The sequence below is a fragment of the Lissotriton helveticus genome, chromosome 10, assembly GCF_964261635.1.
Source record: "Lissotriton helveticus chromosome 10, aLisHel1.1, whole genome shotgun sequence".
Lineage (NCBI taxonomy): Eukaryota > Metazoa > Chordata > Amphibia > Caudata > Salamandridae > Lissotriton > Lissotriton helveticus.
In genome coordinates, this window is record NC_136071.1 from 268,939,007 (window position 1) to 269,011,095 (window position 72,089).

Consider the following 72,089-nt stretch of genomic DNA (forward strand, 5'->3'; position numbering starts at 1 on the left):
TCCTTATTGTTGGCGTATATATTCACTTGATATTACTTCATTACTCAAATTATTTAGAATTATCGTGCTAATACAGCATCAAAATATTACGCGTAATACGCCATTCTTATATCGCCAGACATCTCATCAATTAGAATAACCAGTACTAGTATGTATCTCAGAACACTCGTTTGTGGGAAGAAAACTGCCCAGGCAAAGTGCAAAATGATGGGTTCGAGTCCCAATCAAGGCACTAAATATAGTCATGTAAATGCCTAATTAAATTATCATATAGGCATGACAAATTATAGCGATGCGTCAATATGTATTTTATAACTTTAGTCATAAAGAGCTTCGTATATATTCGGCGTGCAATACACTTAAAAGTTAAAAAGAGAACAATATAAAAAGGCACAAAGTACACCATAGAAATCCACACACTCAAAACAAAAGATTGAAAAATGGAGCAGTATTGTGGGACTTGTCTAGCATATGTACACCACAATAGTTCATATCGTTGTCAGGGCAGACTAAAGTGCTGCATTAAGGTAACAGTACATATTCAGTGAGTTATTAGTAAGTAATTCCACCAGTAAGTAAGTATAGTCTTCCAATAATCCTTGTGTGTACTCTGTATATATTCACCGTACATTACAAACAAAGTTTGAGGAGAGACAGGATAAGATATACAAGCACAGAGTGCGGCATACAAATCCACACATTCAAATCAAAAGAGTGAGATAAGGGATGATATTGTGACATTCAACTAGCATATGTACACCACAGTAGTTCATATCATTATCAGGGCAGACGAAAGAGCTATTTTAGAGTCACAGTGCATATTCAATGAGTTGTTAGTAAGTAGTTACACCAGTATGTAAATATAAACTTCCAATGATCCTTGTGTATGCTATAAAAGAAAATATGATGGTACATGCATAAATTCACAGTAAATAGAAATAGTTTACCAATAACAGGCAATTACATTTTATTCGCATAGATGTGTGCCTACCTGATGTGAAGGACATAAAATAAATGCACACCATATCTATGCAGTTCAAACAATTCTCCAGGCATATATGCATTCGCAAACCTAAAGGCATATCTAGGAACAAAGAGTTAGGGCAGTGACATAATATGAACACAACGGGAGGTGATTCAGGCAGATAAGCGACAAAAGTCCCTGGCAGAGATGAAAAAATTATAACATTGATGGCTGTTCATACATGTAAAAAGTAATGTTATTCATGATCTACTTTAATTCCACACTCCACTGCTTGAAGCTTTAGGATCCAGCGAGCTTCACACTGTCGTAATTTGAGCTCTCTGTCCCCACCTCTGGGGTCACTGTGAGCAACTTCTATGCCATAAAATTGAAACCCAAGTGATGTTCTTTGCTCTGGCCATATACTAGTGTGACTTCCTATTGGATATCTCATATCCAAGTTCTTTAGGGCACAGAAATGTTACGCCATTCACTCTTTGAGTGGGTGAATAGTACTGCCCACATACATTTTTTTACACTTACACTGAATCACATAGACCACATATTTAGTCAGACAGTCTATGTGTTCATGGATCTGAAATTTACGTGGGCCGTTGTACTCAAAATCCTTCACCCCTTTCCTAGCCAGTTTGCACATAGTGCAGCAGCCAAACACATAAGATCCAATATTAAGTTGTTTGAGCCAGGTTGCTCTCATTGAAGACTGTGCTGGGTAACTGGGGCTAATGATACTTTGGATCGTTTAGCCCTTCTTGTACACAATACTAGGGAATTTGGAAATATATTGTTCCAAAGACCTATCCGCTGTAAGCAGAGACCAGTTCTGTTTAAGTATTGCATATAATTTGTGCGACCAGTGGTGATAGTTAGTGACCAATCGCACATTTGCATCTTTACTCTTGGGTGTTTTGGAGGTATTCTTTAGAGTATCTGGCCGTTGCAATCTTATGGCTCTCTCTTTGGCTTTTCAGATTGTTTCCCCTGAGTATCCCCTTACAAGAAACCTTGTTTCAATATCTTTCAGGTTCTTAAGAAAGTCTTCATCTCTGCTGCAGTTTCTGCGAGCCCTCAACATTTCTCCATAGGGGATAGCATTAACCTGACTCTTCGGGTGCACACTATTCCTACTCTGTATCTTCCCTTCATGGTGGAAAAGTTCTAAATCAAGAAAGATGATCTTCTCTGGGTCTGATGTCATAGTGAATGTCATATTATGAATATTATTATTCATATGTTCATAAAATCCTGCAAGATCCTCTTTACTTCCCGCCCAAATAAATAAGCAGTCATCAATATATCGACCGTAATACAGGATATATTCCTGCCACTTAGCTCCTGATGGGCCCCAGATATGCTCCGTCTCAAACCATCCCATGAAGAGACAGGCAAAGGACGGAGCAAATCAGGGACCCATCGCGGTTCCGCAGATCTGCAGGTACCACTCATTGTTAACAAGGAAGGCGTTGTTCTTGAGGATTAAGCCTGACATTTCGATTAGCATCTCTGAATGCTCTAACAATTCCACTGGCCATCGCAATAAGTAGTGTTTCAATGCCTGAATCCCATGTTCATGGAGTATGTTTGTATACAATGAAGCCACATCCATTGTAACAAATCTTATACCATGATCCCAAGTTAAGTCATTCAAAATGTTAAGTACGTGTTTGCTATCCCTGATGTAAGACAGTAGATTGATTACATATGTCTGTAGGAATGTATCCACGAGTTCTGCAATCCTCTCTGTCGGCTCTCCAATCCAAGATATTATTGACCTACCCGGGAGGGCGGTCAGGATCTTGTGAATTTTTGGGAGCGTATATATGCAGGGATATCTCGGCTTGTCTGTTTTCAAATAGGAGAACTCCTCAGAGGAGCGGAGACCTTGTTCACGCCATCTGAGGAGCTCAGAATTAATTAACCTCACTATGGCAAACATAGGGTTATTGTTGATCTTTCTATAACAGGTCTGATTGTTTAATTGTGACATGATCTCCATATCGTATTTAGATTTGTCCATCACAACCATATTGCCTCCTTTATCGGCTTCCCTCACTATGAGGGCGGTGTCTTTAGATAAAATACTGAGGGCCTATCATTCTTTAAAAGTCAAATTACAGGATTTAGGTGTATAGTTACTTTTAATCATGTGTTTGTCCCACTTTTCTATTTCTATATTCACCATCTTGTGGAAAAGATAACTATTGTTTCCATTAGTGAGCTGTGGAGCCCAATGTGACTTGTTTTTAAGGTCACTATCTACACTCAGATTAGTACAGTGTTCCAAATCAGAAGCCACCTCAAAGACATTAAAAGGTGCACTAGCGTCCTCATTCAGTGATAACAGTGTTGTCACATTATATACATCCTGAATAGACATATCCCCAGTAATAACGTCACATGATTTGGATGCAGTAGGTTTAGGATTGTTCTCTTCAAAACATTTTTATTTCAGATGTATTATGAATTTATATACATCAATCTTAACATCAGTTACATCATTCATCCAAGTAGGACAATAATTCATCCCCTTTTGCAGTGCGGTACTTAGATCCTTCGGTAGTGTCTTACTTGACAGATTAACCACCTGTACTTCTCCCACCTGTTCAGTATTTATTGTTTGTTCTTGTTCCACGACTGTGTACGTACCCTCTCTCTTTCTTTTATTTCTTCTTCCTCCCCTTTTGCCTCTGTTTGTTTTCTTTTGGTATCCTGTTTTGGTCTCATCTCGTTACCTTTGTTGCCCATTCTGATCCATTGCACCTCCCTTAAAAAAGAGTTGTCAGGTAGTGCTGCCAACTGACCTCCACTGCGACCCTCATCCCCACTGCTAGATAAGTTACCAGAGGAGCTGGCACTAGTAGAACTAGCTTTTGATGTCTTATTGTCTGTTCTAGGTTGATCTTTCCGGATGATATCACCAAATCTTTTTGTGAAAGTGAATATTCTGCCATTCGCATAATCAATTTCGCATAATCAATTTCATCCCGCCTAAGTTTGCGGGCCTTGTGTTGTTTAATGACATCTTCATATCTTAATAGTATCATAATCTCGACTGTCTATTTCTCTTTTGCTCGGGAACGATATCTTGTTCACTGTTGTATTCTCTGAGGATAACTGTTTGCAGTACAGGGCAGCAAGTGTTCTGTCTCTATGGTGTGCTCCTATAAGGGTATCTTTAGGCTGCATAGTGACATTTCAGCGTTCCAGCACTTGCCTGATGATTTGGAAAACTTGGACATAGAAGGGGGGTAGTGCTGTATGCATTTTCTCAAGATGTCAGCTTTGTGAGTACACAGTCAGGCCTTTGTTATGTACGGTGCAAGCATGGTTTTGCATTTGCCTAGAATAAATAAGGACGTAGCATATCTCACGTTTCCAAATTCTATGTCTGAATAGAGAAAAGGCCAGATTTGGTTTATTTTCAGTCTAAGTATAATTATTAATAAAAGATAGCAAATAACAGAATGCAGCAAAAACGTTGAACTGGATGTACCATTAAGTGATCACCTAGGAAGAACTGCAGCACTCTAAGTGCTGCCATCTTCTGAATTGTCTGCCCTCCCCTGCCCTCCTTTGGCATTAATATTATATAACTGACTGTTTAGCGCAGCTTCAATTCTCTTTCCTCCATACATTATATCTTTATGTGAGCATATGTATCTCCCCTTTAGTACAAATGCAGTTCTCCATTTTCTGTGAGGAGGTCTGTCTGTAGATTAGAGCAACTGCAGCTTTCCACCTCCATTGTAGTATTTTGGAAGGACATCTTTTGGCTCCATTCTGTAACTTCAGCTTTCAAGCAAACATAGTCTTCTTTGAGGACATTAGTCAGGAAAACTGCAGTTTTCCAGGCCCTAGCTTGGTCACCAATAGCAACCTCACTGAGCTTAGAGTAAAAGCAGTACTGGCCTTTTATATCTTTTTGCTGTGTGGAGACCCATGTCACCTAGTCTGCCGATGACAAAAGCAACTAAAATATTTCTGTTGCAGTGCAAAAGAAAATATTGTTTTGTAGATACAATTCATGAATGTGATAAAAAAAACTTACATTTGTGACTACAGAGTCTGTTTTTCATATTACAAAATAGTTTGTAATAGATTCCACAAATAGCAAAATGACACATATAAGCTGGTAGAAAGTTGTAAGGATAAAACTTGTGTGTGGGATGAGCCAAGATGTTTTTAACAATGTCTCATGACAACAGTAGGAAAAGGATGATCTGAAACCCCCTTCTATATATATGGAGCATGTATCTAATAGAATATATTTTCCAAAATGGTGCAGTTACCCTTACATACCAAACCTAATACTGGTGCAAGTCCCTTGCTCACTCTGCCATAGGATTCAATCTATACCTCACTGACAAGGGTTACCAAGGCCATAGCAGTCTGGTTTCTTGGAGGTGGCCTCATCTGGCAGTTCAGAATAAACTATTCACATGAAGAGCATGGTTAGTCCTAATTTCCATAATGTAGGCCTTTGTTTAGCAGTGGACTGTGGTGTCGGGTACCCCGCAAGTTTTACCTGTGTCGATGAAATTGCTGGTGGCTCCTGAATCGAGATGGGCAGTTACCTGCCATACCTGGCCAGTCCATGCTCATAGGGCCACCTCAACACCCAGTTGATGGCTGCCACATAAAAAAGCAGGGGTTGCTGACTTGCTGGACGAAGAACCCAGTAGTCGGACCCCGCTACCTACTGGGTTTCTCCATTTCCCCCCTTGTCACCTTTGGATACGGGAAAAGCGAACGGTCTTCTTCCTTTGGCTCGGGTAGGTTTTACTGGGCATACCCTGACGAAGTGTCTGTTCTTGCCGCAGTACAAGCACTGATTCTGTTTCCTCCTTTACTCTGTTTCCTCATTGGTGAGAGGTCCCAATACACCGCCTATTTGCATTGGTTCAGACACGTCACTGGATGGGGCCGGTTCATCCTTCGCTGTCCTTGATGGTCAGAAAGCGGTTGTCACCTCCTTTGGCTCTCTCATTCTTTCGCTCCTGTATCCTGTAGTTTACCTTGACCACCAGTTGGATGAACTGAACTATTTCTTCCGGAGGAACAGGCATCTGTGAAATCAGGTCCTTCAGTATATCGCGTAAACCCCTGTAAAATACGGACACTTTCTTGTTCTCGGGCCAACAGGCTTCATTGACGAGTCTACTGAACGTCGTGATATAATGGAGCAGGTCGGTGTTGCCTTGCTACAGACTGAGCAGTCGTTGTAAGCGGCTTGAACAAAGGTGTGACGGGCAAACATCCACAGCATTGTTTCTTTGAAAACCGGCAGTTTTGCAACATGGGGTCGTCATTGTCCACCAATGAGATGGACCACTGGGCGACGTCTCCACCCATGTAGGAGAGGATGGAGGCAACCTTGGAAGCATCATCCGGAAAAGCGGGTGCTCTGGCCATGAAGTGCAGATGGCCCTGGTGAAGAAAGACACTGTTCTTGGTGCTATCGCCATAAAAGTGTTTCGGAGGAGCTAGTTGTACGCGGTGGGGAGCTATTACATGTATGGTGTTGTCTTGCTGTGAAGTAGAGGGGGTGCTCCCAAAGGTGAACAAGGGAGGCCGTAGTAACCCCTCCTGCTTAACCCTGGTAGAGGGAGAAGGACCCCAAGCACCTGTAACCCCAGTCGCCACCTGGCTTTGTTAGGCCGTCATGTCCTGGCGCAAGCTGAGGTTTTCTGCCTGCATGCTGGAAAGCATAGCTGCTATGTCCTGTAATGTGATCTTGGGATGGCTCACGTCGTCCGGGCTTGATGAAACTCTTGGGCTTCGTATTCTGTCGGGTACCCCACAAGTTTTACCTGTTGCTTGCAGAGAGATCTCGCAGAGACGACATGAGCTATCACCCCCCCACCCACTTTACCCCAATCGAGATGTGTACACGAACTAGGATGAAGCTGGGATTGGGGAAGGAAGCTAAAGATGGCAGGGATGATGTCCAGATGACCGGTAGAGGACCTCCCTCTGTTCCGAGTAACCGGGAACACGGGCTAGGAAGGGAGACAAGAGGAAACCCTATTACAACCAGCACAGACAGACCCCCCTCTTGTCACTCCATACACACATGTGGAAAACAGTAGTTACCTCATAACTGGAAACACCATATAATCAAAAGCCATTGACTTAATAAACTGATAAGCGCTTCTGCGCAGTGTGAGCAAAGTAACAAGTGCTCCTGCGCAGTGCAAACCAAAGTAACAAGCGCTCCTGCGCGGTGCAAACCAAAGTAACAAGCACTCCTGTGCAGTGTAAGGAAACCCCAAAACAAGCGCTCCAGCGCGGTGTAAATAGAAACCCAAAACAAGCGTTCTAGCACAATATGGCAAAGTGGTAAGTGCGCCTGTGCAACCAGGTGCCCAACGACCAAACCCCCCAAAGTACTTGCCAATAACACAAACCCTGTTAAACCACTTCCAGTGCATCCACACTGGTAGAGGAACAAAGTCCTGAAAACCTGATAGCGCTAGCAGGCAGAACAAAGCAAAGTCACGGAGAAAGACAAGGCAGCGCTCCGGCACGGCCTCAGGATACCTGGAAAAGCATCCTGAAGCAGAAGAGAGCATCTGTCAAGGCAAGGGCATCAATATGAAGCGCTGAGCCGTCCGGAACCGCTGAGGTTATGCGGATTCCCCCGGAAGCGCTGTGTGACGTGGCAGTGGTTCAGGCAACGGGGAGCTGGACTGCTAACCGCCTGCATCACGGAAGTGGGGAAACTCATTTCCGCACAAGTGAAGGACCATGCGCACACACACACACACACATACAAGGTAATCCGAGGGGGCAGGTCTCCCACCGGACCATGACATGTGGATGAATACACTATATTGGAAAGCTACCCTCAGCAATTGCCAGTGTTTAGACTATTTGCATGCTTACCTCTCATTATCTTTTGTGTGATTGATGTAATGCCCTTTGTGACAAGGGTATCCGCAGATGTGAGTCTCTTGCTCACTGTGTCATTTGATCCAAGTTATACCTCACTGACAAGCCAAACAAAGCTGAAGCTGGTCTGGGGTTACTTGTGAGCTTGTCTAGAGGAAGTTTCGCTCGGCAGTTTGGGATGGACTATACCCATGAAGAGCAGAGTTGATGCTGATTTGCAAATGGTGGGCCTTTGTCTAGAGTAGTACAGTGAGTGAAAAACAATGGATTGGAATGCTACCACAAGCAAATGCTAACAGCTAGCCTATTTCCAAGAAATCCTCCCATCACTTTCTGTGTGATTGATTTAATAATACTGTGATTTGTTTATTCAATGAACCAGCTCATGTAGGGTCTTTATCTATTTGAATATTACTCTACAAACCCGGGGCTGGCCCACAAGTGTCAGTTCTGTCACATTTTCAGGGTAATCACTGAATAAGTAAATAGCCTGAAAAGTTTATTTCAGTTTAAAACACATAACAGCTCATAAAATCTCAGAATCAGAATACATTTTTTTAACAATCAGGAATATATTTAAAACATATAAACTCTAAGCTCTCTGAACCTTTGCCACGCACATAGCGCTGCGCGTTAGAAGCGGGCTGCTACTGGCTATTTTTAACTTTTAATTGCCCGTTTTGTCGCTTATTTTATTCTGAGTTGTCCGTTCTTCCCCTGCTTTTAAACATATATTTAGAATTGTTAAAAAGCTCATAGTACCCCTAACTGTGCTCTTTTGCCACGGACCGCATTCTTACACTGTGGCACTACGCCACTCTCACTGCCACTTGGGCAGCCTGGTCCCAGCGCTCTGTTGACCTGGGGGCCATCTTGGGTGGGGCGAGCTAGTCGCTCTTCAGCTACTGGCTGAAGCATAGCACATGGACTCACTAGAGCCCTCTATAATTGTAAGGATATGACGCGCAGCGTGTACGCGCATCGTGGGCTCCGCAGTGACGCCGGAGTCACGCCAGAGTCCAGCCCGTCTGCGCCCGTCCGCGCTGAGGACGCGCTGGACGGCTGGACTCTGAATCGTGACCTTAACAGATCCCCCCTCCATAGTTACTCCTTTCAGGAAATGCTGCGCCTGAAACCTCGCATTACAGGATGTATGCATACTTTTGAACCTGCTGATTTTCTCTCCCCCTTACAATGTGGCTGTTATCTCAACCCTAGGTCTATCAACCCTCCCCAATACTCTCCCTCTGGTCACTCGGATCCTATTAGACCTAGGAGCAAGGGAGTAAAAGGCTTTCTGGTTAATGCCCGCTTCCTTGTTAAAAATAAGATAATGTTCAGGGAGATGGTTTCGGATAGAACGCCTGACCTTGTATTTGTCACCGAAACATGGGCTAAAGAGTCGTCTGGTCCTGACCTAATTGAAGCTGTCCCGGAAGGATACTGCCTGGCTAGACTTGATAGGCAGGGTCGAGTGGGAGGGGGCATAGCGATCCTCTATAAAGATCATCTACAATGCCATATTGTACCCATCCTTGATTTCCCAGAGTGTTTTCAAGCACTTTATTTTTCTATAAAGGAAGTGCAACGCCCTTTCCTTAATGGCATCCTATTATATCGAGCACCAGGCCCGCGAACTGGCTTTACCTCCAGTCTCTTGCAGGTTCTGGAACCACACTTTGGTCGGGAGAACTTCACCATCCTTGGCGATTTTAACTACCACCTAGAACGACATGATGCCTCCGATACTTTAAATCTTACTGAAGGGCTGGCGTCCTGTGGACTTGTGCAGTTAGTCCGCGGGGCCACTCATCGGGCAGGCCATATGTTAGATGGAATTTTCTCAAATGACGTCCGCCTTACCACAAAGGATCCGCTGCACTTGTCCTGGTCTGACCACCTTGCAGTTCCATTTCACCTGCAGTATGACAGGGAGGAAGGAGGCAAAAAGGGAAATCACGTTGTGGAAACGGCTAGAAACTTCAGGAATATTAACAGTCACTCGTTTGAGCCCTGGGCTGCTAGCCTTTCTACCACCGGCATGGACAATGTACAGACCGCAGTTGGTCATTTTGAGTATGTTATCACTGAGGCTATGAATGAACTGGCCCCTACACTGACCCGCCGCCGAGCCAGGAAGAAACCATCTGCCCCGTGGTTCTCCGACTCCCTTAGGCTCCTCAGACAAGAGGTAAGGAGGAAGGAAAGTCTCTGGCACTCCAGTTGGAACCTCAAGAATAAAGAGGCTCACAAACTCCTTATTAGGAAATATAAGGCTGAGATCGTGCAGGCTAAACAGGATTACTTTGTGACCCTGACATCCTCGCTCTCTTCGCCGAAGGAGCTTTTTAAAATTGTTGATTCCTTCGTCAATCTACAGGCCCCTGACCCTGTCGTACCTTCGCAGGACTTATGCGATAGGATTGCCTCTTTTTTCCACACTAAGATAGAGGACATCCACCTAGCTCTTGAAAAACAAAGAGCCTGCATTAATGTGCCCACTGTCATGGCTGAGATAAACATGCTAACCATCGACTCTTCTTCATTGGGCTCCTTGGACTCCTTTCCACCTCTTACTCTTGAGGATCTTGAAATCTTGACTAATAAGATCAAATCTGGTTCCCCCATGGATACTGGCCCACTGAAAATCATCAAGCAGTGTAGGGAGACCCTCTTACCACCGCTGCTGGAGATAATGAATCTAGCTATAAGAAATGGTGTCTTCCCGTTGGAGTGGAAGAAGGCAGTGGTAAAACCACTGCTAAAAAAGGCCTCCCTTGACCCGGAGGTCTTAAAAAACTTCCGCCCAATCTCGTTGCTTCCCGCTCCGTCTAAGATGCTTGAAGTACATCTGAACAAGCATCTTGCGGCTTTCGTGGAATGCTCGGGCTGCTTGGACTCTTCCCAGCATGGATTTAGGAGGGAACATAGTACCGAGTCGGCCCTCACCATTGTGCTCGATAACATCCGTAGGGCAGTGGATGGGGGCCAGACCACCCTCCTGGTCCTTTTGGATCTGACCGCTGCCTTCGACACCCTCTCCCCCTCAGTACTTACATCTCGTCTGAGGGACGTGGGTGTGGGGGGGCAGCTTTGGATCTACTGACCTCTTTCCTTGCTGGGAGGGAGCAAAGAGTCAAACTGGGTGAGTTTCTATCTCCATCCCGATCTGTGCTATGTGGGGTAGCTCAAGGGTCGGCTCTTAGTCCGACCCTGTTTAACATCTATGTGACCCCACTGGCCAGACTTATAAGATCTTTCGGGATGGAGGTAGTTTCCTATGCTGATGACACCCAAATCCTCGTCTCTCTCTCCCATTCAGACGTGCAGACCGCCTCCAAGTTTAGATCTTGTATGGAGGCGGTTGGTCACTGGATGATTCAGAACTCTCTTAAACTGAATGGGGAGAAGACTGAGGTGATGGTGATTGGAGGGAACAATAACATCTGGTCAGATAGCTGGTGGCCCAATTCGCTTGGAGCTTGCCCTTCCCCCACTACTTCTGCCAAGAACCTGGGGGTGATGATAGACCCAGTCCTGGATATGAACGGACAGGTGAGCAGAACCATCTCCACCTGTTGGGGCCTAATCCACACCCTGCGAAGGATCAGGAAATATCTCTCGTTACAATCCAGAAAGCAGGTAGCTGTGGCATTAATAGGCTCGCGGCTAGACTACTGTAACGCGCTGTACGCGGGGCTGAACAAGAGCCTCCTGCAGCGCTTACAGGTGGTCCAAAACGCCACGGCAAGATTTGTCTTGGACGCTCCCAGACGTACTTCGGCTACGTTAGCCAGGAAAACATTGCACTGGCTTCCGGTAGAATACCGAGTACGGTTCAAGGTCCTGTGCATGACATATAGAGTCATTTCAAAAAATAGTGACTCGGGAGTAAGCTCCATCATTTCTAATTACATCCCTGGAAGGAACTTGCGTTCCTCCGGGAAACTGCTTCTGTCAGCCCCTCGTATAAGAAAAGCCAAATGGAGTGGCAGGGCCTTTTCCACCCTTGCCCCTAAATGGTGGAACGAACTCCCTTTTGATCTCAGGTCCCTACCCACATTACAGGCATTTCGTGGTGCACTTAAAACTCGCCTCTTCCGGCAAGCTTATGTGTAGTGGATGAATGGTTCTACTTTCTGATTTTATTGTTAGGCGCCTTGATACCTTCGGGTTATTGTTTTTTGCGCGTTATAAATTATAAAAGAAAGAAGAAGAAAGTAATTAGGTTGATGAGTCCCAGTTACACTAATTGTATGTATATTTATCACTAGTTGTAACCTGAAAACCAGGCTTGGACCTGGCCATTGTGGAGTCACATTATTTGCCCCTGGTATAGGTAATGGCTGCTCTTGCATCCACTGCCTCTATCCCATCTCCTCACCCTACAACACTCAGACTCTAAACCTCTCCTTATTGACATTGTTCTGAGGCTAGTGAAGTTTCTGCAGTCTCTACATTTAGGAGAAATGTAAGTGTGCCCTAGAAAAGTATACAAAAACTATCACTTCCTTCTTGGGTAAACACCACTGACCCTCTTCTTTATATATTTCCTGTTTCAGCTACCAGCGCCATGCTTCCTTTTTATATAACACTTTTTGAGTGTGCTGCAGAGCTCTGTGTACTTCTTCTTGCCTTGTTTCTTTGCAGAAGAAAGTTGTTTAGTCAAGAGACGCCACACCCTCTTATAGTGTCACAGAAACATGTGACTGCAACAATGGCAAACAAAAGGAGACGTTGGATGGAGTGCTGGAGTTTTTCAGACACTCACCCCCAGTCACAGATCTGGGTTGAATCCATCATCATTCTTTAGCTCACTTCGCCACCTCAGTTCAGACCCAGCTAGATGCAAATTAGTCTTGACCCTTGCCTCATGGGAACAGTCCAGCCCGAACTGCCAAGCCAGGTCTTCCCTGAAAAGGAAACAAGCATCCTGGGACCGGTTTCTGGGTAACACCCTTCATCAGTCAGGCTAGCTTGAATCCAGTAGCAAAGTGAGCAAGGGGCCCATGTCTAGGCATACCCTGCCAACTTAGGGCTAACAAAGCAAACACAAGGAGATGATGGAAGGAGTGCTGAAACTTTTCAGACACTCACCCCCAGTCACAGATCTGGGTTGAATCCATCATTATTCTTTAGCTCACTTCGCCACCTCAGTTCAGACCCAGCTATATCCAAATCAGTGGCAACACTTTTTGGGATTTTGGTGCTCAGCGCACCAAAATCAGCATGATCCGTAAATACTGCATGCTTTTCCTCGTAAAATATCTATAGGTTTAACCTGCTGAAACGTAACGAAGGTTAACCACATCACTGCTATATGAATTCTCCCTCTGTGCTGAAGGTCAATAGAAACGGGTGTGGTCATGACGGGCTCAGCTCGTCATGAGCACACGAGCAGTGTACTGCATGACGAGCTGAGCTCGTCATGAGCATAGAAGAGGTTAAGGTATTTAACGCATCCAAAAGTAATTGGATGCATTAAATACCTCCCAACTCGTAATTCCAACCCATGCATAAACAGGGACTTAGGCATGGGATGCAATATAACAACCCAGTCGTAACCAGGCCCTTGATGTTTTATCACCCGTTTCAGATCTCGTGTTAAATTAGGCCTCTACTTTTCTTACTTGAACCGGAACGCTGCAGCCTATCCCAGAGTACTTGCTATTTGCAACTGCAAGCCTGTAACACTCTTAGGGATTTATTTATGAGGCCTTGCAACACTTTTTCGCCGCCGTTGCAGCACTTTTTGTGACGCACTGGTGGTGTAAAAAATGCGCCATGTTGTGCTTTATTTGCAAAGTGACGTATCTAGGAGGATATGTCACTTTGTAAATCCCTGCGCTACAGTGTACCGGCGTCAGGTATAATGTATGCAGGGTGGGCGTTCCCCCGCAAAAAGCCTCATAGAAGTGGCGCAGTGAAATCTGTCAGATTTCACGGCGCCACTTCTAGGATGCCACTGTGTCAAAATCTTACGTCTGCCTCGTAGAAGGCGTAAGACTGGCGTAGGCACATTTAACATGGGGCAGGCGTAAGACTGGTGCAGGCACATTAAACATGGGGCAGGCAATGTGTAATGACCCGTGGCTGGAGTTCCTTCACTTTTGTGACACACCCCAGCAATGCATCATTACTGCGCCTACAGATACATCAGAAATACTGACGTATCTGTAACTCCTTGCGACATGGAGTGCCGTACACTAAATGTGCATCCATCATGTCAAAAGGAGGGCGCAGTAAGAACTGTCACATCGCTGTTTTCAATCAGCAGTGTGACAGTTTTCATAAATGAGACCCTCAGAGTTACTACTTCCTACAATTTCATTTCACTTTCCGTACAGCCAAAATCTTTGAATGTGATAAGCTGCTGTGTTAGATTCTTCCCGACCCTGTCGAAAACGTTGGACTAATAAAAAAATTGGGAATTTTTGTAACTTCCTTTCTGTTGCTTTCACTATTTTGATGTCATGGCCATGCAATTATTTGTTTTCTGCTGCAAAGTATCCCAATCGTTTCTTAAGTCAGCATTTCGTGGGCTTCTCAGTTCAAGGACCTTTTAGCATCTTAAACCACACATTTCACAAGAGGAATGCATTTGAATTCCAGAAAGATAAAATGTAAGTCAATATTTTACTTCTCTTTATGGAGAAGCGAATGTATTGATAATGCTGTTCACTGATATAAGAATTGTATGGTTGTCTGTATTACTTGCAAACCAAGCGACATATACAATCACTTTCAAGTCTGTTATTTGTAAATCTCTTTTTATGTGTTTGAAGCCAAATGCAACCCCGGTGTTCATCCTTATGTGGCATCCACTGGCAGTGGTGTGAATTTCTTTCCGTCCCTCCCGGTCTTAAAGGGCAAGGAACATTCACATTTTTCAGTGAAATAATTGTCTTGAAAAGGGACTGCAAAGTCGTTCGCCGCAAACTCTGCTCGGTGCACAAGAAACAGCCAAGGCGCTCAGCAGGCACTTGCCATATCGAACAGCTCCAACAATGGCACGCGCTGCACTTGAAGCATTTCAAAACCACTCCCAGGCAATCTCCTCCTTTTCCACAAGAGTGAAAAAGACTGGATTGCACAGGAGCTAGGACTGAAGCTGTTAAGTAAGTGCAAGAGAGGAAAAAAAATTGGCAGCTTGCGGTGCCTCCCATCAATCCAGCAGTCCGCATCTATGGAAATGTTCTTTCCTCCTTTTGTACAACACACCCCCTTCCTCCTACAGACCACCCAATGCCCTATAAATAATGCCACCATTCTCCGGTTCTCCTCAGACTTTTCCTCACACTCGGCAGGGAAAGAGAGAGAGGGGAAAGATGGCCAGCGAGTTGAAGAAGAAAGCCTTTTGGAGGGCGGTGGTGGCTGAGTTCCTAGCCATGAGCGTGTTCGTTTTCATCAGCATCGGCGCTGCCCTGGGCTTCCAGTTCCCTGTCGTGCACAACAAGACGACGACCGCCTCTCAAGACAATGTCAAGGTCTCGCTGGCCTTCGGGCTGGCCATTGCCACCATGGCGCAGAGCGTGGGCCACGTGAGTGGCGCCCACCTCAACCCAGCGGTGACCGTGGGCTGCCTGCTGAGCTGTCAGATCAGCATCCTCAAGGCGGTCTTCTACATCATCGCCCAGTGCCTGGGGGCAGTGGTCGCCGCGGCCATCCTTTCTGGCGTCACCGTCGCGCTCGAGAACAACTCCATTGGGCTCAACCAGGTAAGATCGACCCACATGCTTTATTCTCCAGGCAATAAATCTCTCCAATGAAATGTATATTTTTTAGAGATCAAAGCACCCAAATCATTTAAAAAACAATTTAACAAACTCTTTCTTAAGAGTTTATTGTCTTGACATTGACTACAAAACTAACATTATTATGTCACTTTTGCAAACAACATGCAAGAGCCACATTGGTGGTAAAAATTGTGCTTTAATAAATGCATTACAAAACTTAGACACACTAGATTCAAACATGATATGATAATGTATTCTAATCCATACTAACCTAACTTTACTCAACCAATCTTATCTACTTTAACCTAACCCAAGTTACTATAACTTGCCCTATCTTACCATTACACACCATATACCAAGTCACACCATATCACAACATAACGCAAAGTAATGTAAGGAAATGTAAAAGAATACAATGTAAAATGCAACAGAGTTAGAAACTGCCAACTAAGTGTACTAAAAACATACATATTGATTTCCAATATTTATTTACGGTTATAATGAATGCAGATGCTCCAAAAATAACCTTTAATGTTAAATATCTGAACACTGCTAGAAAAAAACACGTCTGTGGGCTGTATGTTAAAACAGGTGAAATAGCTCAGTGGGTTCATACACTTGCTGCATAGAATCAAGAGTCGTGCAGGACAGCACATTATCCTCCAGTGATTCATTTCAACATCTGATGATATTGTGTGTGGTAATATGAGCACAGCAGGGTTAGGCAGTACTAGCAACCAATGTGTAGCGTTTAACACCACAGAACGTTATTTGAGGAAATGTGACTAAACATTATCATGAAAAACTATTTCTTGGTTGTCTACAAAAAAAGAACAATATTTTTGATATACAAAATTCATTTCATTGTTTGTATAAGCTAGCAGCTATATAGCACTGCGCTCGAAGACAGAAAGAGACCTACTCTATATACATACATACACCCACATACACACACACACCCTCTCAGATTCGGTTCTGTATTACCAAACACTTGTCTGTGAAGCATCAAAATAGCGTGTCTTCTCCTGTCCTGAGTTTCAAGGGCTGAAGCCTGCTTCCTGATTGGATGCCACAGCAGGCAGTCAGAACGCAGCTCCTTCTCCCAATGTTTTCACTCTGAGCGCTTCACAGTGCTGGGCCCTGTCGGGGCACCCTTCCCTCTCTGCCGTTGCCCCGACAGGGTTGTTCCGCCACCGAAATCTCATTTCTGCCACATGTTCGTACATGCATGAAAACTGTGTTGTTCCGTGATGTTGCCATTTAGCGACCCCTTCTTGCTTCTCCAACCCTTGTCCACAATTCCACCAGAAGGAACCATGTGTAGACAAGCAGGTGACTGCAAGGATCAACGATGTTCAACAGGGGTGTCCACAGCAGGTCCAGAATGCTTGATGCATGGCACATTTTCAGGATAAACATGCCCTATCTAGGTTAGTTCCACTGAGATTCACTGTGGGGGAGATAGCCAAGCAGGGGCGTAGCTTCCACTGGTGCAGCGGGTGCAGTGTCACTGGACGCCTGAGGGAAGGCCCACTGAACCTGATTATTGGTGCATTTTATCATTTAAAGCAGCCAGTGGAGCTCTTTCCTTCCTTGCACTATGCACTTGCCATGACAGAGGGGCTACGCTACCCAAGCCACTTTTGGCTTAGTGGACTAATGCATCCCCTCCAGGGATTGCATTATATCTCATGGCCACAGGTTCCAACCCCAGTGGGTCCACTCAGCCTTTCATCTTTCTGAGGTTGATACAATGAGTACCCGTTAAACATAATCATCACGCATGTGTTAACAGCCCAAAAAAGACTTTCGCTGAGGTGAAAGTGCACTCTACAGATACACCCGTTGTGTTATTATCCCTGGTTATCCTGAATATCTGGCATGGATTCTGACCTATGATGAGCATTCATGTAATAGAGGCACATCCAGAAACTGATTCGAGCAAGATTTTGAGGTAAGTTGGTCACTGAAATTAAAGGTGACTTATAAGACAGTCTATTTGTAAGACTTTTATTGCCCTTACAGAGGCATGCGTTCCAATGTATAGTTTCAATAAGCAACAACCACTCCCTGCAGTGACTGCATTAATAAAATGATCATTCTATCCAGGCAGTGACCCCGCAGTAGAACTTGTAAGTTTATATTATATGATCTTATTTTAGTGCTTTCTGCCTCGTAAGGTAACACTTTTCACGCAATCAAATTGCAAGCACAGCACTGGGCATCCAGTTCACTGGTAGATGCAGTGTCTTAGTTGGTGCAGTGCTTCCAGCTACACAAATTCTGCATTTTTGTAAGAAGCAGATGCCATTCTGTGCGAAGTGGATTTGTTTAATAATTTAGCAGGTGTATATAGCGCAAACCAAACCCAATGCGTGTCAGAGCACTTTGCCTGTGGTATTTATCAGGGATACATTTGAACCAAAAAGCGATTTTGCTGCTAAATGTGATACCACGATGCAGTGATCAGCATGGCCTCTTGGCTACCATGCTGGAAACGTAATATAACTTACAATGTGTGCTCTAGTTACTGCACCACAGCCAGAATAAGAAACCAGTTTCTCCTTTTTTTATTTCAAACTATTTTATTGAGACTTTGGGCATAACAAAAATGTACACCGTACATTTCAGACAAGTAGTACATCAATAGGTTGGGAATTGGGGAAACAGTATTAGCCTTGCACCATGAAGTCCTGAAACAAGTTAGAGAGGCTGAAGACTAGTGATATGTGAATACCATACTATTGTAGAACAAAACATCAGCATCCACATCCTGAAGTGGCTATGGATATCTCCCCCAAGGTAGTAATAGTAGTAGTAAAATACTTTATTGCATTAATCATATGATTACAATAAAAACGCAAGCAAGTTTACCTAAGATCACACCATGGTTTCCATTCATTGTATATCAATCTACCACTGTATCACAGTATTCTTTACTTCAAGTAATTTCATTTACCAAGTTAAAGTGGTAATGTGCTATTTTGATAAAATGTATCCATCTGATAAGTTTTAGAAGGTTCTGTACATGCGTTTCCCTGAAATAAATGAGATTTATAATCCTTTACCTATGAGAGTTACACATTATATTTATCCATTTACCTATAGTATAACATGTTTGACTCAATCTATGATCCTCCCCCAAGGTAGGTGATGGTCTGGTATCCCCACAGAAGTGAATAATAGCAGCAGGTGGTGTGTGAGCTCTCCAGGTCTGCTATCCCAACAGCCAGTGTATATCAGAGTGTATCTGAAAAGTGGTGTTGACAAGAGATCCGACATATTTGTCTTATGACAGTTGAGTACTCACTGGATAGTTTTGCTGCAACAGGGACACATGAACCATACTTTTTAAAACTAGTTTAAACAATCAGGAGCCAGATTACTCTGGGATTAGTTTCCTGGTTTGTGCCTGAGAGTACCCACAGTGAGTGGGCATGGCACCAAATGACTAGATCATTTACTTACTGGAGAAACTACACAACACACTTCACTCCTTGTTTCTGTGCAGTTGCCTTGACACTTGAGAAGGTGGAGATGCCCAGAAGACATCCCAGGAGCGTGAATAAATTCACAAACTGCATCCAACATAATAGACAGATATAGAGACACTGTTCGACTTCCATCTTGAAACTCCTTATCTGTGTGTCTCCTTGTGCCCAAGTAAAGCCCCTCTCAGTTTCAATGACAGAGGTGTCAGGCTTGCCATCTGTACTCGGGGATAAACAGTGTTTACCACGCATGCGAGACACCGTATGCCATTACAACGCGGTTTGGTACAACGACTGAGTTGTTACATCGCATACCTTTACAACGCAAGTTGGAAAAACGACTTGCGTTAGGCAGCAGAAGGTGCTGGATTTAAAATCCAACACCTTTCCTACTGTCGCACACAGGCAGTTGGAATAGTAAATTATACTATTCCAACATCCAGCGCCCCCTACAGCAAGTCGTTGTACCGAATTGCGTTATAAAGGTATGCGATGTGACAATGAAGTCGTTGTAACAACCGCTTTGTAATGGAATGCGTTGTAAACACACGCGGACTAACATCACATTTCGCACTCGGGGCCCCATGGAACGATGTGTCCCACTGCCTCGCTAGTGGTGCTGGTTGTTATGCCCCTGAACACCACAAACCAAGAGAACTGACGAGAGAGCATCAATGCACAGCAAGCAGCAGTTATTGAACAAAAATCCCTTATCAGCAAGTGTCTGGCGCAGCAGCAGCTAAAGCCCACTCCAGAGCCCTTGGTATTTCACATTGAACTTCACAGCTCATTCCCATCTGTCAAGTGCACACCAGAAGAGCCCTTCACTGGAAGCAGAGAGTATAACGCCTTGCTTTTTTTTCTACAGTCACTAGGCACGAACAAAGAAGAAAGTGTTTGCAGGGAGGTGTGCACTCCAGTGCCTTAGCTTCAGCACTGACAAAGAGAACGAGGATATAGCCAGGATTTACACAAAAGCTTTGGGAAAATGTCCAAAAGACCTTCCCAAACAAACCAACATAATAGCTTTCAGAAAAAGACTCAGGGGCACTTTTAGTATTATTTCACACAATGCAGTGTAGCAAGGGAAAGGGAAACAGCTGAAATGCACCATGTTTACAAAAATATGGTACAGTCCAGCTCTCCTCCCTAGCGCTGGCACAGTTGTGGCTGCCTAGCGCCAGTGCAGGTGCCCTTGCCCTGTGGTACATGGATGCCTGCATTAAGGGCAGGATTGTTTCTGTGCAGAAATGAATGCCTACCATCACAAAAAGCAAACCTTAGAGGTTTATTCATCTTTCTATGAGTGGTAAAGAATGCAGCACACATGGGAAAAGGAAGTAATAAGGAGGAATATGCATACTTCTCCTTGTTACGCCTCCCTTTTGAGGTGTGCTATTTTGGCACAAACCCAGGTTTACTGCCTTTAGTAAATCTGGGATTGTATCGGCGGATTGAAGGAGTGGATGCATGGAACACCTATGACACACCCATGAAATGCCTACCACAACGAAATGCAATGCAAGCTGCTGCTTTGCGTTACATTTCATTACATAGTCATGCAAGGTGGCACAAATCACCCCTTGCCCAGCTTTGTGAATCTCATGTAAGGACGTGTGTTACTTTGCAACGACTTGCCTTACGCAATGCAACACAAGTCCTTAGTAAATATGGGACTCAGAGCTTAGCTGTCCTCCAACATTTAAACAAAGGCACAGCATCCTCAATGAAAACAAGCATTGGCAAAGACAGTAAGTCTGTTGCTGACTACCAGCCTTTTGGCATTGCAATTGGTTTTGCAAGGTTCTGGTAAAACTTTTGCCGGAGGAACTGCCAAGCCGTCGCAAATATTTAAAATCAATTTGTAAAAAGCAAAAATATTTTTTGGTCTCAAAAGCCTACATTTCCATAGTAGTCCCTGCAGAAGGAAACAACTTTGTGTGTGAATGTACTCCTTATCAAAGACCAAAATGCTGTCACTCACTGTAAATTAGCCAATAACTCAGATGAGCCCACACAATGTCCCATGCAGTTTGGTGTAGTGAATCGAAGACAAATGTGAAAGACACAACAGTAGACTTGTAGTTAAATAGGGCTGGCTCAAAGCCTCTAGAAGTATTTTATACACATAATTTAACAAAATGAAAAAGTTTAGGTTTTTACCGGGCCCTTTTTGCAGGGTATTCCCCTGATTTTTGCCTTCTCGTACTGAACCCGTTTATGATGGTATTAGGACTCTGTAAACTTTACTACTGCTAACCAGTGCTAAAGTGCTTGTGTTCTCTCCCTAAAACATGGTACAATTGACTCACACCTAAGTGGCACATTTCATTTACTGATACGTCCCCAGTAAATGGTTCATACGTTTACCCAGAGCCTGTAAATTTAATTCCCCTATTGGGACTTTCACACCCACTAAAGTAGCCTTTTAAAACGTATCTCAGGACTGCCCCTGCAGCCTATAGTGCAGTTATAATCTCCCATATCGACCTGGTAAAATAAACCCTTTTTATGGCCCAAACCTTCCTTTTTTATTACATATGAGTCAGCCCTAAGGTAGGCCTAAGGCGCATAGGGCATGGAGCCTTGTACTTAAAAAGTAGGACATGTGAATTTAATTTTTACATATACTGCTAGTGAAACGCTCCTATAGCTGTGTTTCACTTCTGTGAGGCCTATCTCTGTCATTGACTAATATAGGGTTATCTTATTACATAAAATAAGTGATAACTTTGGATTGGGAGCAGTTAGAAACATGGTATTTACACATAAATTAATTATAATTTAAAATCCTCTTAACTACGACGTCATATTTTAAATCACAATACTGAAAATGCCGTTTTTAGAAAGTTTGCATGTTCTTGTCCTAACCAGTTGTGCTTACAGCCAGTGTCCTTGGTCACCTAACTGTGAATGACTCTGCTGCTGGGGTTTGTGTATTCTTCCAGACAGTGACACAAAAGCGGCTTAGGTGGTGACAGGTTGGGCCATCCTGGCCGGATTTTCTACCTAGCCCCACATATATTTGAAAGGGCTTTGCCTCCTCCACAGACAAAGAAACCTGGCACTAATCTTTTATCATCCCAGGCATCTTGCAGCCTTGACAGGGGAAGGGAAAAACTTTCCAAAACCAGATGCTGGGGTCATTTAGGGAATCCCCACATGTTAAAAACTGGCACCAGGTATACATATTGGACGCCAAAGCCACTCTTGAGTACAGCCCTGGTCCTGCAGACATTACAAGAAGAAGGACAGCCTTGTTCCACAGAAGACTGCCCTGCTGCTTAAGGCCTGCCTTGTTCCCCAAACACCTGATGCTTGAGGTCTGCCCAGATCTCTGAGAAGGAAGACTGGACCTGCTCCCTTTATCCCAGGCTACATGAGTTACTCTAAGGATCAGCTGTATGACTTCCTTTTTGACTGATACAGGGAAACAACAAGCTCCAGAGACCTCCCTGCAACTGCATGTCTGATCTGCTGCACTGAACCTGGAACTGGACCTGCCTGGACCTGCTTGCCACTACTAGAGTGAGCTATATAGCAAAGTGGTACCCCAAAAACCCACTGGACCCGGGTCGCATACAGTACAAAAGAGGGTGGTCACAGGAAAAATCAATTTTACACCCAAGAAATTTGAATTTGACACACAATAAAGTTGAATCATTCAAACATTGCCATAATAAACTCATATGAATGTGATTTTATTTATATTACAAGATTATCTTATATATCACATGATTATATAAAAAACAAGACATTTATGTCTGTACCTTCCATAAAAATGGTGCTCAGAGAGGGGATAGAGTGCGCAGGAGAGAATGTGTGATGGTGAGGGTAATAGAGAAGGAAAGGCAACGTGCAATAATTATATCCGATATAGTTGAACCTGTCCAGCCTAGTGATGGCAAATAAATGTATGACAGAACATAAAAGAATATAAGGGCAGATACCAACTCTCTGCCGCCTATGTTTGACAAGTAGTAACAAAAACCGTTGACGTTTTGTCCCCTATATACATAAAGGTTAATTCAGCCTTATCCCGGGGTCTTCATCAGGACCAAAGAGAAGTGAGCGGGGAGCACTTAGAAGCAATCAAACGTTGAGCATTAGTCTGGTGTTGACGATTTCCGTGACTTCCCCCCCACCCAGAATGACCAGATGGCTGTGAGTGGTGCATTGGGCTTTAAGTCACTATACTTGCCTAAAAGGTAGAAACGGAATATTACCTGTTCTACTTATTGCATTTTTGTTGTTCTAGTATGATGCTATTTAATAAAATGTACTCTATTTTTCTAAACTGGTTTGGGATTTTCTTTGTGTTCTGTGTTCACTTTATCACTGTCTGTGCTGCATAAATACTTTGGGGCAGATTTATGAAGGCCTTGCGCCGCGGGTGCGTCATTTTTAACATGGGAAAAAGTGACGTACCGGCGGCGCAAGGCCTTCATAAATCTGCCCCTTTGCCTTTAAGTTAAGCTTGACTGCTTTGTGCCAAGCTACCAAAGATTTAAGCGTAGGTAAATTGAGTGACTTTTGTGGCTCATCTTGACAAAAATTGTGGTTGTTGCTTGAATTGGGCTTCCACCCCTCCCAACCAACCCAAATTCTTATGCTAAGCTAACACTAAACCTAAAATGGTTGGTTTACTCACAAAGGATTTAACTGCTCATACATGCACAGCACATGCCTGAAGATAACATTGTATCGATTTGTGACTCAGTTACCTTTAGAAGAATCAGTGGCATTAGAAATCTGTAATGCATTGGGCATTTTATAGAAGAGGTATTTGGAAACGGATATGAGCAAGCACGGTTCAGAAACTGTTAATTGACAGCACAACATATTGCCACGAAGGAAACAGGTATCACAAAGTTCTGGGAGTGTTTTTCTATTTTTATAAAAGTCTGCTAAATTAGGGTCCCAAAAATTCGAATGACACTTTTTCAAACATTGTCCAAATCCGTGGCTGAATGAAAGAAATGATAACATTGCATTTACTGTCATGTGTCTCATGCTACCAACTAGATTGCCTCTTAGTGCTTTTAAGAAGAGCCAGTAACTCAAACACAAACTTATTCTCATCATGGGAAAAAGATCTCCTTTGGACAGGTGGCAGCGAGTCCAGCATTCCCGTGAGAAGTAATATCTTTTGAAGAACCCATCAAACATTGCTGCCATCTGATTTTTCTAACAGGTACTATCACTGCTCCTGCTCTGCTCAGGAGCCGTCAGCTATTAAACATCCCAATTGAAATCAAGGACAGACAGGCCATCAACCCAGCCCACCCTGGCATCATGGATGCCTCAGTCTTCATTGAGAACCTTGGGAGGGTCTGTACCCTGCTTGTAGGCAAGATCACTTGCCAACGATGTTAGCAAAACATTCTTGATTGATTTTTTCCCTCTCGTGGACCTTGTGCATTGGCACTACTCATCTTGAAAGGTCAGTGGATGTGAAGAATTCAATTTGAATGGGTGTTATCCTTTAATAATCAGTGATATGCTTGTACATTTAAGCAGTACTTGATGTGAAGACCCCCAACTTAATTTTATTCGCCTGTTGCCGCACTCAGTTGAGGGTTGCGGTATTCTGGAAAGGCATGCACTAGTTCCCATTGCCCAAATTCCTAAATATATTTGGGCAATGAGATATTCTTGTTTCTATTGACCAGTGCATAATTGAGCTTGTATGACAATGTACTTATAAATTACTGCTGGGGTCATTCAATGCTTGGTGGGACAGTTTAACCATACATCAGTTGTTCATTTACCAAGTCACATCCACAAATACTCTGCTGCATTGAAGAGGGTACTGTTGCTTGATCTCTGGTGGAGTTGCCACTGGCTCCATTGGTGATCAATCATAGGTGGTGACCCCTCCACCACTAGGCTGTTGCCGTTCATGGTTTAGGAGCTCCCCCTTATTTAGGACGGTCCTCCTTTTGTATATTTTCCCAGCCACTAGAACTTGAGCATAGAAAACTCACATAGGCCCGACACACAAGAAGCAAACTCCCTATGAATCAGAGCCACTGATTTTGAGGTTTGTTTTTAAAAAAGAATAACACATGCTGAGTGGGTCAATAAAACATGGCAGCTGTCTAGACGTTAGTAGTGAAAAATGTGCATCCGCCCTTTTGGTGGATGCACTTTTGTCCACCCGTGGTCCGTGCAGGTAACAGAGGTGGGGCGGTGAGGCCGGGTACGTTTTTTTTTTTGAGGGACAATGCCTAGGTAAAATTATTTATTTATTTAATTTACCCTCTGCATCGTCCTTTGAAATGCCCCCATACCTTGCCCCATCGCTCCACCGCTGTTACCTGCACAGACCGCAGCTGCTTTTGTCCCAGAGATCCCCACCAGGTAGCTAGGATTTGCTAATTGTGGATGGCAATCTTCCACCAGGTGAGAAGAAACCAGACCCTCCGCTGACCTGGCGAACTAGCGGGCACCCGGCCAAGGCCTTATTGAGGCCCTGCGTGTTCTCTTTTTTCTATAAATGAACCAACGTCTCACCCTTTGAACAGTATATTTGAAGGCTCTTCTGTTCCATTTGCCCACCACAAATATGATACGGTTCAAGTGATTTGCTTGTAAACCATTCATGGGATGGAGGCAAGGGATAAAATATTAAGCATTCAGAAGGGCAGCACTTACACTAAGTTGTTTGGACACTCTTCTATTTAAGCATCTGGCTAGGTAAGTGCTTGCAAGCTGTAAGAATTATTTATGTAGAGAACAATGGCAGCCATTCTGTATTTCAGGTAGTGAACTAGTGATGCTTATGCACTGAAATTAGCCCTCTGCAAACTTTGCTAAGTTATTTCACAAGCTTCCGATGTTAAAGAAAAATAAAAATACCCACAAAAGCCGTAATACTCAACAAAAACACATTTTTCTGGGCGGTAATCTTGTTTTGTACGAAAAGTTAACCAAAAAACAGTATGCAAATGTTTTCACCTGCATATGAAGTTTTGTGAATCGTCTAAATATTTGAGAAATTAAACTTGTTTTTCACAAAAAAAAAAATTCACTTCACCTACGGAGCACTTCAGGCCTTCCTGCATATAATGTCAAGCCTTATTTAAAATTATTATTTTGTAAAGTTATTTGTAAATGAATGCATCTGAAAAATGAGTCTATGATTTGGTACCCAAAACATTGTCCACGTGTGTACCAAGGTCATCAACAAGACAACGGGCTCGTCTTCCCAACACCACAATCAAGTTTGTAAGTTCCTCTTGAATCCAGTGCACTGTTTTCAATTTTGAAACTTATTTACCGGAGAAAATATTCCACTTTGCATTTCTTGCAAAACTCCATAGTAAACAATGTAATTAATCAGAAGCAGTACTGCAAGGGGAATGGAAACCCGCGTTGAGCCAAGACTGCCAGACTTGGCAGGGCAATAAAGGCCCATCCATGGAGAAAACATTTGAGGCAAGGATCTCTCCTCCTAGTTTACATAACAATGTACTCCGTGCCAGCTCCAAGGTTCCGCTCCCTACTCCCTCCATTGTGGCCCTGTTTCCTAGGCTGACCGAGAGGCCTTGAAAGAGCTTCAGAACAGTTTCTGTCTAATTCCTGTTTACAGCTTTCCAACTCATTGTTTCTCTAAATCAGCCTGTAAAGAACATTTCACAATACCTCCAAATATGTGCTTATCCTAAAAGTTTTATGTTATAAGTTTTGATCCAAACAATCTAGCCCCTCATCATTAGATTTATCACCACAAAAGGATGAAAATACACTTTGGCTCTGCTGGGTAGCTGTACTGTGACCCAAAAATATTCACACATTATATGGGATCTGTGTATGCATTCTTTCTAACCACACTCACAATAAGATATAGGCACTGGTTGACTGATGGCAGACTGTGTACTTGACACATGCCAAGCTATAACAACTATAACTGACGAAAATCGCCATACAGTTTTCTTTACCATATTCTATATCTTTGGATAGATCTATCCAATATTTCCGCAGTTAAATGAGCGAAAATCAGTAAAATGTCCATTCTGTGTGAACACATTATTGGTCGTATCAATCAAAAAAGCCCAGGCGTAGGTCCCGTGCTCTCCATGTCACTGGAGTCAAGCCAGCCTGGCTGATGAGGGGTGAATACCCTGAAACCGGTCCCAGGATGCTAGTTTCGGTTCCAGGGAGAACCTGGCATGGCAGTTTGAGCTGGACTTTTCCTATGAGGAACAGGGTCAAGACTGATTTGCATAAGGCTGGGTTTAAACTGGAACTGCAAGAGGAGAAAAAAAACCAACAGATTTAGACCCAGATCTCTGTACTGGGGTGAATGTTTGACATTGTTCAGCAGTCTGTCCATCAATTGTTCTTTTTATGTCCATACCTGTGATGACAGTTGATTCCAGGTGATTCAATTTGCAACCTGCCTAATTAATGTTATTTAGTTAAGTTGTTTTGATACCACCTGTCATTCGATATTTTGTTAAATGACCTATTAGTAGATACGACCAGTCTCAAAATACTAATCTAATCACTAAAAAGTTGAAGTGCAAATCGCGACCACTTTTTAGAATGAAATCATAGTACATCTGACGCTTTTTTTTTTAATTAAACAAGGATCTCCTGCTAGCCTCAAGTCAAAGAGAGGCACCCCATATTATTTGTTACTCGAGCCCCTGAAAAATGTTGTACAACCTGATGTAGATGGACAAACAGTCTTCAATCGAGGTTTGACAGGATCGGAATTTCTCTTTGACAGTATTGAAGCCCAAATCAAACTGAGCCATTGAAGCTTGGGGATTCTAAAACATACCCCAGACCCCAGAACGCATTTCGCAATGCAAAGCCCAAAACCGTCGTCCATCTTCTCCATTCCTGATATTCTAGGCAACAGCTTACAAATTGGACCAATCAACAGCAGTCATGTCCTCAGGTCCACATGAAACCTGCAGAAGGCCAGGGCCAGAAAAGAACGCACTTTCTTGGTCTACAAAAGTGTGAATTTAGAATCAAAGGAGTACAACAGTGTGATATTGACTGTGACACCAACTTACGTACGCTCCTCTTTAACTGTATGCCTTTTTACACAAACGTATGGCACAGATTTTCACCTGGCCGAATGTACTGGGATGCAGTAATTGCGCAAAATACCGCCTTTTCCCTAAACGGCAATCCCGTCATATTCAGAATGTCAGCTGACGGGCTTACCTTCCCTAAATAAGCACAGATCAGTTTCGCTGTTTTATTTACTAAGTCGCTCACGTCCAGAAGCCCAGCTTCTGGGCACCACGCTCTACAAACAGTACTGAGCTTTTTTTTGTTTTGGCCGAAATTACTTTTGAAAGGTTACTGGTGGAATGCAGCGTGAGATTTAGGCTCTTTTTTGTGATAAATAGAGGCCCTGGCGGTTGTGCTTTTCCATCCTCCCCCGCGGTGCCAAGACATTTCAGCAGAAACTCGGGGAAACGCACCCATTCTGGGAAAATAGCCCGGGGCCTGTCTTCATTCAGCGCTCGTACGGCTTTTAAGTAGCGGTGTGTAGAGCTGGCTGCGATACAGGGGCAGTTTGAGGACAGTTCTGCTGCGATTTATGCTACCAGAACCCTCTCGAATGTTCCAGAACACTTCTGTGTATTAAAAAGGCGGCATATATCACCTGCTATGAATGTAAACAAACACCAAAGTTTCCTCATTAAAGTTTATAGCTGACACACAGGAGATGATTGACTAATTTAATTAGTGTCAGGCCCTATGGACATAGTAAACTCCTCAAGGCATCGTCCATAGGAAATTTCTAAAGTACGCAGCAAGTGACCTTTCCCACACTAAAAAAAGTGAAGTCACACTGCTTTACGCGTTAGATGAGTTGCCCATCAACGAACATGTTCTGTCCGGCTGGGAGGCTCAATAGAACTGCCCGTGGTGCTGCTGGACACCTGCTATAACCTATAGATTAATGTATGTGCCTTCCTTTAGCAATAAGTGAAGCCATCAATCTCATGTGTACAATGTGCGGAAATTAACTTGCTCATGAGTCGAGAAACAGGAGGAGGCTCTGATGGAGGCGTCCCATCAGCTGCAATACACTAGCAAGCAATAATAATAATAATAATAATCCACATTTGTAAAGCGCACAATCACCTGTAAGGGTCTCTAGGCGCTGGGGGCCGTCGGGAAGATTAAGCAAGCTATTGCCCAGAGTCACATGGTGCTGGGCTAATCTGCCGCCGGTGCCCGAACCGTGATCCCCAGATTCCGGAGTCAGTCGCCCTAGCCGCGGCGCCACACCTCTTCCGTTGCAATGTTGTTTATTTTGGGGCCGATTCCCAACAGCATTTATTGGTAGGAGAAATAGTAACACAGGGATATTCTTTTACATGCTCTACAATTTTTGGTTATGGGTAGAAACAGCTTTAACTGTCTGCCAAAGCACTTGCAATCAATACACTATCCACACAAAAGTGGCAATGGGTCAGCCTCAATCAGGTGTTTGTTAAGCGCGACCACTCACCCGTAAGGGCCTCAAGGCGCTGGGGGAGGGGGGTCGCAGGTTCCAGGCCATCAAGGAGGGGGTCTGTCGAAGTGCCAGGTTTTTAGGTTTCTTGCGAAGATGGGGAGCAATGTTATCTATCTGAGGTGGAGCAGAAGGTCGTTCCTCCTCAGCCAATGCTTGGGAAATGTATGTTTCACGCTTTGAATCAGCCCACCTTACGAACACTGGGTGTGGAAACTATCAGTATTTATAAATAGAGTTGTTTCTCTTTACTCAGTGGCTTTCAAGCCAATTGAATCCATCTTGGAATTCATTTCCATGGCCCTTGAACATTGGTACTCCACAGAGGAGGTGTCTGATGCTCACACCATGATGCTAGGATCAGTGTTGTGCTCCCAAGAAGATCATCCCATGCATTTGCTACATTCTCTTGTGGTAGATTAGATTAATAGGAGTGATGTGTGATCAATTGTGGAGGCTGTGTGAGTTAATGCAGATGGTTGTGATCAATAGATAGGCTAGAAGAAGGTAGGTGTTGTTAGTTTGCATCCATACGGGCTAAAGAAGCAGTATCTGTGCTCTTGAAATGAGGTGTAGGAGCTCTGCAGAAATAGAGTAAAGGAGATTAAGTGAGATAGGCATGTGACTTAGAACTTTCTATTCCCAGAGACAAGAAGCAAACTGTAGATGGAGGTAGGAAAGGGATCATTCCAAAGAAAGAAGAAGGATTGTCATTGAGGAATTTAGAGTATAGTGGGTGGAGCCTTTTGCGATAGCATTCAATCTGAGAATGTAAAACTGTAGAAAGAAACTGCGGACAAGAAACAACATTGAGTAGACTGCTGGCACTGCCGCAGTACAGTTTCCATACTTTCATTTGTGGGCTGTAAAGTGACTATTTGGCAAATGACATTGGCTGCAGCTGAAGGGTTTGACTCGCTGCCTGGGAATGCCTGACACAACAGCTCATGATCTGGTACTCAAAGCAGCATCCTTACAAGCTCTTGCTTATAGCCCATGGACCCCAGGGAAATTAGGCAATGGCACAAGAGTGCAGGAAGTTTATTTTTCTTATGGCAACTAATGTGTATTGTTCTGGTGAGTGGGTGAACTACTGACCCTTTGTTTGTCTTGCTGCTTGGTTCTGTCTTCTTGGGCCCCCTTCCCTTTCTGCTTGGTGCACATGGAGTACATTTGCCTGCCCAGAGCCCTCAGTTTCTTCTCTGTGACCCTTCTCCCTGCCTACTTGGTCCTCATTCTTCTGCCCCTTCTCACTGTCCTTTCTCCCTTCTCCTGCCTACCACATTTTCTGTAGCAAAGTTGCTGTGCTGCATTGCACTATGGAGTGAGAGCATCGCAAAGCCATATCCACTAAAATATAGCACTATTACTTTCCTTCCCAGCACTGGTGCACAAATAGGCTGCCTAGTGCCACACAGACTCCATTGCAACACAGTGCAAATGGAGGTGCATGATGTCTAGCATAGGTATTGTCTGGAAGGTCCACCTTCTGGTGCAGTATGCTTAGGCTAACTTTAAAACTATTCACCCATTGGATGTCTTGTACAGCGAAACACGCATAAAGTTGTAAAACGTAAGCATACATGAAAACATTTCTCCTTGTTACGCCTGCCTCAAAGAGGTGTTAATATTTGGTGAAAAGCATTGTTTGCTAATTTTAGTATACAGGTTTTGAATCAAAAACCATGGTTGGTACATGGGAACAGCCATGTACCAACCTTGGGAAGATGCCTGGCACAGAAGAATGCAAGGTAATCCAGAGAACTACTTGCATTTGGGGCTCCTTTTCATTGCACAATGTTTTGCATTCAAAAGAAAATACTTTGTGCATGTCACTTTGCTTGACTTTGAACCAGTCTTGATAAATCTGATTTGTAGTCTACATGTGCATTAGGTATTCCTTTATCTTGATCTTCTGTACTTCAGGCAGGGAGACTCCCCGATTGCCTCAAAATGTTCTTCCTGCACAAGTTGTAGTCTCTTTGAAAAAAACAAAAAGTATTTTCTGCAATACTCTGGAGGTGCTGCAATAAACTCTTGCTAGTTATTTTTCTGAGGAAATTACCGACCCTGAAAACATTTTTAGTCTTAACCTAACATGTCTATTGCTAATGCCAACGACAAGCACAGAGAATATACAGCAGGGTGCAAGACAGATGTAACTAGAAAAGATCAAGCATTCAGTCAAAGAAATGCACCACAAATACTGCAAGGGATCTATTTAATTAATGTAAGCTAAAATAGTTCATGAAACACAGCCCACAAACAAACCTTTAGTGAGTTAATTGTTGAGTTCCATATCATTTTGGGGGATTGGTGTCACTACAACGCATGCTTTTACCACGCATGCCTTTACAACGCGGTTTTTACCACGCAGTCCATTACAACGCATAATGCTTTTAGGCGCTGGATAGTGAATTATTTAATTTACTATTCCAACTCCAGTCCCCGTGGATAGCAGGGAAGGTGTTGGATAGTATATTAAATACATTCCCTATCCTAGAGCGCCCCCCAGCGCATTGCGTTGTAATGGTTTGCGTGGTAAAAGTTGCGATGTAATGGTAGTGCGTTGTAAAAAATTCGTTGTAACCGTGCTACACCCATTTTGGGGATCCTGTTTTAAAGCTTACAAAAGTGTTGAGACAGAATCAGTCAGGTGATGTTTCCAAGATCATGTAATTTGGTAACATATGTAATTTGATAGCGTGTGGAAGACAACCACCATTCACTTTCAGCTTTCACCTTCCTACCTTCGCCAATCCACTCACATTCTTCTACCAATCCACATTCAGCCAGTCACATTCACCAACGGAATCACCTACATTCAGGAATACTCTCAGTCAATCTCTGGATTTCCAAACAACCTCAGGGAGACACACACTAAGTAACAAATGTAGTAGTTGCTGGAGGTCTACCTGGCCTTGCAAGGGAGAGGAATGATTCACCATCTCTTGGCTTGGTGGCATGGAGCAGTTGGATAGTTGCCCACACCATTATTAAAATTCCAGGCCACAATTAATTAACTTTTAAATAGGCATTAGTACAGGTAAATCCAACCAAGTAGTACTTGAAGGAAATTACATTTACTAGAATATTTAGGCTTTCCTTAAATTTAGGCACTTTGTTATTACAAAAGATTTTGAGTGCCTGCCAGCGAAATATAAACAAGGTGTTAATACAGTAATTTCTTTGGATGCAAATGTCTTGCTGTACTCCAGTAACTTATTTGTGAGAGGTCTATAAATGCTGACGTACATCCATGTTTTGGATGCATTATAAGAGAAGGTGCACAGTCCTTAATTTTAAGAGAAAAATGAAGTGCTGTGGCCCAAAAGTTTTCTTTGGTTGTTGCCCTAACACTGCAGAATGCCTGGATTGCCCAACAGCAAGGCTGTCTTATCTCGATCCTCCCCATGCCGCTTTCTTCCACCACCCTACACTTCCTGTTTCTTTACCTCACTCGTGTAGGTTCTATTTCAGCCCTAACTTCTTTCTTTCTCACAGTTTTGTTATCTTTCTCCTTTCCCCATTTTTTTTGTCATTTTCTCTGGTTCAAAGTGTGATGTTATGTGTGGTTTCCCAAACATGAGTGCTGGTACCCGCCACCTTCAACCAGCAGAAACAATTAAGCACTGAAACTAAAGTCACATATTATGCTTTCTCAAGACAAGCAGTTCTAAGATTCTACCTGAGTGAAGTGAGTAAAAGTAATGGATGTTTTTCTTAACAGTCATTATGGCTTAGGTCACTCCCCTCCACAACGACCCTTCCCTGATACCTAATACCAAATATATTCCTGAGCGTAGCAACGTTGTACCCATGAAACTTCCTCTGTAATGTGTCTTGGACTGGTACTAAGGCTGATGCGCAACCCTACAAGTTAGTCGGTAAATTCAAGTATGTATGTGTGTATATGTGCGTTGTGTGGTGACATGAGGTTTCACCAGACAGCTCAAGTTGTCTGCCGGTGCGATCGACATACTGATGGGTAGAATGGTCAAATTATGCAGAAGTCACCCAACAAGGCAACATTCTAGACTATTAATTTGTGTTGATTGTTGGTAATGGGGGCCTGGATAATCCATTTAAAAGATTCATCAGTTTTGGATATAATCATAATTGTAATTAAAGCACGTTCCCATCAATAGGAGAACATCGTTTCCCATACAAATAAAATAACGTTTTAAAACGTTGCCAAATACTGCTTTAGGTAATCTCAGGTTTACCCACAGACTTAGTTTCACTCAGGCATCACCTTTGTTGACATGATTGGGAAACAAAATGAAAAACAGTTTCTGAAATGTATGTTAGTGAAGAGAAAAACCAGGCAATGATCGAAATCCTTTTCAGCCATATTTCAAACCGGCCTGTCCCTTGGTTACATGCTGGATATCAGTGAAAAGAGGATGCAGTAGGGAATAAGCAATATGTTTTAAATTGTTGGAGATATACCATTCCTACTAGGCATACTTTGATAGGACATTTCTAAAATTGTTAAGAATATTTTGGAGCTCTAAACAATCCAAAGAAGGAAATTAAATCAAAAACATTTTCATTGATTCCAGCATTTACAATTTTTGACATTATGTCGCAATTCCCCTTTTTTCTTTAAATGAAGTGATAAATGAGATATTTATGTTTTAGTGTTGATTATATTCGAATTAGGTCAAGTGAATTTAATTTAAATCTTCAATTTCACATCTATCCATCTTCACAGCTGTCAGCGGGAGTCCATTCGGGGCAAGGGCTGGCCATTGAAATCATCATCACATTCCAGCTGGTACTCTGTGTGATTGCCATCACAGACCGGAGGAGAGGGGACATCACCGGATCTGCACCCCTGGCAATTGGACTTTCAGTAACTCTGGGACACCTCATTGCAGTAAGTTGAATGCGATACCCACACGTCTCTAGTTTTGAGCTGTATTTTGATCCTATTTTGCATCCATGCACACACATAGACCTGGATCCTGCATGTATTTTACAAAACTTGCTGTCTACAGTGCAGGCACTATTTCAGTAACATTACGAGTTAATGAATGAGGATCAGGCAGCACACCCTGGTATCATGCTACAGCAACTACTGGTCCCTTTTTCTGACCTTTTCTCCTTGCATCCCTTTTAACAACTCATAGACATACTGACTCAGTGTATATCCTGTGGGCCAAATGTATCAATGTTTTATGTTGCAAAATTGTACTCTTTCCCATCAGAGGTGCAACAATGAGAAATATCTTTACTTCTCCTCGCTGTGTCCTCTTTCTAAGTGTGCTGTATTCTGCAGCACACTTAGAAAGAAAATGCCTCTGAGGATTGTTTTTTTGCAGGAAGGTGCCCCCTGCCTACACAAAACAATACTGCCTACAACGCAGGCACTCCTGTACCACGGTGCTAGGGTGCCTATGTTGACATTCTACAGCACGCATTGAAAGAGGAAAATGACTGTAGTGATTGTTTTTGTGCCGGAAGGTGCCCCTCTCTGCACAAAACCGATCTCCCCATGACGCATCCTTGCACCATGGTGCAAGGGTGCCTGTACCAGTGCATGGCTGCAGTTTGTATGTCAGCAGAGAGATGTGACATATTCTTTTAAATATATCCCATCCCTGTGCTTCAGAAATGCTGCAGCATGGTGCAGCTAAAGGGCTTGCGGTTCCACGCTGCGGCACTAAGTTGTGAATCTGGCCCTTGCTTTTTTAGGCACTATTCTTCAGCCCTATTGCCCTCTCTTGCTGAACTTCTAATGATTTTTTATCTGGGTTTGCTTTGACAAGCCAGATTCCATGATGTCGCTGAGATTCTGAACTTCTGTAGCTATTTAGGGCTGGGGACTAGAGCACGTGACCAGAAATTAGATGATCAACTTGCCTTTCATTGATTAAATACTTTCGGTTTGAAGGATTTAGTTTATGCATGTTACTGTTCTCCTTCCGGAAGTCAAGCAGGCATCATTTTTATAGTTCATAAATGAAATGCCCTCCAGCTCGTTGTAGTCTTCCAACCAGTACTTGCACAACACTGACACAGCCACCATTCATCACTGATTGAGCCTATTTATAGGACAAGGTTTATATTTTGCCAGTGTAAGGTAGAATTCCCATTGGCTGTTTGCAACTTTGGAAATGTTTTGTTCACAAAAGCCCCCTCTGAGTGGTTGTTCTGAAAATTGGTCTATGTAAACAACCACTCTGTCACATCAACATCACACCCCAGGCATATGTCTCAGCCATTATTTAAGTTTGTTTATCCGGATGCTTGACTTTCACTTCTATATGGGTATGAGGATATCCTCTACCCTTGTAAGACAAAACAAAAGCAGCTTAATTGCCCAGACACGTCCTACAGATAGCACATTCTGCATAGTCATGTAGGTCAACTTAAACTAATTAACAATGAGGCCGCCATACTGAACAGAAAAGCTTAGGCCATGGAAATCGCATCTTTCAGCCTCCATTTCTACAATCGAATTATACTCATATATGTATGACTTCATATTAATAAAAGGATACTTCCGATAGCTCACGCCTCAGTGACCCACGTCATATTTATAAAACATGTATTACCCGTTAACATTTGTGTTAAACTATTGGAAATCGTTTCATAACAAGAGCAACTATTTGAGTCACATGGGGCACACCCTAGGGCCTGAAAGCGCATTCTTTGACTACCTATGTCATCGTTTGGATTTTGTTTCCGCCTTTTTCCAATATTGGAACATTAACAAAATGACAAGTTTTGTATCAAACAATTTTTTTTTGTTTTTGGAGCCATTTTAAGTTTATTGTGCACTTTAAGGTTTATTTTTTCATATTTCGTGCTGGTGAATAGATAGTTGCACAGTTCAATTCCTCACAATTCAACAAAATGTTAATTGAAAAAAATATTTTTTTACAGATTGATTACACGGGATGTGGAATGAATCCAGCCAGATCCTTCGGTTCCGCAGTTATTACCAAAAACTTTAAAGATCACTGGGTAAGTAAAAATTAGATGTGCAACTTCAGTCTTTTGAGAATAATGCAAAGTAAATATAAAAAAATGTGTTCCTTATGTGCTAAGCATTGCATATGTTCTTCCAGTTTACAGTTAATGGAGTCATTACTAAGGGTGAGATGTAAAGGGATTTGGTCAGAATCACACAAGAGGTCAATAAGATATATAGAGGGTTGGGCGAGTGATTCGCTGAGTCACTGCTTACTCACCAAACCGTTTTACAAGATCTTCTGCTACTCTTATATCCCGAGCATCACAAAACATGCTGGCAGAGATATAAGAAGTTGTCCTAGTTTTAAAACATCAAATGTGACAATCTATTCAGCCGCGGCCCATGCAGGTAAGAGTGATGGGGCCGGCTCAGGGGGTGATTTCAAATGACGATGGCATGGGAAAATCAAATAAATCATTAATTCTCCCTCGTTATCGTCTGTCGGAAACCCCCCACCTGGCCCCACCTCCACACCGCCCCACTGCCCTGACCTGCACGGGCCACGACTTGATCCATTCCAGTGTTTTCAGGAATTTCTGAAATCTGGGGACCCATATTTTGGGTAGCTTTGATTTGTCCATTATCGACCTCCCCTTCCCTACTGCAAAATGTTATCTTGGAGCAATGATGCCACACTTCGACCTACAGGCAGGGAAACCGAGGAGCATTTTGAAGTAGAGCATGGAACCTCGTTTTCACACTGGCAAAGGCCTCTAACCATGTGGCATTGTTAGAGTTTACAAATGGCTAAAAGAAAATGTGTTCTAGCATGCTCTATGCCAAACTGGCAGACTGCCCGCCATAGCCAAGATTGGGTGGACCATCAGTTTTCCTTTGGCAGTGCTCTTGCTGGATCTGTTATGAATTATTTTGATGGCCTGACAAAGTGCTGCCCATCAGAGTAAGGGCATTACACAGACCACCCTCTTTAGGACTGACAGGCTGATGTCCTTCATGTCTGTCTGGCACCACCAGGGAAAACCTGCCAATGACAAACAGAAAAATACAAATAATGATCCCCATACCCTGGGAAAAACTTCCTGAGTGGTGGGACATTAGTTTTTTTTTTTTTTTTTTAAACAAACTCGCTTTGGGAGATTGTGATTAAAAAGCAAAATGTTTGGTGAACAGCTGTCAGATCGACCATTGCCATCCACCAAATATTTGGTACCTTCAGACGAGCCGGGTAATGGTGTTTTTTTTAAGGTACAGAGATCCACTGGGCTGGGGGTGATTTATAAATATGCCAGTCCTGTCAATCACGATGGATGGCAGACATAATGTCCTCAGTCACCCTGAAGGACAGGGTGCATAACACCACACTTTTAATCAGGCCCTTAGAGGGCGCTTTGAGTCCAGTCCTCACTCCTGATTCTTGTGTTATCCCACACAAGCAGCATTTGGTCTCATGGTGTTTTGATTAGCAGAGCTGTATCTTTCTACTACTACTCATGGCAGGACCTTCCTTTGTAGTGAATAAATGACTATTTTTCCGCTTTCTCTCTATCTTCTTGTTCTGGCTCTATTTCTCTCTTTCCCAACCTGTGCTCTTTTTATTTGAAAATTTGGCCCCAAACACCTGTTTATCCCACTGGTCTATGCCCACGTCTCTCCACTAATAAAGCAGTGACCAATCGTCATTGAATTCTATTAAATTCCAAGCTAGCTGGTGTTTGTCACATGTGCGCATGCAACAGCCATCTTGAAATGTGTTTTCTTTAGGTTCATGAAAATTCATTCCAAAATTGCCACCATATGTGCAAATGCATGTTTTCACTCACCTGGCGGCATCTTGAAATTCTTTTCCGAAGCTTTGTGAAAACAACATTTCAAGATGAAAACATATATGCATGCATGTTCATAGCAGTTATAGTGGTTTTGCTTTCATGCTCAAAGAAGTAGTCCAAAATGGTCCTTGCACCTATACTAGTGTCATAAAGATAAAAAGCACTAGCAAAGCCAATAACTTTGTGTCCCAGGTTCACAGGTAAGACTAATTGGCCTTGCCAGTGCTTGTTGAATATTGCATGTCTGTAATAGCATTAACTGATCTAGATAGAGGCAACATATCAGTGTAAATTGAATACATTGCTAGCCTTTCCTATACAGCTGATTTTTAAATTTAGGAGCAGGCCCCCAAAGGGCATATGAAGCCATGTTGTGGGTGGGGGGAGGGGCTGGGGTATCTTAGTCTCTGGCCAAGAAGAGCAGTTAGTCTGTGGAACTCAGATAAACTTTATATTGAAAAGCAGCACTGTGATTTAACTTACCGAAAACAGACTGGTCATGGGTCAAGCTTTATAAACCATCATTACACTTTTTCTAGTCACCTGACTGGAGGGAGGCGTCAAAGGGGCCCTCCAAACATCTCCAAAGCCTCATTCCATTAATCCTGTCAAGGCATATTTTTTGTGGTGACCGATCCATCTTTATGTTTTTGTGTGCTTTTAAAGGAGTACCCCAACTTAATTCCAGGATTTGAAATGTTAAATAATATATTACCACACATAAAATCCCATGTCCTGTGCAACACATTCAGACATTTCTGGTATTTTAAGAAACATGCATTTTGGGGCAAGTAGTTTTGCCTTTAATATTGTAAGCATGGGAACAAAGTCTCCATAATATAGAGTAAATGGTACGTAGGAGGTTACGGCATTGAAAGGTCTAAAGATGATTGGTTTAGGAGACCAATGGTGCATTATATTTTATGCACTTGAGACATAAAGAGGAGCAGGGCCATCCTCTCTATGCTAATACAGCATTATTATCTTAATGTAAAACATTTAAAAATTAACCTGTCCAGGGGTGAGGGTTTGCCATGATATGTCACTCAACGACTTTACTGGAAGAGTTGAGAGACTGACTTGTTTTTCTTTATGAAAGAATCACTTTCGTTATTGTACCCATCAATATGCTTTGCAATAGAAACTGTTGAAAACCAAGCTCTTCAAAACTGCCCTTCAGTGACCATACACATGGCGAAGAAGTCAAACAAGGTCCACCTCTCAATTAGATTACAACCCTCTTTCAATGTATGGACCCATGTTGTACTGAAGACGCCGACTGCTCTGCAGTAACGGCGAGGAGATGCACTGTATGATGCCAAATAAATAAATGGATAAATAAATAAATATATAAGTGAGTAAAGAATTTAATATTGTTTCAGTACCAAGGCTTTAAATGTGGGATGCATCTTAAATAAATGCATGTTAGGCATAGCAGCTAACAGACAACTTTAAACTGGAGCATAGAATAATTCATTTTAAGAAGGAAATGTGTGTTTTACATCTGAATACAAATAGCCATCTAAGCTTACTGATCTTTTGAAAATATGCCTACTAACAATGAAAATACAAGTATGTAGCAAGACTGGTCGTTTGATGCACACCACACCATGCATTCTTACTCCTAAATAAATGGCAATCAAACCAAATACAAATTTCAGGAAGAGCTATTGAATATAACATTTAAACAATGCTAAAGGGTACAAAAGTACAGGAGCGCAGGGAAGAGACCTGCTTGGAGTATATGTGAAGGTGCTACCGATCTATGGGCCTCATTATGATTGCGAATAATCTGCATACTCCGGGCCGGCGGAAGCCACCGCCGGCCCGGAGTATGCGGATTATCCGCCGCAGTGAAATAGAAGACCCACCGCCAGATCAGGATGGCGGTGGGAGTGCGGTTGGACCAGCGGCAGACGGCAGGTCCGTCCGCCGCTGATCTGCGGTGTGAGGAGGGCTATTTGGTGACGGTGTCTGCAAGACACCGTCAGCCAAATTAGGAATTGCACGAACACATGCTTTTCCGCGTCGGCTTTTCCGCCGTGGAAAAGCATGTGGACTTTGGCTTTTGGGGGCCCGTTGCGGGCCCCCAGGGTGTCGGGGGGTGGGGGGTGCACATGGGGGGTACCTATGGTACCCCCCAACATTTACATGCACAAAGCGGCAGGCACCGCGCGGTGCCTGCCGCTTCGTGCATGTAAATGTAACACATGCAGTTTTAACATTGCGGCGTGTGCTGCTTCAAGCAGCACCCGCCGCAATGTTAAAACATACAGGATGTGACCGCCAGGGTGGCGGTCACATCCTAATTTGCACAGAGGGACCGCTGCTGCCCCTGCGGACGGTCCCTCCACCTCTGGGGTGGCGGACGGACCCAAGTCCGTCCGCCATCCTAATCGGCCCCTAAGTGTTAGGTAATATTAAGGATACTTGTTAGGACACAATCTGCTCTAAATACCACGAATCACAAGATTTTATGGGCTTCTCTTCCCATTTTCCTTTAGCCCCTGTGTACCCAGGACTGTCACACATACGAATGCCACCAGTGTTAAATTCAAATTTCCATCTAAAAGTAGTCACTAAAATGCGTACTGCTTAGTCGGATAATAGTAACTGCTATTGCAGGGCATGGTGAACATATATTTCTCATTCTACCATACATCCCTGCACATGCTAGTGCATATCCACTTCTGCCGGGCACCCTCTTCTTCCAACCATGAAGTAGATATCAGGTGGTATACAAGGGATTTCTACAGGCTAATCCTAAATTACCAACCTACACACAAGCCACGGGTATTGTTTCTGGGTAACCACATCGATTCTGATTGTTTGCCATACCCAGTAAGGAAGAGCCTAACACTGGACTCTTTCCCTATTGGTTAAAAGGGCGGTCATCAGTTTGATTGCAATCTGATTGACCACCCTTTCAATGAACCAGAACATGCCATTGTTTTAAGACCATTCTAATTGACTGGCGATAGCCAGTCATAATTAATGTGTTTAGCGCACTCATTCTGATACGCTACACAGGTGGTATCTGGGGACACGTTCAAAATCCCTACATTAATCTAATCTGCATACGAAGAGGATTTTAGCAGTTTTGGAAATTTCGGTCCAAAAGCAGACTAACAAAAAGTGGCAGATTTCAATTATTTAGATTTTTTATGCTAACCTCTTATCCAACCACTAAACAATCGGTAATTCAGTTTCTGTAATAAAATATCCAGTGCATGGTCAACATGCAAATGACAGGAGGCCTGGCAAAAGTGGCTTCAATGAAGGCCCACCCAAAAGGCGCCAAGAATTGTAAAATGTGGAAAATACATGTCATAAAAGATAAAATGCCTCCATGGTAGGAAGCAACCATTTTCTCCAATGGAAATTGACTTCTTATTTCATGATTAAAGTGCTGTGGACATAAAAGACATACCTGGTTTTCTATTGCAGATCTTCTGGGTTGGCCCCATGATTGGAGGAGCAGCTGCTGCTTTAGTGTATGACTTTATTCTGTCGCCACGAACCAGTGACTTTAGAGACCGCATGAAGGTGTGGACAAATGGACAAGTCCAAGAATACGACCTGGATGGGGATGATACACACGCCAGAGTTGAGATGAAACCAAAATAAGGGAGCAAGAAAAGTTCATGAGAGAGATGTTATCAGTATTGTGGACTCCTTTGTAAACACAAACAGTATTTCCAAAAGATGTTTTGAGTCATGTATTTTTCTTTTTTCATAGCCTTTGACATTTTTATACAAAGAATCTTTTTGAGCACTGTTGTGGGATGCTTTGGTATCTTAATTATGAAAACATGGTCAATTTAGAAGATGAAGGTAAATTGTATAGAAAAACAATACAATACTTCTTTTCGTTACATTCTTCTTCGGTTTGTATAAATTGCTTTTTGACCATAATAGCAATCCCTTACTCTTATGCTCGCAATCCCTATATCTGAACGTCACATATTGTCCTATATGTGCGTGAGTCCCAGGATGAAATCGACTTCACTCAAGAGTACCGAGGTAATAGAAATCAGGTGAGACTCTGAAAGGATTAAAATGTAATGCATTACAGGTGGATCTAATATATTTATTCTAGTTTGTAATTATGGCTCCTTTAGAACTGCATTATTTGTAAGACTTTAGCCCAAAGTATTTCCTTAACATTTTTTTATACAGACTATTTCACAACAGTGCAATAAATACCACTAAAGGAAGCACAAAATAACTGCATTACCTGGCTTACTAGATTAATAAATTACAAGTAAACAGATGCTGTCTTTAAGATTGGAGTTTAATATGACTGTTTATTTTCTTTCAAACTGTTAGCCAGTAACCAAGCTTAAATGTAATGGAATTCCTACTCTTAACACAGCAAGAGATAAGCAATTTCCTGCGACTGTTCTGCTTTTGTTGGACCAATGGCATCTTTGAGTATCTTAAAAAAACATCTCCAAGTTGTTGGCAATAGGGACGCTAAGGTCAGTCTAATGCAAAACTAACACCATCATAATGTTCACCACTCGCAATAGCTGCTGCATGAATTCTAGCAAAATAAGAAAAAACAATTTCATTAGAAGATTGGTTACTTTTGACTTATAATTTGCACAACATTTAAACGCGTCATGGACTGTAGTAAACATAAATTAAACACAAGAGATAAGAAACGGGAAACTTGTAAAACAATACAGTAAGTGAACACTAAAACAGAGTAAGAATTAAAGCCAAAAACTTCCATATTTTTTGATTTTCGGTTATTTACGTATTACCATCTATCTCAACAGTTGCCGATTGCTGAGTACACGAGCTCATGCAGAAGATGTTACTTCTCAAAATAAATCCTTTCGCACAATACAACTAAACTGCTTTTAAATTACATATTTCCATCCCACAAGTACCACCACCACGCATCTGTTGTTTTACACCCATTACCACAGTTTCAATGGTGCCACTTTTTTGCATTAAGTACCTACTTAACAGTCTGTCCGGCCATTATAGTGATCAGCAGATCTAACTGATGCTTTTGCCTAAAATTTGTGGTAACCCTCTATATGTGTGTTTCAGTCTAGCAGTCACTTCATCTGCCTTTCAACCAGACAACTATATTCATCAATAGCCCTACTTTCTTAACTGACTATGTCCCAGGGTCTGCCACTTTATATCTTCCTGACTGTCTTTAATCCTGCCTTTTGTCCTTTTTCACTCTGGTATTCCCAGGCAATCTCCAATAAGAGCACAATCAGTGCCTTATTTGTGCTGAAGGTTGCAGGTGATAGGCACCAACCTTTGAAGACAAGCACTTATTTTTCATATTTAGACATTGACCTAGAGATAGAGTGAGAAAGGTCGAAAAAAGAAAAAAAGGAGGCATAGAAATAAAAATTAAAACAGTAACAAATGGAGAAAGTAGGGATGAAAAAGAACCCATATAGTGATATACATAAGCAGGAAGTGTAAAGTGGAGGAAAGAAGAGGCATACGATGGAATCAAGACTAGGCAGCCTTCGTTTGTGGATGTTGAGAAAAACTTTGGGTCCACACTTATGTTTTATACAAGCACAGCCAATCATGCATGCCTGCTGTGGTCATATAAAATTAGGTGTATTCAGGGTGTTTTGGCTGGATGGCTATTATAGCTACTCCTTTGGACCACTCTGATTTATCAATGTCAAGGTATCACCTTTTTCTGAACACCACTTCCAATTTGTTAAATAACACATGAATGAATGATGTTTTTTTGTTTGTTAAATAAGATATGAAGCTCACCCTTCATGTACCTCAGAAACTTTCTTAAGGCCATTCATTCACATACACTTAATGCCAAGGTAATGCCACTAAAGTTTAATGGGCAGATCATGTCACCGCATCATTCGAAATATGTTATCAGCAATTACAAGTGCTTTCGGGGGCAATATGGAGATGATTCCTTTAGATTGTTTTTATATGGTATTGTTTCCAGCATCATGCAGCTCTTTTTGTTTAGTTTGTAAAATCATTAAGTAATTGATGGCATTGCATAGAATGTTTCTTTTGCTTATGAAGTATTCCAATATTTTATATACCATGTATGTAAATAAAGTGATTTGTATTAGCTTACAAATACAAATAAAACAATTACACTAACACAATAGTTGTTCTGTCTACTTTATTATAGTTAAACTTCATGCTGGATATGTGCGATTTGATCAATGTATATATTATCATACAAGTAAGAAATTGAGGTAAAAATATTAGCCAAATATGCCAAAGTTTTTTTAGGGTTGACATTTTGTTGGGAGCACTAATTGCATAGTTTTATAGATGTGAGAATCGTGACACTGAACCCAGATCCTAGTGACTGGGGTGAATGTTTGCACTGTTCAGCATTCTGTCCATCATTTGTCCTGAATTATTTGTGTTTCCAGCAGTTATGCATGACTCTTTTTTCAGCTTTAGACCATCCCTTAACCAAACACACACACGTGTGCACACACACACACACATGCATATACACACATACAAACGTACATGCCTCACCACATGACATAGTGATTCATAGAAGGGTATTTGTACATAAAGACCTGACCAGTAGCAACATAGCCTCACCATCCAATTCCAATGCACATACAAAACACACAGCATTACAAATAGGAAGGTATACCTCCTGTACATTGCGCGCAATGTCATGTCCTATCATGGCTGTGAGGTTCTTTCAGGGGTAAATGTTTGCAAATTTGATGGAGTATGAGCCCCAAAGCTCAACCCGTTAAGAAGTTATGACTAGCTCACTCTACCTTCTCTACTAAACTTCAATGGTGTCATGCCCGTCACAGTACAGGTATTTTTCAAATAGGTGAGCAATGTCAAACTCAATATGAAACAACACTTTTAAAAGAAGGGTAGATCAATTAATTCACTATGTAATCAAACATTAGATGAATGCTCAAAACAATTCATTTCATTATATGCAAAACAAATCCATAAGGTAATAAGCATTAATTCCTGATTCAACAGTGCACAAAATTTCTTAGTGCACCCCAGCGTTTAAATAACCCTATCAGATTGGCCACCTATATCAAAAAGCTGGACCCTAAATGAAAATAGTTTGCAACATTTTCTATTTGCCACTTACACCATTTCAGCTACTCAAAGTATTCACAGGATGCCTTGTTCAGGACCAAGTGCAGCAAGGGTTGATAACCTTCAAGAACCAAACACAAAAGTAGACTTGAAAATACTTTTTTAATTATTGTTCTAGGGATATACAAATAAAAGTGTTATAGAAGGTCAACTGATCTTCATTGGACCTCAGGGTTCATAAGTCCGATAGCAATAAAAGTGTGGTTACCAAATTACTGCATGTTAGAATGGGAGCAACTTATACATTGCTATCGGAAAATGACAGATAGGACCTTGTTATTTCCTTTTTGTAATGCTTCCATATGTGTGTTAAGAGATTATAAGTGTGTCCATACTTTAATCAACGCCGCTCAATTTATAGATGATAAAAGTGTGGGTCAAACAATTTTGTGTTTCTTGGTAATGCATCCAGTTCATTAGCAAAGCAGCTGATGGAGTCACTTGGTAGACCTTACTTGATGATCACATCAAATCAGGTTCAGATTACCCAAGTCAAGGAGTTACCACAGCTGACATTAAATACATAGGGAAATTTATAAAACAATAGCATTTTAAAATCATAGAGAAATAAAAAAAAGTACAAGATTACTCCATCCTGAATAATGTATTACCCTGAATGCCTAAAATCAAAAAACTAATTATGAACACAGGAATTACAAATGCTACCCTGGAAAAGAGAATGTGCAAAATGATTGACAGAATGTAGATTTAAACTGTGAAAATTGTTCTTAGTCATCTGTCCTCGACACCTAAGCTAATTACAGTTGGATTGCTGCTCCCTCTGGTGCTTTGGGTTAACAATTAAATGTTTGGTGCAAAACTTCAATTTAGTGTGATTTATTTACCCCCACTACTGCAGAAACCCTGTTGCTCGTCATAGGACACTCTCAAAATCCTCCCAAGTCCATAGTAGCCAATAAACTTTAATTGCCTTGAGTAACCAAGAAATACTGATTATATGTTACCACATATTTTATGTATAGCAATAGGGGAAACGTATATAAGACATTGGAAGGCTAGGAATGGGATGCTCCAAAAGTCCACTGATTTCAGCAAGGCATCAAGGAATATAGAACTACAGTTCCCCACATCACTCACCTAATAGTAAATATCTGTAAATAGGGATATGACTGGTGCTTGGATATAAAGAAGCCACATGTTGGCTCAGGATATGTTACCTGGAACTGCCAGGAGAATGTATTTATCCATCCTAGAGAGCTCAATCTAAAATGACTTTAGGAGTGTCAAGGAGGGGAATTTACCGTATAAGCAAGATAGGAGTTTTTCAGATAAATTCTGCTCTCTTTTCCATTTTCCCAGCATTAGAATTTTTTAATTATAGCTTATAATATGCAAACCAATCAAAACAGAAAAGGCTATTATCTTTCCTGTACAAGCTAAGCCTCTGAATAGCACTGAACAGAAGAATGCAATACTTGCTAGATAAATAGATATGAAATATATAAAAGTATGACTTAAACCTGGCAAACTGCAGAATGGTACATGTGGAAAGAAGGCGAGGGGCTAACCACACTATGACAAGAGAATATGACGAGGAAGAGATAAGGCCAAATGCAAACCACCAAATCCAATAATTAAATATATATATTAAAACAATAATTAGAGGGAAATGTATACTCTTTGAATTACACACTATGCTATTCTGGGGATGTCAACCAGATACCTTCAGACCTAAATCCAGCAGCTCAGCTGTTATGAAAATTATTTCAAACTGCCTGGGACCATAGATCAAGTACCGACTCATCCTTGTTTGCCAACTTCTAGACTCTGAAAATTATATATTTACTGACAAAAGTAGTCCCCTAAAAATCCCACTCACATTCATGAATTGAATTTAATTGCTCATCAATGCCAAATATTACATATTTTCCACTATATTTTAGTTTCCCCGATAATTTTGAAATATTATTCATTACTTCTCCTTAAAAACAACGAAACTAGACACAGTTAAACACATATGCCAGTTCCAAGATGAGCAGCATCAGAGTCAAACAAATCAACTCTGATTCAAATCAAACACCCTGTTTGTTAATTTAGTAAGAGTTTCTATAGCGCCCTGCCTGTCTCCTTTTTGTTATTTCGAAGTAGTAGAAGAGAAGCCGGCACTGGGGCCTCCTTTTGGTTTGTGAGGAGCCTTACTAGCTCTCCTTGTTGGAAGAAGCTCCACTATGTCCCCATCCCACTCTCCCCAAGTGGAGGAGAGTTTGTCACATCATGAGTTGGATTTTTCACTGGTGCAAATGCATCAATTGTGGGTCAGATGGACTTAAGACAGAACTGAATGCCAAGCGCACCAACATAATAAAAATGACTCACTTGCCATTCAGTTATTTCCCAGTAAAAATAAATCCACGAAGCAGGGGGTTCATAGTGCAGTATAAAAAAAAGTTCATGATGTGCCGAGTTTTGTTGTTATGCATAAGGGACAGTTTTCAATTGTTCTTCCTGAGACCACAATGCCAGGCGGTCCCTGACATGAAAAATCAGCGATGCTCCTAGTAGAGCAGTGCCACCTCCAGTCCAACCAGGTGGTCCTGTGGTGCTGTCATGTCAGATGTTTCTAGTGGTCAAGCCACCCGAGCCCCGGTTGAAAACCTGGTCACCTCTTGAATATAAGGCTCTTGTTAATAGAGCCCATTTTATACCAAGCCCATCAGCAAATCTGAGATATGCAAAGTTACTTTCATGTTTCGCTTGCAGAGTTTGGTTGCTAAAAGCAACCGAGATCTGTAGGAAAATTGTGGGGTGGAATGAGGATTAACTGAGGAAATAAGATCCGAAATGAATGGTTATCAAATTATTTCTCATTAGTCAGGAGGTTTTCAGGTTTCAACCCAAAATTCCTGTTATTTCCTTAGTCCTCCAGTTAACAGGACCCCTAGGGCTGTTAACCATAGTGATGCGAAATTATCCCCCTGGACATTAGAATTAAGCCCTAAAATGGGTGGGGAAAACTGATTGATTGGCAGGAGCCCTGTTGATTTACAGAGAGGTGCCTGCTCTGCCAAGAATTAAATTAGGGCTTAGAATCCAATTAATAAAGGTAGAGTTTTAGTTTGAATGTTCTTCAGTCATAGTTCAGTTTGCAAGCCTTCTGTGAAAATTACTGCAGCTTGCTTCTGCTCTTAGGCTTCGGTTTAAAGGGTTCTATGTCTAGGATCCCAAGCTCCCTGAGATCTATCACCATTTCTTTTCTATCTCAAGGATCATTGAAAGATAACGTTTAGTGTTGCTGAATGCAAGTATTTGTGGTGCAGTGAAGAGGTGTCCTAGAAACTCTGCCCTATATGGGAAACAGCGTTTACAATGCTGTTTCCACAACGCAATGGCTATACAAAGCGGTTGTTGCAATGATCGTGTTGTTACTATGCATGCCATTACATCGCAAGTCATATCACCGACTTGCTGTAGGGGGGGGTGCAACACTAGGGAATGTGTTGGATTTTAAATCCAACACCTGCCCTGCTGTTGCGCAAACTGAAGCAGGAATAGTAATTAATATCAGCCGCGGCCGGTAGTGGGAGTACCGGCCGGGCGGTGACGTGGGGAGGGGGAGGGTGGGGGTAGTAATGTATGGATTATGGACTTTAAAAGGTAAGTAAACATAAAAGTAAATAAAACGAATTTCGTTGCACACACTGCTTCGCATTTGGTGATGCAGTGTGTGCAACGAAATTCTTTTTAATAATTTTTATGTTTACTTACCTTTTAAAGTCCGTAATCCATACATTACTACCCCCCACCCTACCCCTCCCACTCCCTACATCACCGCCCGGCCGGTAATCCCACTACCGGCCACAGCAGATAAATATGCGTGGTAACAACGCAGTTGTTGTAATGACCGCGTTGTAAAGCCATGCATTGAGAATGTATGCGATGTAACATCATAAATTCCCCTATAGGTCTGGACTCAGTGTATCTGGTGAACCAGTGACATGCTTTCTCGGCTCCTTTTATGTAAATTTGTCACCACAGGGCGGACACATTCTTATCACTTGATTATGGATTATTTAAACTTTGTTGGTGAGATTCTGGAGTAGAGTGTTAGAAGAAATTAAGCACACCATCACAAGTGCTACTGTAAACTACATCACCGGTCAGAACAGAGCAGAGACAGGATTCTATGTAGTTCAGAGCGGTGCAGATTGTAATCAGTCCTAGCATACTGATTTGCGGTTTCAGCATCATGGGACTCACAAGCCTTGATCCAGGATGCTACATGTCGTTTCTCACAGATCCAAACTTAGGTCGTTTTCATGTTTTTTCAGATGTGCTGCGTGTAGCATCCTCATGTTACTGTTCTAATGACATGTTACTGTTCTAATAGAATTATTATCATATGTTCTTGTCCCAACATTCTGTATGTGGCTCAAGTAGCTGTTATGACCAGACATCGCTTGAAGGTGGTTGTGTAAACTGTCTCTGCCTATTAAACTACCTACAACCTATTTCTCTGTCCGTCCTGCTTTCTACATAATTTGGCGACGATCGGGATACGAAGATTGATAAAAGAATCCACAAATGTTTTTTAAATTTTTTTTTCGTGGAAGTGAATTTGGAGAGACAGCGTTCACTTATCAAGAGGAAGAAAGAAGAAGGTATTTATCTTTATTACGTGACACTATGATGGCACCAGCGGCTGATTTGATACTTTAGTGCCCTGATTGCACCAGCGGCAGCCGAATTTTTTTTTTTTATCTTTCCTTGCCGTCATTGTTTAATTATTTGGAGATGTAAGGAGGTTTCCGATGCATGGGGACTTTGAAATATATCTGATTTGACGGACTTTGGAGTTTCCTTTCTTTTTCGCATTAAATTGGGTGTTTATCCCATCTATTGCTCCTACGCATTTTTTGAAAAGATATAAGGAAAACTTACCGAGTCTGTTAGAACGCTCCCCTGTGTTCGGTGCTTTCGACATTCTTCTCCAACACGAAAGGCAGCAGCGTCATCGCGTATCAGCGTCTCATCACACATTGATGCGTCTGCACTTCCTTGAACTGGGTATACAACGTCTTCATGCTCATGACGTTTTTGGTGGCCATATTTAGTTTCCAAGACGAGCGTTTTCGCATCAACAAATAACATTTTTTTTTTCCAGCTATTGAAGAAAACCTGTTAAACCACCGTTTACTTCCACACAATATTCGCGGTGACTCGTAATTAACAAAGGACAATTTCTTGCTTCCTGACTTCTATCAACACTCGACGCTATCTTCACTATAGACTTCGGTGACAACTTTTATTGTTTTAGATTATTATTTTAACCTATTCTTCACTGTCTCATTTACATGATTTGTTCTTGTCATTTGCTCATGCTTTATTATTTTTCTAAACTTTACCTTTAAGTGTTTTAAGGTTATAAGAATGTCAAATAATATTATTTCACCTGCACATTTTTTGCCAATAGCTGGCGATCCCAAGATGGAGTGGGATCTATGGTATCCCACGTTTTTAGCTTACGTAGCTGTAGTTGAAGAAGATGGATGTTCTCCAAAAAGGAAACTAGCATTATTAAAGAACTGTTTAGGTGGTGCAGGACTTAAAGAATTGGAAAACCTACCTCCTGTCGAAAACATAGGTGCTGGAGATTTGAATATTTTTGAAATTGTTGTAAAACAACTATCTATTAGATTTGGTAGAAAAATTAATACCGTCATGGAAAGATTTAAATTCTATTCCAGAGTGCAAAAAAAAGATGAGTCTATCGAAAATTACGTAGCTGCTTTACGTACTTTAGCTGGTTCCTGTTCATTTGAGACAATACATTTCGAACAAGTTTTAAGAGACCAGATTATGATGCGTACCAAAAGTAAAAAGATTCAAGAACGTCTTTGGATGGGTACTGAATCCTCTCTCAGTGCTGTGTTAAATATTGCTAAAAGCATTGAACAATCTGAATTGTTCGTAAGTGAAATTAGAGGTCAGGAAGTTAAAACTAAAGTAGTAATTCCTGAGGTCTCTTTAGTAAAGAATGTTTCCAATTATAAGACATCTTCATCTTTTCCTGTTAAAAAAGAGACTTTTGGGAAAGATAACACAACTTTTGTTAAAAAATCCCATATTGTATGTTACAGATGTGGAGCCAATGATCATGTAGGAAACTATAGGGGTTGTCCTGCATGGAACAAAATATGTATAAAATGTAAGAGACCAGGTCATTTCAACAAAATGTGTAAGTCTTCACAGAGAGTAAATTTATTGTCATATGAAGAATGTGATGATCTTGAACAGCCCTCTGAAATCAATACTTTATTGTGTGTTGGAGATACTAAATGTAAGGGTTTTCCTAGTGATACTATTCTTATCAATGGAGAGGAAATATCAATGCTCATTGATTCTTGTGCCTGGTATACTATTATAGGCAAAATGTTTTTAATAAATATTGGGGCACAACAAAATTATTACCACCTGATGTACATCCTGGTGGATACTCAGGAAAGAAAATTGATCTGGAAGGATACATGTGGGCGGACATTACATTAAAGGACAGAACAACCAAAGGGAAAGTGTATGTTGCTACTAAAGGTGCATCTATCTTGTGTTGGCCTCATCAACACGATTTGGGCATTAAACTAGATCCAAATGCTTCCCCACCTGTATATGTAGTACCACCTGAAAATGATTTTATTGTTCAAATGAAGAACACATTTTCTTCTATTTTCACTGATGATTTGGGAGTTTTTGTTAATTTTAAACACTGCATCATTCTTAAAGAATCAGCTGTTCCCGTTCGACATAAGTTCAGAAATGTACCTTTGGCCTATCGAGATAAATTGAAAGTGATTTTGTCCGATCTGGTTTCCAAGAAAATAATTGAACCTGTTGAATCATCACCATGGGTTTCGCCAGTATATTTTATCCCTTAAGAGCAATGGCAAACTCTGTTTATGTGTAGATCTTCGTAGTTTAAACAAAGAGATCTGGATTGATAGACATCCCTTACCTCATATTCATGAGCTTATTTCCACTCTTTCAGGCGCTTGCGTATTTTCAACACTAGATTTAACTAGTGCTTATCATCAAGTAATCTTACATGAGGACTCTAAATTTCTAACCACATTTATTACACCGGAAGGTATGTTCCAATATTGCCGAATGCCTTTTGGTTTAGCCAGTGCGGCATCTGTATTTCAACGGCTCATGAAAGCTGTGTTAGAGGGTTGTGAGGGGGCCATTGCATTTCAGGATGACATCCTGATTTATGGGAAAGATTTTGAGGACCATGACAGGAATCTGGAAAAAGTTTTAAAATGTGTTCAGGAAAAGGGCTTGACACTAAAATTATCCAAATGCAAATTTAGGCAAAGTAAAGTTGAATATCTTGGTCATGAAATTTCCTTTCAAGGTATTAAACCTAAACTTAATCACATTCAAAGCATATCTAAAGCACCTGCACCATCGAATAAGGAACAATTAGTATCATTTTTGGGCCTCACTGAATTTTACAGCAAATTCGTTCAAGATTATGCTTCAAAAGTACATCATCTGAGAATGTTGTTAAAAAGAGATGTTAAATTTGTATGGAACAAGGATCAACAATCTGCATTTGACTTATTGAAACAGGAAGTCATCAATGCTCCTTTTTTGAGACCATTTGAGCTGGGTAAAGAATGCATAGTATGTGTTGATGCAAGCAATGTAGGCTTGGGTTCTGTGTTAATGCAGAAGGACAAAGGAGAAGAATATGTGGTTTCGTATGCTTCTAGGACCTTGCGGGGCGCTGAGTACAACTATTCTACCATTGAGAAGGAGTTACTAGCGTGCACCCGGGCTTCCGAACATTTTAGGCAATTCCTATGGGGAACAAGGTTTCGACTGAGGACTGACCACAAACCGTTGATTAATATGTTGGCAGCTGGTGGTGGTAGGACCCTAACTGCACGCTTAGCACGTTTAGCTGCAAAATTGCAGGAATTTCAATGCATAGTTGAGTGTGTTCCTGGTCGTTTAAATGTACATGCTGACTGCATGTCAAGGTTACCTTTAGTCAATTCTATTTGTTCTGACGATGTAAGAAGTGATTCAGATGTCGTTTTTAACATCGATGACGTTAATGGTTGTAGTATTGCAGGTTTGTCTGAAGGTATTTCTGAGACCAATTGGAGAGTAGCAATGGGCAATGATACTAGCTTGTCTTTTGTAGTAAGTTATTTACAACATGGTTGGCCCCAGGAAAGAAATTTGTCTGGTGATATTCTATCCTTTTTTAAGGTAAAAGATGAACTCATGTTTGATCAGGGTTTCATAAATAGGTGTGACAAGATTGTTCCTCCCATTGCTTTGAGAGAGAAGATTATTTCTATGGCCCATGAAGGCCATATGGGTATGTCAAGTACAAAGAGGCGTATTCGTGAGTTCTACTGGTGGCCTGGAATTGATAAAATGGTTGATAAATCGGTCAGTTCATGTTCTCCTTGTGCTAAAAATGACAAAACCGCCAAACCTTTGACTGTGGGTGTGTCTCCTATTGAATTTGTCACATGTCCTTGGAAAAAGTTGGGGATTGATATCATCGGCCCTTTTGATTTGTCCACTCACAAGGAGGATTTTGCTTTAGTTTTGATCGATTACTTTTCGAAATGGCCAGAGCTCAAATTTGTTGACAAAATTGGCTCTACTCAAGTAATTCAATTTTTAGATGAAGTTTTCTGTAGGGAAGGCATTCCGGCTGAAATTGTGTCAGACAATGGTCCGCAATTTATCAGTAAGGAGTTTGTGTCTTTTCTAGAAAGGTGTGGTATAGTGCACAAAAGGGTGTCAAATTACAACCCCCAGGCCAATGGTCAGACGGAGCGCTTTAACAGGGTTGTTAAAGAATCCATCCAATTAGCTGTTAAGAGTAATTTAGATTGGAGGAAATCTTTGCGTGCCACGTTGTTATCTTATAGAACTTCCCCTAATTCTGTTACAGGCTTGTCTCCTTTTGAAATGCTTAGAGGTAGGAAGCCTGGCTCCAAGCTTCTTCCTTGGTGGATTAAAGTTAAATTTTCTTCTGAGTCTTCATTTGATCCTTCCCTAGTTAGGGAGAGGGTTTTAAGATACCAAGAAAAGATGAAAAACAATTATTTATCATTGAATAACCGTTGTAGTAAGATTAAAGTTGGTGATTTTGTGCGAGTTAAGTTTGGTAGAGTTATTGGTAACAAATGGAACAAATGGTCTGATCCTTGTAGGGTGATTGAGTTGTTTTCCAAAGCAGTTAGAGTTGAGGGAGGTAAAGTATGGAATTTCAGAAGGATCTCTCTATGTAAAGGCTTGAATACGGGCGCTAACTTACATGCAAATGTTTCTACGACTAACTTTGATTCTGTGGGGGATCATTCTGAAGACAAATTAAAAAGGTCTGGCATGAACGATGATACGTCTTATTCAGTTATGGTTGATACCTTTGGGTGCAGAAGTCAAGATTTGGATGGTTCCATGCCTGTGGTTAGTAATCGCTCTCCGGTTGTTGACATAGGAGTTTCTGACAATGAGAATGTTGATAATGTTGTTGTACAGATTCTAATGTTTCTGATTTTGTTTTAAGAAAAAGTTCACGTGTCAAACACGTTCCTGTAAAATTGCAAGATTATTTCCATTGATTGCTAATTATTTTCATTGCTTTCTTTTGTTTCATTTTCTGGATCATTTTTTTTCTGTTTTTTTTGTTTTTTTTAAAAGAGGGTGGGTGTGTAGCATCCTCATGTTACTGTTCTAATGACATGTTACTGTTCTAATAGAATTATTATCATATGTTCTTGTCCCAACATTCTGTATGTGGCTCAAGTAGCTGTTATGACCAGACATCGCTTGAAGGTGGTTGTGTAAGCTGTCTCTGCCTATTAAACTACCTACAACCTATTTCTCTGTCCGTCCTGCTTTCTACACTGCGTTATGTCTTAAATGTACAGTTTTGCAGGGCTCTGCCCTCTCTTCATCCTGTTTAACCTTTAAGATCAACCACTGCGCCAGTTGGTGCACTTCTTCATCTTTAAAGACGTATACTATTGAATCAACACCAGATACTACCCAATTTTGATTAACGATCTTCAAAATCTACTCAGAAACTTTGTGAATGCTTGCCTGTTATTCGGGTTTGGAGGATGAAAAACTACTTGACGCTCAAAAGACAACACTAAGGACTTGATCAATGGTAAGGATTCTTTGTGTTGGTTTACCAGGTGCTGATCAGATCATCATGGTCCTCTTCTTGTTCCAAACCCCAAAGCAAATATGACAATGTTTCTTCTGCCTATGGCATTTACCACTTGTTGTCTGTGAATTAGCACAATCAGCCATTCTATAAAATGGGTCCTGCTTTAATTGACCTGTCCATTCCTTCGCCTCTGGCAAGTCTTTACCATCAAATGTTCTCTTCTATCTCATTATAGCACACCTTAAAAATGAAAAGTGCTGTGGTCACACTTTCAGAGCCTTGGATCCTCAGCTCAGCAATGCTTTACCCATTAAACTGGGCCATAATTCTTGGTTTCACACAGTTCAAAAGTGGCTAAAAGATCTACTTCCTATGTAAGCCTCTATGCTTGTCTAACGACTTTTAGTAATCCTTTCACATAGATGCCTTCAGGTAAAATCATGCTATTTATGGTACAAAATACATACAAAAAGAGTCCAAAAAATCAACTATCTGTCAAATTTGAGATCTTCTTCACTGCCTCCAAACTGGACAACACCGAAGGATTTAACTCCATCCCATTTTCAACATTTACTTCCACTTCTAAATAGGACAAGACCTGAAAAACATGCCGGCAACCCCTGAACCACTGCTGTTGCAGCTGCCCACTGTGGCATGGTAGCCCTCCTCCAACCAAGTGTCTCATTAGCAGCCTCATGAAGGCAGAGCCTCTGGCAGTCCTAAGTACACCTAAATTATGCACTGCTCAAAACACCCACTTTAGACCACACGGAGTGAAAACAACCACTGTTCTATCTTAGGTGTCCCATAGAATTAACATATAATAAAAAAAACAGTCACAAATAAACTTGAATCACAGAGTATTCACAACACACAATAACTTGTTTTTAGACCCAAGCACTGCACCACATTGAGAAACCACTCATGCAAAAATGGGGTATAATGAACGGGCATTTGCTCATCATGCTGAAACTATTAGATTGCTTATATACATTCAGTACAGTAGACCACAGCATCCTACTTTTCTGAATCCAAACTGTTGCCAACATCTCAAAAACATCAAAAATCAGATGGTTGAAATCCTTTCCTGAGAAATTCATCCAAACCATGATAATGGGAAATGTTTGCCCCTATATCCATAGTCACATGTTGTTCTGCATCATCCCCTCTCTATAACATCTATGTAATTCCTCTAATGGATCTGAACACCCAAAACAATCAAATTCTCTCTCACATGGACTGTAGTGTAGTTTCTATATTCCCAATAGGCTCTGCACTTGGGAATAGTATATCCTATAGATTAGACATAGGACTGAGGTCTATCGAATATACTATACCTAATAGTGAGTGCCAGCTAGCTCAGAGGTCACTAGAAATGTTCTCAAATGAACAAGAAGGGATTCGTTTCTGACAACCGCATAAACATGACTACTTTGTTTCCCAAGAATAAGAAATATATCTCCCAGAGTCGCAGAAACAATAGATAAGTATTTCACTCAGTCAATCGTGCATGCTTCGTTTCAACAGAGTTGTAGAGAAATAGAGAGACGGGCATTTTCAATAACAAGGTTTATTGAACAGTCTTCTTTCTCATACAAGAGAAGTGAACTGCTACAATCGTTATGCAGACTGCAAAGTATAATGGGTACAGCGAGAATAGTATTATAAAATAATACTGTAAAAGCATTGTATGGTTTCTAAGCCATATAAAAATACATACATAAATATACAGGCTAAAATACTCAACTAAAATACGCCTACCCCAATGTACCTAACCTAAGTCTAGTACGCGGAAAGAAGTAAGTATTGTGTAGCATAGGTTTAGTTGTTTTTGCCAAGAATCTACCAAAGGTTTCTCTAGGTTCTAATCAGCTCCATACCTTAGTTAGAATGAAGGAGGTATGGTATCTCAGTCTCAGGACTCGATTTCCCAACACCCCGCAAGGGGAGGGTGGAAACACTGGAGCTAGATTCTCGGCAGGAGCAGGGCAGCCTCTTGATCAATGCGTCAGCTGGAGAGTCGGCTTCCTTCAGCACTTGCTGTAGTGAGCTGCGTCGGGCAAGTAGATAGTCGAACTGCTCCGAACCACCGTGTCTTGCTAGAGCAAGTGAAGGTATATTTATACCTTGAAGGTGTTTAGGAATGCCTTAGTTTGACGTAAAGTCGGGCATATGAACATCAGGAAAGAACCCCTAGGGAATCGTTGTTCTTTGCAAAGTACATGAGTTCTTGGACAAATCAATATTCAAGCAAGGGGAAGTTCCCTAACTTCTTAAGCTGATTTTCCAAGAAATCATTGTGACGTTTGGTACGGGTGGAAGAAGCCGTGCCTGTATTTGGTTGCACGGGCTATGCCTAAATAAGGGATTGATTTCTATGCCTATATAAGGGCGATATGAATTGTACCTATATAAGGGCATGAATCAGGAAAATTCACTCGCCACACAACAAGACAACATACAAATATACATCTAATACACATTATACTGAGTGTGTGTCCCAGAATATTTCAATTCTTAACCTAAGGTCTCAAAATCAATGAGCTATGGATGGAGGAATAGTAGCCTAAAATATAACAAACCAAAACAGAAATCCTAGTACTGAGTCCAGCACAACATCTCAGAAACATTGGCACACTGAGAGATATTGTCTTGTTGGTTGATGAAGGTGTGAGCCCTTCTGAACTAACAGTTGCAATCCTTGTCAGTGTGAACCATAGAAAGTCATCAAATTAACCTGGGCTTAACCTTCTGGCAATTTGGCAAAAAGGCAGGCAGGAATAATTCAAAGGCAATGAATATATATATATATATATATATATATGATATTTCATATGAGAATGCTATATGTAAATATTTAAAACATTTCTATTGAGAGTATTCTTATATTGTACTTTTTATGGTTTTATTGAGCTGAAAGAAAGGATTTTGATGATGAGCAGTGGTTTACTTTATTGTACAGTTAATTAAAACTCACAATGTAAAACGTACATCATTAAAATCGTTATAAGCTTAAATGCGTGTGTATTGTTAAAGGAAAAAAAGGTATATAAAACCGTATTGAGTTATCGTTCTCGATTACAGTGTCTCTAACCCACTTGTGAAAATTAAAAGTGTGAGTCAATGTTCTCAGCTTGCTTGGTTTGGCAGGACCGTGGCAGACTGTTTCTTGATTGGCGAGTTATTAGATGCCTTTGGTCACTGTGCCTTGTAGTGGAGTAAGTCTTGTGGATACAATGTCAAAAAACTTCGTCAGTCTGCAATTTAACTGGACCTCTTCTGGGTTGAAGCATATCATCACGGCTTGCCTGCAGCTTTTTACACCTTTTTGATTCCAAAGTGGTCGGAGTAAGGCGCGCCTTATGTCTATCAGGTTAGGGCAGATACAGATTATGTGGATTAAATCCTCATTCCCTGATTTGCAAAGACGGCAAAGATGTTCGTCTGGCCTCCTTTTCCATGGTGCCAAATGAGGTAGAATTGGTAGAATTCCAAAGCGCAGGTTTAGAAATGTATCTTTTGTCTTCCGCGTGAGGCCCATTTTCAGATATTTATGCGGTTTCAGGGCATTGTAATCTTTCAACACGACCCATCCGGGTGCCCTCTTGGCCAGGGTGTCTTTGTCTTCGATAGATGATATTAATTTAGTAACTTTTGTTACCACCTTTTTGAAACTGTTGTTGTCAGCTGATGACTCCCAGAGGCTGGTTAGATCCAGATATTCCAAAGAGTTTAATAGGTATTTCTTAGCGGGTGAGTTTGATCGTATTGACAGTTCTGTCCATAGGTGAGCGTTTAGGGTTCCTCGTTCCGAGCCTTTGATTTTACGCCAGCATTTTATATAGGCGCCTCTTCTCTCTACCGTTTGTTTTTGGATGCCAAATTCTAGACGGATTTGGGCAGGAGAGACATAATTTGGCAGACGGAAGATTGCCCTGTATGCTCTGCTGATTATTTTGTCTAGGGCACTAGCGTCCTTCCCTTGCATGGGTTCGCTACCGTATGTGAGCATAGGCTGGAGACGTGCATTAATCACCTGTAGGAGGGGGTCAAATGATCGATCAGGGAGAACTTTTTGTAGCGGCTTCATTGAGAAATGAAAGGTAGTTCCCTTCCGTGCTATGGCCTCTAGCTGAGGTTTGAACGAGCCTCTACTGTCTAGTAATACGCCAAGGTATTTATAGTTGGTAACTTGATCCAGCCTTTGACCATCCAAGGACCATGCCAATTTCTTTAATTTGTTGTAATTCACTGACATGACTTTAGTCTTGTTTAAGTTAATCTTCAAAGCATTTTTTATTGAAAATTGATTGGTAGTGTCCAAGAGATGTTGCAGTCCAATTGGGGAGCGGCTTACCAAGACTAGGTCATCGGCGTAAAGAAGGTTTGATAGCGAGATGTCTCCCAGCCTTGGCGCGTGTGAATTGGTTTTGTCCAGTTCTCCAGGCAAGTCTGCGAGAAAAAGATTAAACAACATGGGAGCAAGGATGCATCCTTGTTTTAGACCTTTAGTGGTGTTGATTTGCCTGGAAAGGTGCGTCCCGCTTGACCCAGGTGTTAGTGTGGAGTAGTATCAGCTGCTGCAGTAATGGCCCCGGTATCCCCCACTTGTCTAGTTTCAACCAGAGTTTGGTTCGGTCAACGTGGTCAAACGCTGCACTATAATCTATAAAACATAGAAATAGTGAGCTCTTGGTTGTCTTGGCAGCGTCTGTCAGTAGGGTTAACGCCATGATATTTGTAATTTTGCCCTGTCCTCTGCAGAATCCAGTTTGGTTAATGGGAGTGATGTGTTTTAGGATTGCCCACGATGTTAGTTCCTCCAGGAGGAGGCCCGCGTAGTACTTTGCCTCTATATCAATTAGGGCGATGAGGCGATAATTACTTGGAGTGCTCCTTTCACCTTGTTTGTGGATCGGACTAAGTATTGATCCGCTCCAGGTTGAGGGGCACGTCGCTGTTTCCCTAACTTCCTGGAAAAGTGGGACCAGTGTCTCGCTCCAGAAGTTGGCTTCGTGCTTAAACATTATTGGTGGGACTCCATTGGGCCCAGGAGCTCCTTCCGGTTTCCCTTTGGATATTTGTTTCTTAATCCTGGCTGCTGTTATTGTATGTTTTTTATCCTCGCTGCCTGAAGGTGGTCTAAAGCTTGATGTTCCGTCTATCTCCAGCGTTGCAGAGTTGCATGATGTCTTCACCAGAATTGTGTCTTTGTTTTCGTTTTTTTTTGTTCGGTGATTGACTGTAGTTTTCATGTTGCTCTTTATGATCCTCATAGTTAGATTTTTTCCTCTAGGTAAGCCCGTCTCAGGAGTTTTGTCATTAAAATGTGTTGATAAATAGTGGGCCCATTTGGGTTCGGATACGTGGGAGTTTATTCCTTTGTGGCTTGGACGTTGAAGGCTTTGTATTGTTTTCCAGAACCTGGCGCTGTTGTTCTGCTTTGAGTCGTATAAGATTTTCACCCAAAGGTCCTCGTTAATTTTCCTTTTCCTTTCCAAGATTGACTTGTTGAGCCGAGTCTTTAGGGATCGCAGCTCCTCATGCAAGGGGACATTGTTTGGTTGTTTACGGAGTTTCCTAAGGATCATAGTTATTTCCCGTTTTAGTTTTTTTGTCTCCTGTGTAGTTACTTTCACTGTTGTGTGGGTTAATGGGGTCGTAGTATAGGTTTTTTGCTCTGTGGCGAATTTTGTTCCGAGTTCTGCTACAAAGTCTTCCCAGGCCTCTAGTGGGTTCCTTGACGAACTTGAGATCTGATTCAGGATTGCTCTTGCATTGATTGTAAGCTCTTCTACTTTGTTGGTGTTGCACCTTATCCGTCTGAGATTGGCGGTGTGCTCAGTGCCAGCAGTTTTTCTTTCTTCCAGGTCAATCTCTCTGGTCCACTTCCTGCGGTTGGTGGTCGCTTTCACCATTTACACCGATCTTAAATGAGCAAATAGCGTCAAACAGAGGGAGTGTTGCGAGGGTGAAGTCGAGATGCGAAGAGTTAGATGAAGAAAAGTGCGTGAATGCTGGAGGTGTGTCCTCTTCAAATTGATCATTTAATACCCTCAGATTTAGCTGCTCTAAGCCTCTTAATAGCTGACTTGAGCATCTTGTTTGCTTATTGGGAGTGGGTGCGGCTTGATTAGGAATTCCCCAAGCGATGTTAAGGTCTTGTACCATTTCGTCTTCTGATTTATCTCCAAAGAGTTGAAGATTAAAATCTCCTGCCAGGAGTAAGTTCTCTATTTCCCTTTCTTCCATCAATCTTGCCACCTCTTTGACCAATTCTCCCGCGCCTTTTGATGATGAAGTATCTCCACTATTCCCTTCATATTACTCTCCTTCAGGTTGTCAGGAATGATGACATGATTGGTCTCAAGGATTTATAGAACCTCAGAATTGGAGTAGATAGTGAAATACCTTTTCCTTTTCTCCCCAATCTGCACGCTCAAATCATGTTCAGCCTTAGCGGTCAGGGTTCCAGTGCCTCTTGTATCTGAACCGTGCTCCATCGGGGTAGGCTAAGTCTTCTGACTTTGCCCTGGTCTTTAGTGATCTTTTGGTGCTATTTTTCACTCTATACTTAAAAGATTAAGAAATCTGGATCTACTGATCCCATTGTTGTTGTTTTTAAGTCAAATCATTTCTTAAAATTTACTTTATTTTTCTAAACTGGTGTTGGAATTTTCTTGTGTAGTGTTTTCACTTTATTACTTTTTAAAAACTGCATAAATATATATATATATATATATATATGTGTATATATATAGTACATCATACAATTTGATAAAAACAATCCTAGTCAAAGTGAATCCCTGGAAACTTGACAAAATAGGCTTTCAAATTCAGTAATAATCGGCTACGAATATAAAAAAGTACTTCTTTGAAAGTCAACTCTTACGTTAAAAACAGGAGTTATTGTCAAGTACAACATTTTCAACATCCAATTAATTTCAGAGCCTTCATCCTACTATACCATTTCGAGGACAAATAGAAAGGGATAGGATAAACAATACAATCATGCATGCTTATTCTGCATATTCTTAACCTCGAATGTCACTCTGTAATACCTAACCAACGACAAAGGGTAATAATCTAGCGAGAACGATGTTTTGTGTCGGCTTTACACAAAAATAAAACAAGCTCATGATTCTCAATTGATGAACAGTCCATAGGGCAGGTATTAGAAGTAGATACTTTTTTGCTCCAGGAGGGGGTAAATCAGCCAACGATAGGATCCCCAACCAGAATTTGATATAAAGTGCTAGTGCCGCAGGATTCATTATTCGGTCTAAGAAAGGCTCACATTCAGGTGCACTTTTAAACCTCAGGTAGAAATTTACTAGACTACCTGTGTTAGGCCCAGAGATCTTTTCTCCTAGCACAAATTTCCACTAAGCTACTTTAACCTTTTCTCTGGTATCACAAGTTAAAGAAGCAGGATGGACCCAGTAATCCTTCAAGTGAAACTTAAATAAAGCATGTTTTTATATGTTGAAACTAAGGGAAAATACTGGCTCATTGGCCCTCAGTTAGGACTCTTATACAATGCCTTTAGGGACCCAGCTCTCCATTAGTGCACAACCTTATCAAGTATAACATCGGTTTTAAAGCAGCCACATCCACGATAGAGTGAAGATTAAGGTCTAGTCTTACTGGCATGGACGGGGCGCTTGTAAGAAGTCTCAACAAGGACTTTACAAAGGCATTTTCTGCTTTTTTAAGGGGAGAGCGCTTGCAGTATCCTGACAATTCAGCCCCATATCGAACAGCTCCGAAGACTTGGCTCTTGTATATCTCAATTGGGGGTGTAATAGCATAGGTGGAGGCACTATTAGCAAATCTTAAGATAGAAACGCCCCTTTGCTTCAAGGATAATGCACTCTTTTCTATAGGGGAATGCCAACTATGAAAATCACTTATTCTCAGAACCAGGTACTCAAATTCCTTTACTCTGTCCAGTGCCTCACCATCAAGCAATACTTTCCCCTTTGTTTTCCTGTGGTGATTAAACACCAGCTGCCACATGCATCGACAGAAGGAATTGCGATTCCTAAATAGCGATTTTTAAGGAATTGCTATTTAGGAATTGCAAAAGCCTATGCATGTAGGAATCGCTATAAAAATAGCAATTCCTACACATTCCTTAATTGCTACTCGCAAATTGCTAGTCGCAATTAAGGAACGCTGTCCCATTCATTCCTATGGGCCTCATTGGAGATTGCATGAGCAGTTTGCGAGTACAATTGCTCATGCAATTTAAAGGGTACAAGGGTGTCAAAATGACACCCTGTTGCACCCCTGAAATTGATCTGTGCACATATGTTGCACACACACATGCCCTAAGGGCATTTGTGTGCGCAACATGAAACTTTGAAAAATGCACAAAAGTTCATTTTTCAAAGTTTTTGCAAATTACCATGAAGTTCAACTTCATGGTAATTTGCTACTCCTAATAGCGAAATCGCTAATTTTTTACCTTTCATGCATTGCATTTATGAAATCTCAATTAGAGATTCCTTAAATTTCGATTTTTGCATTTGGGATGATGCATCCCAAATGCAAAAATACCGGTCGCAAAGGGGCAGATTCTGAGAATCTGCCCCTTTGCGACCGGTTTGTCCTTTGATGCATGTGCCTGCAGGTATTTAGCAATGTAACTCGCAGAACAGATTACATTGCACCAAAAGAATAGATAACTAAGTATGAATCGCAAACAAATCTGCAAGTTCGTGAAAAAATTCGCAAACTCGCTGATTTGCACAAATAGACTGTTTCTGGCTAATCAGTAAGTGCTAGCTCGTTGGGTAAATGTATAGTGCTTTTCCTACACTGCAGCTGCGTAAAGGGACAGAAGATTTGCCCCCAGTGACCTCCACCTCCAGACCCGGAGCCTGCCTCAACCACCTGCTGCAGGCTGCACCTTGCCTGGGGATACCCTGTATTCCTTCACAGTTCGCAACGCTGTGTTTGTTTGCCCACCAGTTTTGTTTTGCTCCCTCAGAGCTCTAATGAGAATTACTGGGGTATCATGTATGAGCGAGCCAGGGGCTGCAGATGTGGTTAACTTTTTGCAGGGTGGGGGGCAGAGAGGGGGGGATGAGAATTTTCAGAGGCGGGTGGTGGTGTCTTGAGTTCAGTTAGGGTAGATAACTTACTCCTGGCCGCAAGCAGCACACGAAAGGGAGGAGAGTTTGTTTCACTAGAATCTTTTCAAATATTCAAACTAACATCCAGGCTAGGCAGACACCAGGACCTGCGGCTGCGTTGTGCCATCTTTGGATGAGGGGGACTGGGGGGTATTTTTTCACGTTTTGTCCATAGTTTCAACTCTCGGGCATGTGCAATTGACAAAAATCCGCAAATTCCGCGAGCAGAACAGATTTTTGGCCCAACCTTTGCAGTTTTGGAGAGAAGTAAAGTATCATCTGTGAAGAGGAGAAATGTAATTTTGTGGCCCCCATTTTGAGCAGATCATTTTCGCAATCAAATAGATAAGGGATACATTGATTTAGAAATAGGAGAAAAAGAGTTGGGCCAGGATTCACCCTTGCCTACCTCCTCTTCTAAAGGGACTAGCCCCAGTCAATGCTCCTTCGGGACCCCACCTCACCCTTGCATAGTTCTCTGAATACAACACTTATTTTAGGGTTAGCATGCCCAGAGGGACCACTATTTCTTGCAGGACCACCCACAACTTTGATTCTGGTACAAGTTGGAATGCAGATTGACAAAGGCCACATATAGCAACAACTGGTCAACATCTATATTTTTCCATTTAATGGATAAAAACTGCATAATCTAGATGATAGTACTAGTGTTTCAGCTAAAGCCCACCTGCAGAGTGGACAACACTTGGCTCGTAGCAATCCATTCCCATAGCCTATTCAAGATCTGCCTGCTAGACTTTCTGGATATTATCGATTAGGCTTATAGGTCTATATTTCCCGGGGACCTATTTATCTCCCTTTCCAGGAGTTCGGAACGAAGCCCCTTCCAATAAGGCATTTGACAAAGTGTTTATACATGGTCCCCACATTTCTGGTTCTGAACAAAATTCGTCAGCCAAGACTCTAACAAACCCAGGCGCCTTCTCTACTTTTTGGGCCTGTATGGCAACAATAGTTTCCTCTGGTGTAAATGGTCTCACCGCACCCTCCAGGAGATCATTGGATCCCTGTTGTGGGATGACTGTTGTGGCTCTCAGACACTAGCCCCCACCGGGCTTTGCTGGTTCTAATAGTTTTGCCATAATCTTGTCTCTTGGCTACAATCTCTGATCTTTGTTTGCTCCTCAGGGATAGGATCGGAGCTTTCTTGGCAGTTTTGCCACGCCTCGTCAAACCATTCATGCTCGATGAATGATAAGCCCTGTTGTTTTTGCATTCTTTTGTGAATATACTTCCCAATTTATCAAAAAGGTTATTGTGGAGGCTCATAATCTGAGTTGATGTCAAGCTCTGTGACTCATATACGTCTAGTTCACTTATATCAATACTGTAAAGGTCATTGATAGTTTTTTTGGATCTAGAAACCTCCTCCCACCTGACGCTCCCACCTTAATCAGTACTATGTGTATGTGCAAAGGTTAGCCTACCGATTCCAAGTCCATTATCCTTGTCCATTCCCATTGTAGTAGGATCAGAAGGTGTCCACTTTCATAATGATCTGCATCTTCCATGTCACTAATTTCATGCCATAGCCACATATCCATCAGTATATAGTGATCTACAGTATACTATTACAGTTGGCCATCTTGAAAGTGGGTTTAACAGCTGTATCTGAGGGAAATCAGTCATTGCAGGGTCTCAAACCATATGAAACCACAATGACCCCAACCTGAAGATCAGCTGAGCTCCTCTTGGGACGTTTTCTATGGTCAGGATAATAGGAATTCCCAACATTTATCTTCTTGCCTAAATATATCTAAAAGGGGAGTATATGGTTCGAAGCATGCATTAAAATTACCTGATATAATTAAATGTTCATTCCTACTGTGGTCTTCCATGAAAGAATTCAAACTTTTATGTGTCTGGGATGGTTTGTTAAAAGGTATAAATCTATTATAAATATTTACCAGCAGATACCGGGAGTCTGATTTAGGCTATATCTATAATGCTAATATATCTGGGGAGTCAGCATTTATTCTTTTGCGTGCACATTTTAAAGATATTTTCATCCAGATAGTGAACACTCCTGATGGTCTACCGGCCGCAACATGGTCACTCAAACACTGAAGGTTTTAAAACTCTGTCAGTGGATTTCAGCAAGGGCCCATGTCTCTTGAAAAACACATACGTGGAATTTGTCTATGAAAGTGCACTAATCTACGTCCCCCAGCTTTGGACAAATTTCCCACAATGTTCCATGATATTAATTGGAGTGAAGACACCGGGATTATATGCATACAACTCTACGTTGGGGATGTTAGCATTGACTGTGGCTGTTAAATATCAAATAGTCTTCCTTCATGAGTCCCTTTATGTTTTGGTTTAAGCACGTATTTTCCCGTCATTGATTGCTGGATGCCACCCATGTCATTGGTACAAGGTGTAGTAGAAGGTGCAGTATGAACGGAGTTAGTGAAGCAGCATACAGGGCCTGTAGTCAGTCTACCATTGATAGACCATTCTCTTGAGGTATACCCAGATAAGCCTCACGTTTTTGTTCTGAGACATTTTCTCCTTCATGGAAGCCCCCAATCCCCAACCATGAATACTTCTCACTCCCTAACTGGATGACTCACTTTGAAAAAAATTCCTAGGCAATTGGGAGAAAGAATCCTTTGATATAGAGAGATCAAATCATTCACTAACTCTGAGGAAAATAGATTTAGTTCAATCGTGTATCTTTGTCCTGCGGGCAGAACTAGGCATTTAGCCTTAATAATATCAGAGTATAATATCGAATAACATTTCCTAGTGAGCCTCACCCAGTGTATCACGTTGTTCTTCAGGGAGTAACTACTCTCAAAGGAACCTCTCGGTAACTTCGTGACTTTCACCATAAATTTTACGTGGCCTGCTCAGGGCTCACTACTACCAGCCATTTTCTCCATGGTAGGTACAACAGAAGGAGGTATGCACTCTACCCTACTCTCATTATACGGGAGATTCAACCTACCAGAACCCATGGAGGTACATCTGTACTAAGTGTACACCCAAGCCATGATAAGTTAAGGATACTTGTGTTCTCTGAGTGGAATACTGTGTCTGTAATGTTTTGTTTTTCCCTTCATTTGCAAAAATTGTAGAAAGATACTAGTTTTTAGAAAATACTTTAAATAAAACAAATTGTGTTGTATCCATAGTTTACTCCATCATTGTATCACAACACAATAGCTGTAATTTTCAAATAGCAATCAGTGTTATATACATATTGCATTTAGAGGGTTCACTCCTGTTCTGTAATTATACATTCCAGAGTATTTGGTAGTACCTATCTTATTATTGCAGGCACCCTTTGACAGTTCATCCTAATCTCGGAAAGTTTGTTAGTAGTCTATATCTTCTTAGTTTAAACCAGCTTTGCTAATTTGTTTCCTATATGGCAGAAGTATTCCTGGTTCTTCTACATTTCTGAAGGTTCATTCCCAGATGCATTTTCATCTGAATACTTTTCTTTTCATACCACGACTACTTCTTTTTCATTTGTAAATCATCACTTAAGTAGCCCACTCCTTAAGTAAAGAGTCAACCATATCTTGCATTAATCTGACAAGCCATAAAATAGTGTCTTTGCATAAAACATATTATCAAGACTGAAATCCTTTTGGCTCTACTCTGTCTTACAAATAGTCGCTCAGTTAAGTCTAGAATGCAATCTTTGGAGATTTTCAGTATCTTAATCAATATCGAAGGAATAATGACAAGACAGCTAACAAAAGTTGCTCTTAGAGCCTGATGATTAACCTTTTCTCTATTTAAGGTAAACACAATTATCAGTATTTACAACAGCCTACAGTCCTGAAGATGTGATATATAGTGTTTTTCACCACACTAATAATAAATGTACCGCTTCCTGGCACATCCTTCCAGATTCAGCTATTTAAACTTATAAATTATTTCCAGCGGTAGTTCCATCATGTTTGTCCTTTATGGAGATCCTATGTGTGTTTTACTCAGTCACCTGCATGCACAAGACATGTAGCATATGTTCTTAGAATACATCTATTTCAAAGGAGCTAATGTTTCATTTAAAATCTCCTCTATTAAGATTGGAACATCTGTGGAGAAGTGTGGCTCAATGGTTAGAGCGGCAGACCCTGATGTAGAGATCTAGCCCGGGACCAGGGTTCAATTTCCCGCCTTGGCGGGTCTTGGGCTCAAAATTCCACGGACCTGATAATTCTCGCCTCGGTGCCTATTCCAATCTTGGAGTCCCACTCTGCAACTCTGGGCAATAGCTTGCTTAATCTCCACAACGGCCCCCACAACGCTAAGGATGCCTGGCCTCCACCTTGGGGGTGCCCAGGAGTGGACACCTCACAGGGAAAGCCAGGATGGGTTCCACAGCGGTATTCGTACAAGCGCCTTGAGACCCTTGCGGGTGAGTAGTGCGCTATACAAGTATCGGTTTACATTTTGTATGAATCAATGTTCTTCTTTATGTCCTAACCCCACAATAAAAGATTGTCAGTCATTGTGTTAAGATTGGTTAGTCAAATGGGGGTGGTGATATGAGTGGAATTCAACTAGAATGGCAAACACCATCCACTATGCAGCTTTTTAAAATACTATTTATTACATTTTATGTGATACTAGAAACTAGTATTGTTAGCATTAACATACACCAAGGTTGCAGTTTCTAAGCAAGCCTTAATCCCTCCATGAATATATGTGATTTTGTAAACACTCTCAAACAGAAGACTTAGCCCTTTATCTATTCCAACTATGCCTTGACCCGGCATTACATTGCTTCATACGTTCTTTGCAATTATGCGCCATGTCAAAATCATGACGACCAGTGTCAAAATACAGCACAATGTTCCATCTCCATTTAATAGTGATGCATTTCTTAGTATGACTCTGGACCTTGAGAGTTCAATATCCTCATTCATCTGCGTTTCTTATAGCATTAGCAGTTTACATTCTCTTGGGACTAAACATTCTTGAAACACCATCCTGTTGCTATATCCTACAGTATGTTTTGCCGTATCTTGTCTCGGAATCTGAAGGTACTCCAATAACAATAGTCAGTTAAGCCAAAATCCAGCTCATTTGTTTTCCATAGTGCCTTTACATGTTCATTAGTTTACCTGGTAATCCTAGTTTCTTTTTTTCAATGACGATTCATCCCAAAACTGCATACATTTATTATTACTTACACTTTATGACTCCAGCTCTACAATTTCTGTTAGGACTTTTAGATCCTCTCCTTGTTTAAGAATATTGCGCCTATCCCCAGAGAGAACATGGGTAGCAACTCAATTTTTAGGGGCCAGATGTAGGTAAATCTAATTTACCGATTCATAAATACCGAATTTTACCGATTCGGTATTTATGAATCGGTAAGATTCGGTATTTACCGATTCTGTAATTACAGAATCGGTATTTGCCATTGATTCCTATGGCCCTTGAAGCCCATAGGATTCAATAGCAAATACCGATTCAGTATTTACCGAATCGGTAAAAATACCGAATTGCCAAGGGGGACCGGGTGTCACTTTGACACCCTGTTGCACCCCTGTAACTGGCTTGTGCGCCATGTGGCACACATACATGAACAGGTGTACATGCACAGATGTGCATGTACAGAGGGATTCGGTATTTACCATGCAAATGTATTACATGGCAAATACCGAATCCTGAAAGGCCTGAAGCACTGTTCAAAGTGCTACCTACATCTGAAAATACAGATTCGGTAATTTTATCGAGTGGTAAATTTACAGAATCTGTAAAATTGACTGAATTGGTAAATTTACCGATTCTGTAATTTTACCGATTCGGTAAAATTACTGAATCTGTATGTTTTTTGAGCCCCTACATCTCCATAGCCCAATACCTGTCGGAAACGGCCGAAAATCGGTATTTTCGGCCGTTTCCGACCGGTATTGGGCTACCTACATCTGGCCCTATGTGCATTCAATGAGCCTTCATATAAAATACTAGCTGTATGTGAAATGCTGTGATGTTTTAAGTAATTTCCTGAAATTCAATCAATAGTTACTCAACTTAAGCCTTTAGAGCAGAATGTTGATTCTGGGAACCTCACATGACTTTTTTTCACGTGAGCACTTATTTCTCAGGAAAAAGTCTTGCGAGGTACTCGAATGAAACTGTTTTGAGCAGAAAGTGGCTATCAGGAAACAATTTTCTGTGCGAACAAGGCTGCCATGTGCAAAAAATGACATGATATTGTGTGAGGCGAAATGTCACCAAAAAATAGTGTGAAATTAAGAAATTGCACGAATTTACCTACATAATTAAAATTTCTCCCAGACCTAAAAAAAAGTACTGGCATTCTTCCTATACTGTTCATTTACCCACATCTGGTACTTAAAGGCCAATCCTTTATGTACCTTTGATCCTTGAGACACTATTTTCTGATCTGATACATACTTCCTCTCAACCTGACAATTTACTTAGTTAAATATAGTTTGTTTTCTTACTAGCTTTAAGATTTCGTGTACAGGGAGAATCAAGCACTACACAAAATTGGATTGGTTGTTTTATTTTCCTCATTAAAAATATTTTAGTTCACCTGGTTTTCTTCCCATATCAAGATTACTCTGTTGAGGTAATTGCAGCCTCTGTAAATATGCTACTGATATCCTTTAATGTTAAAATTGAATATAAGGGACACGTCTGTTTTTGTGGAAAATAAGGCTGTTAGAAATGGGGTTTCTGGTTGCCAGAGTATGTACCCTGTACAAACAGGTACCTCCACTCTGGTCAGGGTACGCTTGATACACACTAAAAGATAGCATGTGCTCACCCTCTGGTAGCTTGGCACAGAGCAATTCAGGCTTATCTAAAGACGCAATGTGTAAAGTATTTGTGCAGCACGCACACACAGTATCACAATAAAAACAACACAAAAATACTCCACACAGGTTTAGAAAAATAAATATTTTAATGAGTAAAACAAGACCACAACAATAAAAGGTTAACAAGTAGAACCAGAGTTATGAAGTTCTAAAGTGTAAATCAAAAAGTAGTGCTTAGAAGTAAATAGCACTTAGGGGTTACTTAAGGATTGCACTGGACTGGGGTAACTCCAAAGTTCAAGATAACCACAATGGAGGGAAGGCAGGCTTCAGGACTCATGCAGGTCTCACTGAATGAGTACCTTGGATGGAGCAAGCGTCGATGTTGAAGGCTCAATGTGTCGGTTCCGATCCACGCAGGTGATTAAAGCTTTGTCGACTAACCCCTTTACAATGCAGGTGCTGCGTCATTGTTGAGCTGCGCTATTCGTCGTCATCGAGTTGCACAGTCTATCAAGGAGA

The 72,089-nt window shown here is 41.6% G+C and overlaps 1 protein-coding gene across 1 annotated transcript; it reads left to right on the forward strand.

The window, feature by feature from the left end:
* Positions 1-15,152: 15,152 nt before the first annotated feature.
* Positions 15,153-44,495, forward strand: AQP1 (aquaporin 1 (Colton blood group)). The gene is made up of 4 exons (XM_078665291.1): positions 15,153-15,594; positions 34,313-34,477; positions 36,490-36,570; positions 41,815-44,495. Exons 1-4 carry the CDS (start codon positions 15,205-15,207, stop codon positions 41,992-41,994), a joined length of 816 nt encoding a protein of 271 aa, XP_078521417.1. The 5' UTR covers positions 15,153-15,204; the 3' UTR covers positions 41,995-44,495.
* The last annotated feature ends 27,594 nt before the right edge of the window (positions 44,496-72,089 follow it).

Excerpts from the sequence above, each read along its gene's own strand:
- AQP1 (XM_078665291.1), top strand. The coding sequence starts at position 15,205 with ATGGCCAGCGAGTTGAAGAAGAAAGCCTTTTGGAGGGCGGTGGTGGCT. Across the intron at positions 15,595-34,312 it reads ACTCCATTGGGCTCAACCAG|CTGTCAGCGGGAGTCCATTC; the intron begins GTAAGATCGACC and ends CCATCTTCACAG. Across the intron at positions 34,478-36,489 it reads CTCTGGGACACCTCATTGCA|ATTGATTACACGGGATGTGG; the intron begins GTAAGTTGAATG and ends ATTTTTTTACAG.